Source organism: Pan paniscus, chromosome 22, assembly GCF_029289425.2.
Source record: "Pan paniscus chromosome 22, NHGRI_mPanPan1-v2.0_pri, whole genome shotgun sequence".
Classification (NCBI taxonomy): Eukaryota; Metazoa; Chordata; class Mammalia; order Primates; family Hominidae; genus Pan; species Pan paniscus.
Window position 1 is genome coordinate 29428218 of NC_073271.2, and position 66241 is coordinate 29494458.

At 42.8% G+C, this 66241-nt stretch overlaps 1 protein-coding gene and 1 pseudogene across 1 annotated transcript; both read left to right on the forward strand.

Annotated features, from left to right (window-relative positions):
- Window positions 1–5737: 5737 nt before the first annotated feature.
- IFNAR1 (interferon alpha and beta receptor subunit 1) lies at window positions 5738–43437 on the forward strand. The gene is made up of 11 exons (XM_003823987.7): window positions 5738–5956; window positions 16943–17066; window positions 22428–22603; window positions 24694–24851; window positions 24964–25105; window positions 26660–26774; window positions 30505–30704; window positions 30803–30957; window positions 34229–34379; window positions 35113–35258; window positions 36791–43437. The coding sequence occupies exons 1-11, from the start codon at window positions 5881–5883 to the stop codon at window positions 37022–37024; spliced, it is 1677 nt and encodes a 558-aa protein (XP_003824035.1). The 5' UTR covers window positions 5738–5880; the 3' UTR covers window positions 37025–43437.
- On the forward strand, window positions 6028–16700 carry LOC103787032 (upstream stimulatory factor 1-like; annotated as a pseudogene).
- Window positions 43438–66241: the final 22804 nt, after the last annotated feature.

The following is a 66241-nucleotide window of genomic DNA, read 5'->3' on the forward strand; positions in this document are numbered from 1 at the left end:
GCTGTAATGGTAGATACATGACATTATGTTGCAAGTGGTTATGTATGAGAAGGGCAGGAGACGGCTCTTCCCCCACCCACCAGGAATGTCAGGTGATGGTTCAACAATCACATTGCCTCTCTAAAAATAATTCAGCACCCAGAGCCGAATTATCTCCTAATGGTCCACAGCTATTACATTAGAGTGTTAATTGAATGTAGGCGCCAAGAAGCAAAAAGAGCTTCCAATCATCTCCGGTATTGGGTGAGTGAACCGGTGCATGCACATTAAGAGACAAAACGGCAGAGTACGACCTTCCGGGGGCACTCCATCGGAAAAGGGAAGAAATCTTCAGATGGGCATGCGCACAACTTCCTAAACACACTGCACATGTTCACCTCCCAAGTGTAAGAAGGGCACTGCGCATGCGGGCAGCCCACCCTAAGGGAAGAATCATGGGAAAGGGGTGCAAAACCCCAGAAGTGGGCCAGCCTATAAATCCTAGAATCACAGTTAAACGCTGCATTTGTCCTTCAATTTGCCCGCTTGGGTCTCTTCCAAGTGTACTTTCCTTTCTTTCCCGTTCTAAAGCCTTTTTAAATAAACTCCCACTCCTTCTCTGAAACTTGCCTCAGTCTCTTTTTCCGCCTTATGCCCCTCAGTCGAATTTGCTGTGCAGGTAACTGGGATGCCTTCTACCAGTAACAATTATACATTGTAAAAACCCATAGAATGTACAACACCAAGAAAGAACTCTTATGTAAACTCTGGACTTTAGTTAATAATAATGTATCAGTATACGTTCATCAGCTGTAAGAAATGTACCACCCCAATGCAAGATGTTAACAACGGGAAACTGAAAGCAGGCTTGGGATGAGGGGTTATATAAGAACTCTCCACACTGTCTGTAAACCTAAAACTCCTCTAAAAGTTGTATATTAATTTTTAAAATTTAAGTAAGGATAGCAATGAACTATAACCAATGAAATAAAATAAGAATCTGTGAGTCTATACTAATAATAAATGGAGACCGGGCGCGGTGGCTCACGCCTGTAATCCCAGCACTTTGAGAGGCCAAGGCGGGCAGATCACCTGAGGTTGGGAGTTCGAGACCAGCCTAACCAACATGGAGAAACCCTGTCTCTACTAAAAATACACAATTAGCCGGGCATGGTGGCACATGCCTGTAATCCCAGCTACTCGGGAGGCTGAGGCAGGAGAATTGCTTGAACCCAGGAGGCAAATGTTGCGGTGAACCGAGATGGCGCCATTGCACTCCAGCCTGGGCAACAAGAGCAAAGCACCATCTCAAATAAATAAATAAATAAAAATAAATGGAAAGAAAGAAAAGCTCTTTCTTAAATTGTGTCAACTAATATTTGCAGTGAGAGGGTCAGGGTTGAAAACTTACCATTTCATGACCATCACAGGTAGGATAGTTCAGGCAAGAATGATTAATGGATGTTAATTCTAGAAGAAAAGTTTGATGAACAGCAGAATATTTGCAGGATTTCCGAGTGTCTTCCCACCAATTAGCTGCAGGAGGTGGGGTGGGAGGGGAGGTCGATGGGGGGCGGAATAGTAACTATATAATGGAGACTGTAACTATAATACTTTGATACTTGATCAAAATTAACATCACATATGAGGTACTAATAAACTTAATGTGCCTGTGAAGGGACTGAGGACACCACACAAGCCAGGTACGCATAATCTGAAATTAATCAGGAGAAACCATCAGACAAGTCCAAATTGGAGAAGCATTCTATAAAATAGTTGGCCTGTGTTTTTCAAAAAAAAAAAAAAAAAATCCCCAAATCAAAAAAATGTCCATGACATGAAAGACAATGGCCAGGGAATTACTCTGGATTAAAGAAAGCTAAAGAAGTTCAGGAAAATAAATAACATACATACATGACTTTGTATGTGTATTTAAAGAGGGAGTGTAGATATGGCAAAATATTAACGATTTGCTGAATCTGGGCAAAGGGTATGTGGGAGCTATCTTACTATTTTTGCAACTTGTCTGTAATTTCAAATTATTTCCAAGCAAAAAGTAAAAATGGGACTGGGTGTAGTGGCTCACTGCTGTAATCCCGCACTCTGGGAGGCTGAGGTAGGTGGATTACTTGAGGCCAGGAGTTCAAGACCAGCCTGGCCAACATGGCAAAACCCCATCTCTACTAAAAATACAAAAATTCGCCAGGCGCAGTGGCACACGCCTGTAGTCCCAGCTACTTAGGAGGCTGAGGCAGAAGAATCGCTTGAACTGAGGAGGCAGAGGTTGCTGGGAGCCGAGATCATGCCACTGCACTTCATCCTGGGCAACAGAGCAAGACTCCCTCTCCCCTCCCCACCAAAAAAGGTGAAAAAGAACATGCTGTATGGAAAAACTGCAAGTGCAACCTCTAATGGATCGTTTTGACTAGAATAAAGGAGAGAAGGGAGGTTCTGGGTTAAGGTTACAGAGCTAGCACCACAGGGGAAATTAATTCATGTCTTATCCTTAAACAAATTATTACAGCAAAAAAGTTGAAACTAAAGTACACGAAGTACTTACCACAGGGTGTCACAGCTGTGGCAAATTTTATTAAAGCACAATCCAATTTTATTAAAATACAATTCAATGTTTATAATAGGTTGTATTAAGATGGGGAAGAGTGAAAATCTTAGGAAAGGAGGAAGAAAAGGAGGGGAGGTAATTGTCAATGTGTTTAAAAATCTAATTAAACGTTTCAGTCATTTTGAGCTCATTGTTCTAAATATAAAAATGCATCCTATTCCAACTAGTTTGCAAGAATTTTTGGACAGGAGGAAATGGAAATTTTAATTTAAACATGCAGAGTCGTTCGAAAGGCTTTTAAAATAAGTATTATTTTGTAATTGCAACCAGGAATTTTTCCTCTTCCATTTGGATTCACGTATCTTCATGGGGTGTTTTTCCACCTTTGGTGTTGTTAAAACGAAGTACTGACACACTCAAAATCAAACCCCCAAATCGATGAATCATAAAGTGATAATTCAAAGTTTTTTAAACGATACCTAACAGCTGGATAGATTGCCTAAAAATCATTATTCACTCAAACTGGGTGAATTTCAAGATACATAAATTATACCTCTAAGATGTTTTTAAAATAGGCATATTTCCCCTGGGCGTGGTGACTCACGCCTGCAATCCCAGCACTCCGGGAAGCGAAGGCGAGCGGATCACTTCAGGTCAGGAGTTCCAGACCAGCCTGGGTTACACAGCGGAAATCCCATCTCCACTAAAAATACAAAAACTAGCCGGGCGTAATAGCGCACAGCTGTAATCTCAGCTACTCAGGAGGCTAAAGCAGGAGAATCGCTTGAACCCGGGAGGCGGAGGTAGCGGTGAGCCGAGATCGCACCACTGCACTCCAGCCTGGGTGACAGAGCAAGACTCCGACTCGAACAGTGCAATGGAATATATACATATATATATATGGAACATACATACATATATGGAACAAATATATATATGGAACATATATATGGAACAAATATATATGGAACAAATATATATATGGAACATATATATATGGAACAAATATATATGTGGAACAAATATATGTGGAACATACGTATGTGGAACATACGTATGTGGAACATACGTATGTGGACACATGTATGTGGAACATACGTATGTGGACACATGTATGTGGAACATACGTATGTGGACACATGTATGTGGAACATACGTATGTGGGCACATGTATGTGGAACATACGTATGTGGGCACATGTATGTGGAACATACGTATGTGGGCACATGTATGTGGAACATACGTATGTGGACACATGTGTACGGGACACACATGTATGGGACACATGTGTACGGGACACACATGTATGGGACACATGTGTACGGGACACACATGTATGGGACACATGTGTACGGGACACATGTATGGGACACATGTATGGGACACATATATATGGGACACATGTATGGGACACATATATGGGACACATATATATGGGACACATATATGGGACACATATATATGGGACACATGTATGGGACACATATATATGGGACACATGTATGGGACACATATATATGGGACACATGTATGGGACACATATATATGGGACACATGTATGGGACACATATATATGGGACACATGTATGGGACACATATATATGGGACACATGTATGGGACACATATATATGGGACACATGTATGGGACACATATATGGGACACATGTATGGGACACATATATATGGGACACATGTATGGGACACATATATATGGAACATATGTATGGGACACATATATGGAACATATGTATGGGACACATATATATGGAACATATGTATGGGACACATATATGGAACATATGTATGGGACACATATATATGGAACATATGTATGGGACACATATATATGGAACATATGTATGGGACACATATATATGGAACATATGTATGGGACACATATATATGGAACATATGTATGGGACACATATATATGGAACATATGTATGGGACACATATATATGGAACATATGTATGGGACACATATATGGAACATATGTATGGGACACATATATATGGAACATATGTATGGGACACATATATATGGAACATATGTATGGGACACATATATATGGAACATATGTATGGGACACATATATATGGAACATATGTATGGGACACATATATATGGAACATATGTATGGGACACATATATATGGAACATATGTATGGGACACATATATATGGAACATATGTATGGGACACATATATATGGAACATATGTATGGGACACATATATATGGAACATATGTATGGGACACATATATATGGAACATATGTATGGGACACATATATATGGAACATATGTATGGGACACATATATGGAATACATATATATTCCATTGCATTGTTCTTTACAAACATTCATTTAATTATGTAATTGCTAATTAATTGCTTGGTTGTTATCACAACGAAGTATTTGATTCCTTATTTTATCTCATCATTTAAATTTTATTTCGCATATTTTCACAATGCACTTGATCTATTACTGAGGAATTTAATTAAATAATCATTCGAACCGTGGGCTCGAGTTGTTTACTGATAAAGCCCGACAACCAAAACAGCCTAGCGACTGCTGTTTGGAGCCCCTCGGCCCAGGGCCCGTGGCGGTTCTCTCCAAGGGACCATCTCGCCCCTCAGCCAAGTCGCCCGGAAAACGAGCGCTCGACCGCCTCTGCCCCGCTCTCGCTCTGCACACAGGAACGGTCTGGTCGCTCAGCCACTTCTTCTTTCCAGCCTCATCTGGTTCCCAGGCCGCTGGGGACTCCCAACGCCACTGTCCAAGACTCTAGGGTCAGCAAGCGCCCCGGGCGGAGAAGTGCGAGGACGAAGAGCGCCGGGCCGCGACCAGGAGCCCACCCGCGCCCTCCGACTGCAGACATGGGGAAGAGACGCGGGAACTCCAAAGTCGCTGGGTCTGCGCAGGTGTGTGCCGCGATCCTGTGAAGGTCAAGGCCTCCTGTGAGGGGAAGTCGTCCTGGAATGCGATGGTGAAGTGCTCCAGACCGGCCACAGGCCGGAAAGAATGAGGAAGAAGAGAATGCAGGAGGCCTGCGATTTCTAAGGCGCGCGCGCACAGGGGTGCTGCAACTAGGATGGGGCAATGAGAGCTTGGAGAAGGGGTGCTAGCTAGGAGGAAAGGCGCGTGCGTGGAGGAACGGCGCGTGCGCGGAGGGGCGGTGTGTGCCAGAAGAGGGGACGCGTGCGTAGAGGGGCGGTGAGAGCTAAGAGGGGCAGCGCGTGCGCAGAGGGGCGGTGTGACTTAGGACGGGGCGATGGCAGCTGAGAGGAGCGGCGCGTGCGCGGACATGTAACTGGTGGGACCTGCGGCGGCTCCCAGATGATGGTCGCCCTCCTGGGCGCGACGACCCTAGTGCTCGTCGCCGTGGCGCCATGGGTGTTGTCCGCAGCCGCAGGTGAGAGGCGGGGAGGAGAGTCTTGGCGCAGGGCGGGAGGTAGGGCGCGCAGCTGGGCTACGGGGGCGGCGATGCTGTTGGGGGCGACAGACGCCCAGTCTGGGAAACCTTCGGTCCACTTTGCCGCGCCAAAGATTAAACCCGACCTGGGCTCGCAAATCAATCAGGAGAAAGTGGTGTTCTGGGTCCTCTCTCGCCGCTTGCTTGTGGCCGTGTACGGTTCCTCGGGAGCACCCGGGTCCCACCCCGGTGAAGTGGCGGTGCCAGAGCTTTGTGTCGAGTTTGATTCTTTCCGGGAAAGTACCGCGGCTCCGCTGGTCTGTTTGATAGTAAACAAAACATTTTCCGAAATGCATTTCCTCAATCTGGTGAATAGGCGCCCAGTCCCACGGGGGAGTGAGCTAAGTGTGGCCAGGATTTCTCTGCCCTCAGGATTCATACAGACCAATAAAAAATGACAGTCGGAGTGACTGAAGCATAACTGTCAGTCCTCGAGGTTTACTAAGCCTGCTTCAGGGCGCATCCGGGAAAAACGTGAGCCACAGACACGTCTGTGACTTGTTTTCCAGAGGTTTTCAGGAGGTGGGGCAGGAAGGCAGTAAGGCAAATAGTTCTGTGAGAATTTAGTTAGTGCCCAAGAAATCTGTATTTTAAGATACCATGAGTGTCTTGAAGAGAAAAAGAGAGTAAAGGGAGTCAGTTATGCAGATGCCTCTGGGTAGGTGGAGTCTTGACTTTGTTTTGCACCTGAGAAGATAAGCTTGTAATTGACATTGTCAGTGTGGAAGGCCTGAACTAGCTTTTCAGGTTAACTTTGGAATGCCATTTGTTGAGAGGAGAGGTCCATTCACATTGTTGGGGGGCTTAGAATTTTATTTTTGGTTTACTTAACTACCTACTTTTTTCCCAAAGAAATAATCATGTTCAAAACTCAATGAAATGTTATCTCAATGAGATTGTAATGTTGCTCAGTCTTTCAGAAGTCATAAAAATAGTCATACTTTTTAAACTAGTAAATGCAATTCTAGGACCCAAGACTAAGAAAACTGTCCAAAATATAGGAAAACATTTTTATTTATACTTTTTTTTTTTTTTTGAGACAGCCTGTTGCCCAGGCTGGTGTGCAGAGGCGTGATCTCAGCTCCCTGCAACCTCTGCCTCCCAGGTTCAGGCGATTCTCCTGCCTCAGCCTCTTGAGTAGCTGGAATTACAGGTGCATGCCACCACATCCGGCTATTTTTTGTATTTCTAGTAGAGATGGGGTTTTGCCATGTTGGCCAGGCTAGTCTCGAACTCCTGACCTCAAACAATCCACTTCAGCCTCCCAAAGTGCTGGGATTACAGGTGTGAGCCACCACGCCCGATCTATTTATGCTTTAGACTTTAGTTTTAGGAACTAGACTTAGGTTGTAGACCTGAAGTTACAGTTGGCATCCCCTTGTTTATGGGAGACCAGCAAAGAATTGACTTATGAATGATCTGTCGGGGTAGCCCTTCGCAGATGGCTGAGTCTTTTTATCCTTCCTTGGGGATTTGGCTGAAGCATAATGCTAGTAACAGCCATTCATTTGGAAGAGGGTGTTGCAGTCACTTGGCCTCTGGGCTTAACTAACTTCACTTTTGCGTAAGAAAGTTGGGAGAGGTCCTGAGATTTTTTTTTTTTTTACAAAAATAATAAAAGAAAAATACAAAGGCAGGGCGTCACCAGGCTAATTTGCTGAAATTCTTCATACTTACTTGGGATGCATGGGGGAATGGCAACTATTACAAGGTTGATACAGAGTGAGAGGTAATTTTGTAGTGAGGAGGGGTACCCAAAGAGAATCAGGGCTAGCATCCCAGTGCAGGAGTCCAGGTGGTCTGTGAGCCTGCAAGTGAGTTCAAAATACTTTACCTGTTGGCTTAGGAAACCATATACCTGTGTGGTACATGATATCCTATTTCTCAAACTTTTCCACAAATATGTAGTATACTTTTCCTAGGATGTGGGTACTAGGGTCCTGGTGCATCCCATAGTAATTTCTTTGAAGTCTTTTGTTTATGAAAAACTTGCATTAAACTCATGTTTGGTTTGATGTGAAAAGAGCTTTCCCTGAATTTTCATATAAAATTGACATTCCAGGAGGGTGTGCATTAAGAAATTAATTTAAAATTAGGTTAGCGGACAGGTGGCAAGATATAATTTATAGGCATTTATCATTTCTTAAGCTCTTAGCTGTGTGCCAGGCAGTAATCTAAGTGTTTTAAAGGTATAAACTCATTAAGCTTTCAGAGCAGTGTAGATACTGTTATCCTTAGTTAACAGACAAGGAAACTGAGCAACGGAGAGATCAAGTAACTTGCCTGAGGCTGTATAGGCCAGTCCGTGGAGGAGTGGGAAGTCAAATCCTGAGTCTGGCCTAATAGCCTTGGGGCTTAACCAGACTAGACTGTTTTCCCAAAGGCCAAACAATTTAAATTCCTGATTGTCCACTTGTATGTTTTTTTTGTTTTTTTGTTTTTTTATTATTATACTTTAAGTTTTAGGGTACATGTGCACATTGTGCAGGTTAGTTACATATGTATACATGTGCCATGCTGGTGCGCTGCACCCACTAACTCGTCATCTAGCATTAGGTATATCTCCCAATGCTATCCCTCCCCCCTCCCCCCACCCCACCACAGTCCCCAGAGTGTGATATTCCCCTTCCTGTGTCCATGTGATCTCATTATTCAATTCCCACCTATGAGTGAGAATATGCAGTGTTTGGTTTTTTGTTCTTGCGATAGTTTACTGAGAATGATGATTTCCAATTTCATCCATGTCCCTACAAAGGACATGAACTCATCATTTTTTATGGCTGCATAGTATTCCATGGTGTATATGTGCCACATTTTCTTAATCCAGTCTATCATTGTTGAACATTTGGGTTGGTTCCAAGTCTTTGCTATTGTGAATAATGCAAGAAAAAAAAAAACAACCCCATCAAAAAGTGGGCAAAGGACATGAACAGACACTTCTCAAAAGAAGACATTTATGCAGCCAAAAAACACATGAAAAAATGCTCATCATCACTGGCCATCAGAGAAATGCAAATCAAAACCACTATGAGATACCATCTCACACCAGTTAGAATGGCAATCATTAAAAAGTCAGGAAACAACAGGTGCTGGAGAGGATGTGGAGAAATAGGAACACTTTTACACTGTTGGTGGGACTGTAAACTAGTTCAACCATTGTGGAAGTCAGTGTGGCGATTCCTCAGGGATCTAGAACTAGAAATACCATTTGACCCAGCCATCCCATTACTGGGTATATACCCAAAGGACTATAAATCATGCTGCTATAAAGACATATGCACTTGTATGTTAAGGGCCTAATTATCAGTATCTTTCAGTTAACTGTGAGCCCAAAAATATCTGAGACCGGTCTGAAATCAACTTAGAAAGTTTATTTTGCCAAGGTTAAGGATGCATTCATGACACAGCCTCAAGAGGTCCTGGCCACATGTGCCCAAGGTGGTCAAGGTCCAGCTTGCTTTTATACATTTTAGGGAGACATATCAATCAGTACATCTAAGATGTACATTTGATTGGTTCGATCTGGAAAGGCAGGACAACTCAAAGCAAGGCTTCCAGGTCATAGGTAGATTTAAAGATTTTCTGATTGGTAATTGGTTGAAATCAATGGAAAGGAATGTCTGGGATGTCCTAAGGGGTTGTGGAGACCAAAATTTTATCATGCAGATCAAGCTTGTCCAACCCACAGCCCACTGGCCACGTGCAGCCCATGATGGCTTTGAATGCAGTCCAACACAAATTCGTAAACTTTCTTAAAACATGAGGGGTTTTTGTTTTGTTTGTTTTCTTTCTGTTTTTTTGTTTGTTTGTTTGTTTGTTTTTAGCTCATCAGATATTGTTAGTGTATTTTGTGTGTGGCCCAAGACAGTTGTTCTTCCAGTGTGGCCCACGGAAGCAAAAAGAGTGGACACCCTTGATGCAGATGAGGCCTGCAGATAGCAGGCTTCAGAGAGAATAGATTGTAACTGTTTCTTGTGAAACTTAACGTCTGTGTTGTTGTTAATGGTGGTTAGCTTTTTCTGAATTCCAGAAGAGAGGAGGGTATAATGAGGCATATCCAAACCTCACTTCACATCATGGCCTGAAGTAGTTTTTCAGGTTAGCTTTGGAATGCCCTTGGTCAGGAGAAGGGGTCCATTCTGATGGTTGGGGGACTTAGAATTTTATTTTTGGTTTACATAACTATCTACTTTTTCCCCAAAAAAAATCATGTTGAAAACTCAAGACCTTAAGTTTACAGCTCAAGCTGATCCTGAAAGTTATCTCAGTGAGATTGTAATGTTGCTCAGTCTTTCAGAAGTTGTATAAATGTACCTTTTAGCCTAGTAAATGCAATTCTAGGACTCTAGATTAAGAAAACTATCCAAAATATGGGAAGATATTTACTTACATATTTGTACAGATATCTATATTTGGATTTATGTCAGACTTAAAGATATAGTAAACCATTTTGGTCATGAAGATGAATGTGAAAGGTTGAAAGCAACCAAAATTATAAATGCATTATATATATATTAGATTAAATGTCCATTTATACATTTACATGTGGGGTAATTAATTGTTAATATACTAATATAAAACATTTTAATATACTAGTAAATTAATATATTGTATGTTAATGTTACATAACAATTTATGAAAAAATTATTAAAAGGAGCTTGCCAATACTAATAGAGCAAAATCTGTGAAAACTAAAATCCTGTTTAATAACTTTATTTCCAAGCCCCTGTCCATTTATCAGTCAGTTATTCGTTGGTCTTCCAAATGCCAACATGCCTGTAACTTCAGGGTCTCCTTCTTTTAGCAGTAAAGGATTTTTTTTCTCCCTGAGGAAATCACTAGCTGTACCCTATAACATTTTCTATTCTTGTCTCAAGGCCCAAAATTACTAGAATTATAATATTCTGCACAAGATATTGTAAATACTACAAATGCCATCAGATCTTTTGTTAAACTCTGTAAACCCAGTTGCTACCCTTTGGCTGCATAGAATCTATAAATTCTAACAAATGGATGAGAACCAAGTTAAGAATTCTAGAGTGGGATAAGGGGATGTGATGTATTCTATTCAGGGATGAAGTTTTAGAGACTCCAAGTATGAAACAGAAAATTGAGGATGGGGAGACCTGATGGGTACCACATTAAGTTTAAAAAAAAAAAAAAGTGTTTTCTCAGCTGTCTCCCCTTTTGACCCCATACTATAAGATCTAACTGGAAAGAGCAAGAAGCTGTCTCAATTAAGAAAGTTCTATACAGGAACCCCTGTGGTAGAACAAGTCTACAACAAGATAACATGATTGCCCCAAGGCAGAAGTAAAAGAAATGTTGTAGGAACCATAAATAAATGTAAAAGCTGATCTTTTAAAAAATATATAGCTTATCAAAGTGAGAGATCAGTCCTTTATGATATTTAAGGAGTTCCTGTGAATGCACCATTATGCTGGATACTCTGAAAAAATGCAAATCAAGTATGAAGCGATATAAATTCTGCCCTTAAGGAACTTGCAATCTAGTTGGAGATTTATGTTTAACACAAAGAAGCAGTTTTTACAAATACTTCTTTTGAGGATTCTGGAAAGATGGCAGAGTAGAAAGCACCAGGAATCTGTCTCCTCACCTAGACAAGAATTGTACTGGCAGAATCTGATGTAACTATTTTGGAACTCTGGAGTCTATTGCAGGCTTGCAACTTCCAGGGGACAGGCTTAGATGGTAAATTGCAGTTAATTTTGGTCTATTTGAGCTCTTAGTACAGTAGCAGCTACCCATCTTCCACCTCTCAACCCTTAGCAGACAGCTGTGCACGTTATTAGAGCAATCTGCACACAACTTACAGGAATCAGGTGGGCAAAAAGAAACACACCATCCAGATATCTGGGATCTGTGCTCTTGATTGCTCATTGCTCCTTCTCGTCACAAAAGCGCAAGGAGATGGGCGGTTGTTGTTGTTACACCTTACTCATTGTTACAACCCCCTCCCCACTCACTCCCCTGCCCCATGGATTTAAAGGGCTAGAAATCTCCCTCTGCTTCATTTTTCTCTTTCACTTTTGGGAGCCGGATATTAAAGACTAGGACATTTAAAAACAACTGCATTTATGGGGAAAATTAGAAAGTCACTGTACATACCTAGGGAAAGGCTCAGGAGAGACCTTAAGTTTATAGCTCAAGCTGATCCTTGGCACAGGATTAACAACAATTACACAGCAATTAAACAAAGCAAACACACACACACACACAATGTAGTCTGGGAGAGTGATGTTAGCAAGATGGCCAACTAGAAGCCCCTTCTGCTCATCCCCTCATAAGACAGCCAGAACAACAAATAAACAACTACATTTTAGCAAACTTAACTAAGAGTGCTAGAGTGCATCAAAGAAGTAACAGAAATCCTAGTGAGCAGAGAAAAGTGGGATGGCCACATGGAGAATGGGAGGAAATGCCAGGATTCCTAGGATCATCTGGGAACCAGGAGGAACTTCTTCCTATGGCAAGGAGATAAACAAGAAGATCCCAGCTACACCATGGGCACCAACAGATCTCACCACTGGGGTTCCTTAGAGTCCAGACAGCAACTAAGCCAAGCTGAGGAAGCTGCCTAGAGTCTGCACAGCTGTGTTCCCTCCAGAGAAGGAGCCAACACTGTGCTCCACCTGCTGTGGCCCACACAGCTACTGTGCCACTCCACCTTGGAACTGGAACTACTTCTGGAGTGTGTCTTGCTTCGGGGACTTGTAGCCATGGCTTCCTTTCATCTGAACCATGCCAGGCTGGTGGCTCAACATCCCTAAGCTAAACTTTAAGCAGCTGTTACACCCTTCCCTGTGGGGTCAAGCAGAGGTGGAACTACTCCACCTACTCCTACCCCACCGCCCTTGGGCTAGCGCTGAAGCAGTATCCTATTTCCTGGGAACACACTACCTTGGCCACCCAGAGCAGTCATGCACCCCTGTGCCTAAGCTGAAGTGGTATACGGCATTCCAGGGAAACAGGGCCTGAACCACCCAGAGCAGTCACACTCCCTGGGCCTCAGCTGAAGGAGCACATCACTCCCTGCAGAATCAGTGCCCTGGCCAAACCGAGCAGCTATGCATCCCAGGGCTGAGCTGATGTAGTACCCTATGTCTCAGGGAAACAGAGCAGTGGCTGAGCTGAGACACCCTGTTCTACAGGCCAAATAACTGTAGTACCCCGCTTCCCTGGAGCTGGACTAGTCTTCTAGAGCCTGAGCTGCTGAGACACTCTGAGGAGTGGAGTCATCACTGTGCTGTTCCCTACCCCCCATTCCCAGCCCAGACAACAGCTATGCTTCACCATTTTGTAGTACTTGCTGCTGCTGCTACACCTGGCCTCACAGTCTGGGGTACTGCTTATCCCCAGCTATTCCAAGATTTAGAGTCATGACTTCATGGTGCCTCATCCCTTGGGACCTGTGTTGCCACTGAGCCCTATTAGCTCATATTCCCAAATTAAAACCATACCCTGCTCCCCAGGCCCAAACCTCCAGAGAACCCCTTCTTTATAGTCAGGCCAGTGCTATGCCCTGACCCCCATAGGGGTAGAATCAAAGCTACAACCCATTCTCTGGGCCTGAGCTGCCAGGAAGCACCTCCAGGTCACAAATCCTGGCTCTATTGAGCAACTACGTCCAAGCCCTGCCACAGAGAGCAAACCCACCTCAGCAACCAAGTGTCTCAATAGGTTTGTGAGATCCTGAGCCTAGGATGTTTGCCCAGTAGCCACTCTGAATACCTTCATCTGGAATCAAGAGCTGCTGCAGCTGCATATATATAGCCCCTGTCAGACCTGACACCAAGAGGTATCGCCTTGGCTGAGTCTCCCCATTGTGGGGAAGACAAGAATAGGAGGATCCTAAAAGCCTTCAACACTGAGAACATTAACAACCTACACTACCACTGCCACAAACTTCTGCAGCCTAGGCCTCTGAGGCACCCATTTACTACTGACATTGAACACAGGTAAAGCAGCTGCTTTACCATACCACTGCATCTGTCAGGAAACAGTCACCACACCCTTCGAAACCAGCATACTGAAACCCAACTGCTAATAAAAGACTTTATCTTTGAAAGCCACTGTCTGTAAAGTTTGGAAGAGGTAATTATCCTATCAACACAAAGACACAAAAACATGAAAAAGCAAGGAAATATGACACCACCAAAGGAAAGTAAGAACTCTCTAACGGTGGCCCAATGAAAAGAAGATCAACAAATTGCTGGAAAAGGAATTCAAACTAATGATCTTAAGGAAACTCAACAAGATACAAGAAAATACAGATAGTTCAATGAATCAGGAAAACAATTCACAATACAAAAAATTCAACAAAAAAATTAAAACATGATGAAAAAGAACCAAACAAATCCTACAGTTGAAGAATTCAATGAATTACATTTAAAAAATACAATAAAGAGCTTCAATAACAGACTTGGTAAAGCAGAAGAAAGAATCTCTGAACTTGAAGATATACCATTTGATATTACTCAATTGTAGAAAAAACAAGTGAAACCCTACAAGACTTATGGGACATCATTAAAGGAACAAACGTTCATACTATGTAAGTTACAGAAAGAGGAGAAAAGGTAAAAGGCATATACAAACTATTTAATGAAATAATAGCTGAAAACTTCCCAAGTCTGGAGAGAGATACAGACATCCAGATCCAGAAAGCTCAATGATTCCCAAATAGATTTAACCCAAAAAGGTTCTCTCCAAAGCACATTATTATCTGTTGTCAAAAGTCAAAGACAGAGAGAGAATTCTAAAAATAGCAAGAGAAAGGCATCAAGTCACATTTAAGAAAATCCCCATTCAGCTAACAGCAGATTTCTTCACAGAAACCTTACAGTACAGAAGAGGATGGGATGATATACTCAAACAGCCAAGAATGCTATGCCCAGCAAAACTATCCTTCAGGAATGAGGGAGAAATACAGTTTTTCCCAGACAAGCAAAAACTGAGGGAATTCATCACTGCTAGACCAGCCTTATGAGAAATGCTCCAGGGAGTCCTACATCTGGAAGTGAAAAGAGAGCAGTCAGTATCTTGAAAACATGGAAAAGTATAAAACTCACTGATAGAGCAGATACACAAAGGAGAAAGAGAAAAGAATTAAACCTTATCAAACCATCAAACCACAATGATAAATAATAAGAGAGGAAGAAAGGGGCAAAGGATATTATTAGAAAACTTTAACAAAATGACAAATGTAAGGGCTCAAATATCAATAATAATCTTAAATGTAAATGGATTAAATTCCATACTTAAAGAGACTGGCGGAATATTTTTTAAATGACTCAATTATATGCTTTCTATAAGAAACCCACTTCACCTATAAAGACACATATAAACTGAAATTGAAGGGATGGAAAAAGTTATTCCAAGCAAATGGAAACCAAAAGCTGTCAGGAATTGCTATACTTATGTCAGATTAAACAGACATTAAGTCAAAAACTGTAAAAACAGACGAAGAAGGTTATTATATAATGATAAAGGGACCAATTCAGCAAGAGGATATAACAATTCTAAACATACATGTACCCAACACCAGAGCACCCAGATATATAAAGTAAATATTACTATACGTAAAGGGAAAGATAGACTCCAATATGATAGTAGTTGGGGACTTCAGCACCCCACTCTCAGCTTCGGACAGATCAGCAAACTCCAAGTACAGTGAACTCAAAGAGACCACACCAAGAAACAGTCAAACTTTTGAAAGCCAAAGACAGAGAAGTGACTTGTCATACACAAGGGATCTTTGATAACATGATCAGCAGATTTCTCACCTGATACTTTGGAGACCAGTGTATTCAAAGTGCTAAAAAAAACAAAACCAAAAAACTCAAAACCCTGTATACGGCAAAATTGCCCTTCAAAAGCTTAAGGAAATTCAGATGTTCTTAGATAGACAAAAGCTAAGGGAGTTCATTACTGCTAGAACTGCCCTGCAAGAAATGCTTAAGGAAGTCCTGAAAGGGGAAATGAAAGGGCACTAGACAGAGGGGACAGTGCAGATTCAGGCAGGTGCAATGGCTACTGGGGAAGACCCAGCCAGTGGGGCTATTGCCAGCATCCAGTCAGCTGCCACCTTCCCTGACCCCAGTGTCAAGTGATGCGCAGGGTGATCCAGGTGTGTGAGGGGCAGCTGGATGTCCAGACTGAGGGCACTGGTGCCATCAGTGGCTATCCTACCACTCAATTCGTGACCCAGGTGGTGATCCAGGGTGATATCACCAGTTATGATGCAGTTAACACAGAGGGGAAAGCTGCTGAGATACACTATACTTTCCCACCCCTGCAGTGGGAGATGGGGCAGGGGGTACCACATCAGGGAGTACAGCTGCTGTTGTTACTATCCAGGGCTCAGAGGCACTGCTTGGGCAGGTGACTCTTCCTGGCACTGGTCAGTTATTTGTGATGATGTCACCACAAGGAGTACTGCAGGGAGGAAGCCAGCACTTGATTGCCCCTAGGACTCAACCTTATTTATTTGGACGTAACACCATTGTAAGTCAAGAAGTATCTCTATCTATCTATGAACATACAATGTGAAATCAAACTGAGGCCATAAAACAGTTGAACCTCATCATAAGAGTGACTCATCGGTGTCACTTCTAAGACCAAGAAAAATTCTATTTTTATGCAGAGACCATTTGTTTTTTAATTAAAAGACAACTCTATTTCAAAGAGGAAAAAAAATCAACTCTTTTTTCAGCTCTCTCAGATGCAGAAATGTAATTATCAGCATCCCTGTGCTGGGAGCAATCATTAGTATTTTTAGATTTTTAAAATATACTTCATTATGTTTCACTGTATTCATTCTTTAATCAGGGATGTGAGGGATAGAATAACATTTAGAATATCTGTACAGTTTGTATATAATGTTCTTATTTCTTGTTGCTTTTATAGGTGGAAAAAATCTAAAATCTCCTCAAAAAGTAGAGGTCGACATCATAGATGACAACTTTATCCTGAGGTGGAACAGGAGCGATGAGTCTGTCGGGAATGTGACTTTTTCATTCGATTATCAAAAGTATGTGACTCTACTTACTGATTTGTCAGAATGACCTGAATAATTTTTACAAGTTTAACAACACCATAATTTTTAGATTTGGAAAGTATTTGGTTTTTCTCTTTTTTAGAAATGTTACGCCTATTTTACATAATATTTTTAACTTTGTTTCTGTAGAGACTTAGTCAAATACATCTTTGGGTGTTGAAGCAAAAAATTGGGGATGAGGGTGGTAGACAGCGTCTGTAACCCATAGCCATTCCTTCTTTCTTCTGGGTGTTCCAGCTTCTTTTTTTTTTTTTTAATTATTATACTTTAAGTTTTAGGGTACATGTGCACAATGTGCAGGTTAGTTACGTATGTATACATGTGCCATGCTGGTGCGCTGCACCCACTAACTCATCATCTAGCATTAGGTATATCTCCCAATGCTATCCCTCCCCCCTCCCCCCATCCCACAACAGGCCCCAGAGTGTGATGTTCCCCTTCCTGTGTCCATGTGTTCTCATTGTTCAGTTCCCACCTATGAGTGAGAATATGCGGTGTTTGGTTTTTTGTTCTTGCGATAGTTTACTGAGAATGATGATTTCCAATTTCATCCATGTCCCTACAAAGGACATGAACTCATCATTTTTTATGGCTGCATAGTATTCCATGGTGTATATGTGCCACATTTTCTTAATCCAGTCTATCATTGTTGGACATTTGGGTTGGTTCCAAGTCTTTACTATTGTGAATAATGCCGCAATAAACATACGTGTGCATGTGTCTTTATAGCAGCATGATTTATAGTCCTTTGGGTATATACCCAGTAATGGGATGGCTGGGTCAAATGGTATTTCTAGTTCTAGATCCCTGAGGAATCGCCACACTGACTTCCACAATGGTTGAACTAGTTTACAGTCCCACCAACAGTGTAGAAGTGTTCCTATTTCTCCACATCCTCTCCAGCTCCAGCTTCTTTCAATATAAGCTGGGGTCTGAGCTAGGGTATATCTTGAAGATATGGCATTGTACTCCAAAAGGCCCATCGAAGACCTTGGAATAGGCCACCAGGTTTCCTGTGATCAGGCTTTCCTATTATCTCTATGATATACTATATTTTAATTTTAGATACACTTTTTTTTTTTTTTTGAGGTGGAGTCTTGCTGTGTTGACCAGGCTGGAGTGCAGTGGCATAATCTTGGCTCACTGCAACCTCCACTTCCCGGTTTCAAGCGATTCTCCTGCCTTAGCCTCTCGAGTAGCTGGGATTGCAAGCACATGCCACCATGTTTGACTAATTTTTTTATTTTTAGTAGAGATGGGGTTTTGCCATGTTGGCCAGGCTGATCTCAAACTTCTTACCTCAGGTGGTCTGCTCACCTCAGCCTCCCAAAGTGCTAGGATTACAGGCGTGAGCCACTGCCCTGGCCTAGATACACTTTGTAAATATATTGTTAACTGGGCATGGTGGCATGTGTCTGTAGTCCCACCTACTTGGGAAGCTGAGGCAGAAGAATCACTTGAACCCAGGAGACAGAGGTTGCTGTGAGCCAAGTTTGCACCACTGTACTCCAGCCTGGGAGACAGAGCAAGACTCCATCTCAAAAATAAATAAATAAATAAAATAAAATAAAAATCAATATATTGGACCTTGCATTTCTAAAGACTCAGTTTTTCTGGAGTGTTGATGTCTCTTCCTTAGTACTTTCTACTTAATTATTCAAGAGGAGAGGCAGGCAGAAGGAGGAATATAGAAGGGAACACAGATCAGGAAGTACAGTACTTTGCCTTCCAATTATGTGTTGGGGCCCCACCTGCCAACCATGTTCCCCTGTCCAAGAAAAAGCAGGCAATGAAGAAATAAGGCATTAGGCCCTCCGGAACCAGGAGCCCACCACTTCAGCCACAGCTGTGATACTATTCTCAAGTTGTAACTAAAACTGGCATATGAATCTCACAGCTTCAGTAATTGTGTATGCATATATAAACAAATACACACTGTATATATGCATATATACACTATATATACATACTGTATACATATATACACTATATATAATACATACTGTATACATACATATACACACATTGTGTATACATACATATACACACATTGTGTATACATACATATACACACAGTGTATACATACATATACACACTATATATACATATACACACTGTATATGTATATGTATATACACACACAAATTCATATATGACTTTTCTCAGAATTGATAATTTAAAATTTTTTATCTCTAGAGATTTTCATTAAATTGAACTTTGAGTTTGGTTACCAGTTTTGTTTTTTCCCTTAGTTTGGAATTTCCTTATGAACAACTATTTTAGGTAGAGAAGGAATTATTTCAGATACCCTTATTTAATGTTACTTGTATAAAGAAACTATTTGCAAAATATGCATCCAACAAGAGCTTAATATCCAAGGAACTCAAACAATCAACAACAAAACCCAAATCCATCAAAAGGTAGGCAAAAGATAGGAATAGATATTTTTCAAAAGAAAACATACAGTGGCCAACAAGTATGTGAAAAAATGGTCAACATCACTCTAATCATCAGAGAAATGCAAATGAAACCTGCCATGAGATATTGTCTCCCCGCAGTCAGAATGGCTGTTATTAAAAAGTTAAAAAAGGCTGGGCATGGTGGCTCACACCTGTAATCCCAGCACGTTGGGAGGCCAAGGCACGTGGATCACCTGAAGTCAGGAGTTCGAGACCAGCCTGACCAACATGGTGAAACCCCATCTCTACTAAAAATACAAAAATTAGCCGGATGTGGTGGTGCGTGCCTGTAATCCCACCTACTCGGGAGGCTGAGGCAGGAGAATCGCCTGAACCCAGGAGGCACAAGTTGCAGTGAGCTGAGATCGTGCCCCTGCACTCCAGCCTGGGTGACAGCAAGACTTCATCTCAAAAAAAAAAAAAAGAAAACCCAACAAATATTGAATATATTTCATGCCAAACACTCTTCTGACTGCTTAGACTGCCTCAGTGAACAGGAGAGGCAAAGATGGCATGAAGTTATATTATGAAACGGATTTCATGAAGTAAATATTACATTAGTTACATATTCATATTTCATATTCTGTTCTGAGCTAATTATTGCATATGATAATAGTTTTTTTGTTGTTGTTTTTTTTTTTGAGACAGAGTCTTTCTCTGTTGCCCAGGCTGGAGTGCAATGGCGCAATCTCGGCTCACCGCAACCTCCGCCTCCCGGGTTCAAGCGATTCTCCTGTCTCAGCCTCCCGAGTGCCTGGGATTACAGGCATGCACCCCCACGCCCGGCTAATTTTGTATTTTTAGTAGAGACGGGATTTCTCCATGTTGATCAGGCTGATCTCGAACTCCGGATCTCAAGTGATCCACCCCGCTCGGCCTCCCAAAGTGCTGGGATTACAGGTGTGAGCCACCGAGCCCGGCCAATAATGATTTTTTTAAGAAAATATAAAAGTAGCTTCTGCTGCAATATCTTGATTAGATGTGAAACAGTTTTAATGGAGCATGCATCAGCATCTCCTGAAATAGGAAAGACAGATGTAAACAGTGAGGTTGGGTTGAAATTATATTAAGTTTTAAATTTTTGATAAGGTTTTCTGTTTATAATGAGAGTTTCTGGATTTTTAGAAATAGATTCTGATGTGGAACCTTTTCAAGAATGTTTAAGGTATTTTTAATGCCAGCTCTAATCTCAGGCCTCAGATATGTAAAAGTGGAAGTGAAAACTGGCCAAGAATGAAGTATTTCATATGCTAGTGTATATTTTTGGTAATTTCTTAAAAATGTTTCCATTTTGAAAAACAAGGTAGACTTGTATTTGGTTCAGCAACAAAATTATTTTGGTATTATCTCTGGTTTCTAGTATCTAAATCGTCTTTAAAATGGCATCTGTGATATTATTAAAACTAAATAAATCAGCTAATGAATTAGGCTTGACAAAAATGCCTTCCCAGAAGATAGTTTCTCTGCTACTTATGGTCAATGGGCTTAACATAGGTAAAAGTTCTGAAATCTGCTAAATTGGCCGGGCATGGTGGCTCATGCCTGTAATCCCAGCACTTTGGGAGGCTGAGGTGGGCAGATCACCTGAGGTGAGGAGTTTAAGATCAGTCTAGCCAACATGGCAAAACCCCATCTCTACTAAAAAAAAAAATACAAAAATTAGCCAGACGTGGTGGCACACGCCTGTAATCACAGCTAGTCGAGAGGCTGAGGCAGGAGAATTGCTTGAACCTAGGAAGTGGAGGTTGCAGTGGGCCGAGATTGCGCCACTGCACTCCAGCCTGGGCAGCAGAGTAAGACTCTGTCTCAAAAAAAAAAAAAAAAAATGAAATCTGCTAAGTTCGTTTCTATCCCTCACTTTCCCTGCAAGCTCTTCTTCCCCTTTCTGGGCAACATGTCCTTTTCTGCTTTAGGCACTCCATGCCCACTTTATTCTTCATGTTTGCCCCTTTTTTGAAAGGAAGAATCTAATATCACTTCAGCTTTCTGATTGGCCAGTTCCACTTCCAAAAATTTATTTGTTTATGTAAACATTTTCAGTTTTGTGGTTTCTGATGATGTAATAGAAGAAATTATGGAGACAGGCAAGCAGAAGGGATGGTTTGCTTTTGGAGAGGGCAGAGGAAACCTTGAAACCATACTGATTCTGAGGTCTTTCTTAGGGAAGGTAAGTCTATTCATAGGAGGAGGTCAGAAGGGAATCATCAAATCCAATTCCCCAGTTTCTATTTAATTTTATTTTATTAGAGACAGGGTCTTGCTCGGTTGCTGAGGCTGGAGTGCAGTGATATGATCATAGCCTACTGCAGCCTGCAGCCTTGAACCCCTGTGCTCAAATGACCCTCTCACCTCAGCCTACCCAGTAGCTAGGACTGTGGGCATGTGCCACCATGCCCTGCTTTGCCTTTTTTTTTTTTATTTCTCATAGAGACAGGGTTTGCTATGTTGACCAGGCTCCAAACTTTCAATAAGGAAGATAAGATCCAGAAACACAAAATAGTTTACCAAAAGTCACACAGCTATTTTTAACAGAGCCAACATACTAAATCCCCTTTTACCTTATGGGTCATTTATTTCTCTGCTTCCTGAAGCAACCACCCACAAAATTATATAAAGAACTGTATTTTAAAATTCAGTTTCATAAGTAATAACTTGGCTTATATGCATTGAAAAAGAGTGGAAGGGTGTATGCTAAAATGTTAATAGGACATTAGCTCAAGTAGAAGAAATAACTCTTAAACCAAAAATAGAAATAACTCTTAAACAAGAGTTATTAAGAGTTAAGAAATAACTCTTATACCAGTAAATAGAAAGTATTTGACACTTACGTTTATACATTTGCTCACTCATTCATTTGTTTTTTTTACTTTAAAGACCTGGGATGGATAATTGGATAAAATTGTCTGGGTGTCAGAATATTACTAGTACCAAATGCAACTTTTCTTCACTCAAGCTGAATGTTTATGAAGAAATTAAATTGCGTATAAGAGCAGAAAAAGAAAACACTTCTTCATGGTATGAGGTTGACTCATTTACACCATTTCGCAAAGGTAAGAAAAAGTTGCTAGCTGAATTATATTCTTTAGTAAATATTACCAGAGCAGTTCACTTTCCAAGCCATTCATTTGCATGATGCAAAATCTAACATCTTTTAAAAAGAACAAAAATTCCCTTAAACCTATATCTTCTTCCTGCTATGGCTCCATTTGTCCTACTTTCCCTGTAGTAGTGGTTCTCAAAGAGTGATCCTCAAGGCCCTTTCAGGGGGCTGTAAAGACAAAGCTATATTTATGACAAATCTAAGACTTAGTTGCCTTTTTAATTTTTGTTCTTTCTTGTATTCACAGTGGAGTTTTCCAGAGGAGGCTGTTTGATGTGTGATGTGGTGATATGGTCACTGATTTAACATAGAATTCAATGTGAAATTCATCTGCCTTCTTTATTAATCCAAACATTCAAAAGATTTGGAAAAAAAATGTAAAACAGCACCACTCTGAAGTTTCTATGTTCCTTTTGGCAAATGTTTGTTACCATAAAATAGGTTTATCATTGTTATTTCTTTCGTTTTTTTTTTTGAGACAGAGTTTTGTTCTTGTTGCCCAGGCTGGAGTGCAATGGCACAATCACGGCTCACTACAGCCTCTGCCTCCTGGGTTCAAGTGATTCTCCCGCCTCAGCCTCCTGAGTACCTGGGATTACCAGCATGCACCACCACGCCCGGCCAATTTTGTATTTTTAGTAGAGACAGGGTTTCTCCATGTTGGTCAGGCTGACCTCAAACTCCCAACCTCAGGTGATCTGCCCACCTCAACCTCCCAAAGTGCTGGGATTACAGGCGTGAGCCACCATGCCCAGTCCATTGTTATTTCTTAATGGATTAATTAGTTAAAATGGATTGAAAACTTTACCAGTTTTAATGTTTAATATGCTAATATAAAAATATACAGCCCACATAAATAATGGCTGTTTGGGATTCTCGATAATTCCTTTAAGAATGTAAAGGAGCTGAGTGTAGTGGCCCACACCTGTAATTCCAACACTTTGGGAGGCTGAGGTGGGAAGATCACTTGAGGCCAGAAGTTCAAGACCAACCTAGGCAACATAGTGAGACCCCATCTCTACAAAAAATATATAAAAATTAGCCAGGCATGGTGGTGCACACCTGTAGTCCCAGCTATTCAGGAAGCTGAAGAGGGAGGATCACTTGAGCCTGGGAGATCAAGGTTGCAGTGAGCTGTGTTTGTGCCACTGCACTCCAGCCTGAGCAACAGAGCTAGACCATATCTCAAAAAAAAGTGGGGATCCTGAGACCAAAAGGTTTGAGAACCACTGCCCTGTACCAAGAATGATCTGTACTCCCTTTCTATACTAATCTTCCAATTCCCTGTCAGCCCTCTCCATTCAAATTCTGTTCCTCCTCACTTAAAGCCGCTCTTTTCGGCCAGGCGCGGTGGCTCACGCCTGTAATCCCAGCACTTTGGGAGGCCAAGGCGGGCAGATCACGAGGTCAGGAGATCGAGACCATCCTGGCTAACACGGTGAAGCCCTGTCTCTACTAAAAATACAAAAAAAAAAAAAAACTTGCCGGGCGTGGTGGCGGGAGCCTGTAGTCCCAGCTACTCGGGAGGCTGAGGCAGGAGAATGACATGAACCCGGGAGGCGGAGCTTGCAGTGAGCCGAGATCGTGCCACTGCACTCCAGCCTGGGCGACAGAGCAAGACTCCGTCTCAAAAAAAATAAATAAATAAACCACTCTTCTCAAGGTCACAGCAGCCTCCACAATGCCAAGCAAATTCCCAGTCCTCTTCTGGCTTCATCCCTCTGTAGCATAGATGTGGTCATCACTCAGTTTTTCCTTTACTGGATCTCTGGGGCACTGCTCTTTCCTGGTTCTCCTCCTGCTCATTGATCGCTTCATCTTCCCAACTTTTCAGTGTTAGACTGCTGCTGGGCTCAGTCGTTGAACCTCTTCTCTTTCTGTATCACTCCACTGGTGATCTTACAGCTTTCTATCCTGTCTGTATGCTCTTAACTCCCAGAAGTGGCAGGCACATATTAAGTGCTCAGAATTATTTGTTGAATGAAGGTTTTGGCATTGTATTAATAAAGTTCCATAGTAATTGTTTTGATTTTTTTGCAGCTCAAATTGGTCCTCCAGAAGTACATTTAGAAGCTGAAGATAAGGCAATAGTGATACACATCTCTCCTCCTGGAACAAAAGATAGTGTTATGTGGGCTTTGGATGGTTTAAGCTTTACATATAGCTTAGTTATCTGGAAAAACTCTTCAGGTGTAGAAGTAAGCATTATTTTTACCTCTGTTTAATCGATGTGAGAGAAAAATTAGGCGAATTAATCCTAAAATTTGACTTTATACTTTTTTAAAGAACCAACTTATATTTGTATTATAGGAAAGGATTGAAAATATTTATTCCAGACATAAAATTTATAAACTCTCACCAGAGACTACTTATTGTCTAAAAGTTAAAGCAGCACTACTTACGTCATGGAAAATTGGTGTCTATAGTCCAGTACATTGTATAAAGACCACAGGTAAGGAAGATGTTTTGTTTTAGATTCAATAAATATATAAACAGATTGTCAATTTTGGCATCTTCCCCATATTGCTGAAGTTTACATGATAGGTCAATATATGTTAAAAACATTGTAACATTTACATAAGCAAAATAAATGTTACTTGGGATTTTTGTCTCAAATAGTAATGAAAATTAATTCTACTTAAAAGTTCAGGCTGGGCGTAGTGGCCCACGCCTGTAATCCCAGCACTTTGAGAGGCTGAGGTAGCTGGATCACTTGAAGCCAGAAGTTCGAGAACAGCCTGGCCAACATGGGAAAACCCCGTGTCTACTAAAAATAATTAGCTGGGCGTGGTGGCGCACGCCTGTAGTGGTAGCTACTTGGGAGGCTGAGGCACAAGAATCCCTTGAACCTGGGAGGTGGAAGTTGCAGTGAGCCAAGATCGTGCCACTGCACTCCAGTCGGGAGCAAGTGGGACAAAGAGTAAGGCTCCGTCTTAGAAAAAAAAAAAAGTTCAAATATTTTGTAATGACAAAACTTTTCATTTGTTCAGAATCCACATGAAGCAGGAGGTAGCTGAACTATGAGTTCTGCAAGTGGGAAGAAAAGGTGGGGAAGTAGTTGCTAGTAGACAAGTTATTGTTCAAGAAAGCATACCTTTGTAAGTGGAATGTTAAAATATGAAAGTATCCTGATACATTTAGTAACATCTTTCCAATAATTAAGGTCAAGGGCAGGAGCTGGGATTTGTTTATTTTAATTGTAAATTTCATATGCTTTTTTTTTTAATCAAACATTACAGAAGGGTTTAAAGTGAAGTCTTCTCCCTTCTTATCCCCAATTCCATTCACTAGAGATAAGCATTGCTTAGCAGTTTGTGTATATCCTTTCACAACTTTTTTCAGGATTTATGTAAGCATATACACAGACCCACAGTTTCTTGGGTTTTGTTTTTTAAAATTACAAAATAAAATCTTACTAGAAGTATTTTACAGCTTGCTTACTTAACCCAGTGTGTTGGGGATATTCTATATCACTCAATACAGATCTATTACGTTCTTCATTTGATCTTAGCCATCTATTGCATTCTTTCTTTTTTACTTATTTATTTATTTATTTATCTATTTTTGAGACAGAGTCTCACTCTCTTGCCCAGAATGGAGTGCAGTGGCTCAATCTCGGCTCACCGCAACCTCTGCCTCCCAGCTTCAAGCGATTCTCCTGCCTCAGCCTCCCGAGTAGCTGGGATTACAGGCGTGTGCCGTCATGCCTGGCTAATTTTTGTATTTTTAGTAGAAATGGGGTTTCACCATGTTGGCCAGGCGCGTCTCGAACTCCTGACCTCAGGTGATCCATCCACCTCAGCCTCCCAAAGTTCTGGGATTACAGGTGTGAGCCACTGCGCCCGGCCTGTAGTCTTTCAAATGGCTGCATAGTATTACATAGTGTGAATACAAACCATATTTAACTATTACCTTATAATGATAAAATGCGAGCCTTTATCTTCTTGCCAGTTATCTCACTTGAGTAAAAATGTGTGCTTTTTTTAATCTGTTCTTTGGCTTCTAGTTGAAAATGAACTACCTCCACCAGAAAATATAGAAGTCAGTGTCCAAAATCAGAACTATGTTCTTAAATGGGATTATACATATGCAAACATGACCTTTCAAGTTCAGTGGCTCCAGTAAGTTCCATTCCATAAATTTCCTTTTGCCCAGTTTGTTTTGATTATGCTTCTTTTTGCTCTGCATCAGTCACCAGGTCCTTGCACACAGAATGACCGACTGGGAGGTGGGTACGATATATTGGAAACGTGAGAGATCTCATTTCTAACCCCAGTTCTGCCAGTAACTAACTGGATGACATTGAGCTAATCGCTTAACCTCCATGGGCCTCAATTTCTTCACTTGTAAAATAGATGGATTCTAATATCTGGGGTTCTTACTGGCTTAAGAAAAAAAAAAGTGTAACTAGTTGCATGTGTTATTTCCCCAATCTAGAAGACTTGACAGTTGACCCTGATCTTTTTCTAAGAACTCACTTCTTCCATGAGTCCTTAAAATGATCTCAGTCCACTCACTTGTTCAATTCAAAAAATTAGCCTTCCTATTTTCTTTATTACTTTAGTGGTTTTGACAAAATTTTGTAGTAGATACTTCGGTGGGAAAGAAAGTTGGAAAGAACTATGTTCTATGTGGTTGAGCAGAGGCTAGTTAAACATGGATGAAGTCCAGGCGCTGCATAAATGAAAGAGAACTGGCCTGGTGCAGTGGCGCATGCCTATCGTCCCAGCTACTCAGTGGGCTGAGGCAGGAGGATTACTTGAGGCCAGGAATTGAGGCTGCAGTGTTATATGATCACACCTGCTAGTAGCCGCTGCACTGCAGCCTGGGCAACATAGTGAGACCCCCATCTCTAAGCATTAAAATTTTTAAAAAGCTGATAAAAGAGAACTGCATGTAGTTTATATTGATTGGAAAATTGTAGGAGATGAATAGAGAGAGAAAAGAGAAGAGGAAAATTAAGTAGAAGGAAAAGTGGGTTATGGGGAGAAAAGAGATGGAAAGAAAGATATACATTGGTGGCAGAGGAGTAGAGAGAGCAAAGGCAAGTATAGCTAAGACAGGAAAGGAAAAGTCAGAAGAAACTGGAAAGAAACAGAAAAAATGAGGGAGAAGGGAAGTGTGAGTACTGCTATGATCAATTTCTCTCTATCCTGTAGTGTTAATTTTGAACCAAGGGTGACTGGTAGAATGCAAATGCATTTATGTGCATATGTGCCCCACAATGCATATATAACCTCACAAACCAATCAGGAAACTGTTCAGTAGTCTTTTGTGTATACCTCACTTTCAGAAGTGAATAAATAATAGGGTCACCAAATAGATAATGAGAGGTATTTCTGATAGCTGATCTCTAAGCTTCTTTTGGGTATTTACCATATTGTACAAAGCACTGAAGAAGTGGAAAGAGTCAGCAGAATCAAACGTGGTTCAAAAATTGAAAGCAGTTAGCCAACTTTGCAAAGTGTTGTGTGGTTTAGGAGTAAAGAGTGGTATACAAATTATAAGGGTTGCAGAAATTGAAAATGTAAAGGTGAATAGGGGCTAAAGAGACCAAACAAGCCATAAGGAAAGAGATGAGGTGTGAACAAGGCCTTGATTGTTAATTCAGATTTTTTTTTAAGTAGACAACTATTAGATGTTAGTTTTCTGTGTCTGTAACTAATTACCACAGACTTAGCAACTTAAACAGCTGTTTATTGTCTCAAAGTTTCTGTGAGTCAGGAGTCCAAGCGTGGCTTAGCTGGCTCTTCTGCTAAGCAGTCAAGGAGTCAGTCATTCATACAAGACTTGGGGGCCGCTCCCAAGCTCACATGTTGTTGGCAGAATTTATTTCTAGAACTCATGGTGGCTAACTTCTTAGAGGCCATCAGGAAGGGAGAGTCTGACCTCTAGATCCCTTTTTTTTTTGAGACAGAGTCTCACTCTGTCACCCAGACTGGAGTGCAGTGGCATGATCTCAGCTCACTGCAACCTCCGCCTCCCGGGTTCAAGTGATTCTTCTGCCTCAGCCTCCCAAGTAGCTGGGACTACAGGTGTGCACCACCACACCCAGCTAATTTTTGTAGTTTTAGTAGAAACGGGGTTTCACCGTGTTGGCCAGGCTGGTCTCGAACTCCTGACTTCAGGTGATCTACCCGCCTCAGCCTCCCAAAGTTCTGGGATTACAGGCATGAGGCACCGCGCTCAGCCAGTTTTTTTGTATTTTTAGTAGAGACGGAGTTTCTCCATGTTTGCCAGGCTGTTCGCAAACTCCTGGCCCCAAGTGATCTGCCCACCTCAGCCTCCCAAAGTGCTGGGATTAGAGGCATGAGCCACCATGCCTGGCCTAGATCCTCTTTTAAGGGGTTCATCTGATTAGGTCAGGCCCACCCAGAATAGTCTCTCATTTGATTCAACTGATTTGGGACCTTAATTACATCTGTGAAATACCTTCTCTTCTGCCACTTAATGTAACCTAATTATGAGAGGAGGGCCTCCATCGTATTTACAGGTCGTGCCCATGCTCAAGAGGAGGGGATTATACAGGATGTGTACACCAGGGGGCAGGAATCTTGGGGGCCATCTCAGAATTTTGCCTTCTCCAGTGGGGGGGATGTCCTTCTAGAGTAGCAGAACATTTGGACACCAGGTGGCAATGGGAAGAAAGCTGAATAAGTAGAATGGGACAAGATTAGGGTCGACCTCAGGCTGTCCTGTAGGCTTTTGGGGATTTTGTGTTGGGGTGATAGTTAACCTGAGCTCTGGATTTGAGGAAGGTGCACGCGGCGACATGGTATGTGGGAGAGTGGACTAAGGAGACACTAAAGAGAGATAAGGAAACCAGTCAGGAGGCTATTAGAGTTCTGGGCTTGAACTGAGATGCTTTTAGCTGTTGGTTTCTGGGCAAGTTACTTAACCTCTTTAGTCTCGTACTTATACTTGCTCTTATAACCCCGCAGTGTGTCTCTATTTTAGCACTTAATCAGTGTCCATTGGTATGCTGGCGCATGTTTAGCAGCTGGCTTTCCAGAAAGAAAAAGTCCTATTTTGTAGTGTTTGCTGATTTTTATGATATAAATATTCCCACCATGGCCGCTTTCAAGCCACCAGCCTGATGTCCCTGAATATGGAGTTGGGAACATATGCACAGTAGCACACCACTATCATATAGCTACAATAGATAAAGATAGCCCCAAGAGCTTAGAAAATAAAATGTGGTAAAATAATTAGGACAAGATGTATTTATTACCTCTGTCTTTAAAACAATTTTTTATTTGCAAATTTATATAACTTAATTTTTAGTAATGGTTTTTCTTTAAAAACCAGTTTGTATTTTGGGAGGCTGAGGTAGGTGGATCACCTGAGGTCAGGAGTTCGAGACCAGCCTGGCCAACATGATGAAACCCCATCTCTACTAAAAATACAAAAATTAGGCAGGCCTGGTGGCATGCGCCTGTAATCCCAGCTACTCAGGGGGACAGAGGCAGGAGAATTGCTTGAACCCAGGAGGCAGAGGTTGCAGTGAGCCAAGATCCTACCACTCCACTCCAGCCTGGGTGACAGAGCGAGACTCGGTCTCAAAAAAAATACCAAAAAAAAAAAAACCAGCTTGCAGCATTCCTGGAAATTCTGACTAACAGATGTTCTTGCATATTGATATGAGCCACCTCCAGCAGAGCACAACATGACCACAGTCTGGAACAGTCTTTGGTTTTCTTTTATGTCAGATGCATATCTCTTCCATTGTTTGTGAGTTTCCTGAGTGTGGATACTATTTATTTCTGTAACCTTAGCCCCTAACATAGTGTCTGGCATATTGTAAATACTTCATAAATATCTAATGAATTTTAAAAATATTTGTCTTAAAAGCGCCTTTTTAAAAAGGAATCCTGGAAACCATTTGTATAAATGGAAACAAATACCTGACTGTGAAAATGTCAAAACTACCCAGTGTGTCTTTCCTCAAAACGTTTTCCAAAAAGGAATTTACCTTCTCCGCGTACAAGCATCTGATGGAAATAACACATCTTTTTGGTCTGAAGAGATAAAGTTTGATACTGAAATACAAGGTAAGGCAGTAGTTTTTACTGGAGATTGTAATTCTCTGGTGCAAGTTCTTAAAATTGTTTTTCTAATTGAACATTATTTCTTTACAAATTTTTTCTAGCTTTCCTACTTCCTCCAGTCTTTAACATTAGATCCCTTAGTGATTCATTCCATATCTATATCGGTGCTCCAAAACAGTCTGGAAACACGCCTGTGATCCAGGATTATCCACTGATTTATGAAATTATTTTTTGGGAAAACACTTCAAATGCTGAGGTAAAAAGACTGTATAGTATAATTTTGTAATTTAGAGTTATAATTATGATTTGGGTAAATAAAGCTTGAATGTAAAATTTGGGGGAATTTTTAAACTTTATGTGGGCTGGATGCAGTGGCCTGTAATCCCAGCACTTCAGGAGGCCAAGGCGAGAGGATCGCTTGAGCCCAAGGGTTGGAGACCAGCCTGGGCAACATAGGGAGACCCTGTCTCAATAAAAATTTTAAAAAATTAGCCTGGTGTGGTGGCGTGCACCTATATTCCCAGCTACTTGGGGTGGGAGGATCACTTGAGCCTGGGAGGTCAAGGCTGCAGTGAGCCATGATCGTGCCACTGCACTCCAGCCTGGGTGACAGAGTGACTGACAGCCTGTCTTTTAAAAAAAAAAAAAATGTGATTAACTCAGATATTAACAAAATGAAGAACATGAGCATTTTTCATGTTTTGCACTGTAGAGTTATGGGTGAGCTGCATCTGGGCCCCAGTTTGCTTTTAAAATACAGATTCCTGAGCCTGTTGTTACTGAATCATTGTCTCTGGGGATGGAACTCAGGAATTTGCATTTTTAACGTGATTCCCATGTATTCATCTAAACCTGGGATTCTCAGCACTATTGACGTTTGGGCTGGATAGTTCCTTGGGAGGGGGCTGTCCAGTGCAGTGCAAGATGCTTGGCAACGTTCTGGTTTCTGCCTACTAGATGCCAGTAGTGTTCCTTCCTAGTTGTGACAACCAAAAACATCTTCAGATATTGTCAAATGTCCCCTGGTGGCTCCTCCAAGGGGACAAAAATTGGTTCTTATGGGACAAAAGAATTTATATAGTACAGTTGTTTGTTTTCCTCCAAAACCATTGGAAAGCATTCTTCGAAAGTTCAGCTTTGCCCAACAAAATCTTATTCCTTAGTATTTAATTTTATGATGGGGGAAGGATTAGGAAAAAATTGCCCAAAAAGTTGTTTAGTTGGGGAGGTAATGAAAAAAGGGTTGACAAACACTGGTCTAAACCCTAAAGTTCAGATACCACTGACAAAGATAATATATACCATCAGATAATATACGTGTTTCCCAGATCGCTTCCCCCTCGTGGACTTGTAGTCAAGAATCGACCTTTAAAACTCTTGTCCAGTCAGGCTGGTAAATTCTTTAACTTCACCTCATTTTCTATTGGAAATCTAAGCAAATTCCATTGACTTGGCTGCTTCCCTTTTTAATTGTCTGACAACCCTGTAACCATAGCTTAATGTAGCCCATTGAGAATTATGGTCAGTTTTCAGATGTCTGTAGATCAGACAAACCTAAATTTCTATCTCACTGCTAAATTGTGTAACCTTACGTACGCAAGGTGCTTTACCTCTTGGAGACTTTGCTTCCTCTTCTCTGAAGTGGTGGTAATCATAACAACTAAATTTTTCAAAAGGATGTTTATAAGGTTTAAAAGGAAGTAACAAATATGAAAGTACCTAGCACATTGCTGGACAAGTAGTAGAGATTCAATAAATTGTAGTTGCCATCTTAACCTATACTGGATAATATATCAATAATTGTTACTATAGAAACTCTTATTGAATACTTATATGTAAGGTACTATGCTAAGTATTGTACATGAATTGTCTCAGTCATTCTTCAAAACAACCCTGCCGGATGATGTGATTGGTTACATTGCTGTTTGGCAAATACTTGGGATGGTGACTTCATCCCTGCATCACCAGACCGTAGATGCTGGAGCCCAAGTAGATGTGCTGAGAACAGAGGCCTTAAGTGTGCTTGCAGGGTTTGGCTTGGCTCTTGCACTGCTCCTGTTTGCCAGGAAGAAAATGTATTCCACATAGTCTCTGGTCCAAGGAGGATTAGAGGCTGCTGGAGCTGACCTAAACCCCATGCACAGCCTCCGTGGGAGCTGCCCAGCCAGTCTGTAGACTTGCGAGTGAGAAACTACATAATCGTGTTGTGAGCCACTGAACGTTAAGGCAGTTTTGTTATCTATATATTTTAGTTTAGTTTAGTAGTTTAGTTTAAGTTTAGTTTAGTTTAGTTTAGTTTAGTTTTTAGTTTAGTTTAGTTTAGTTTAGTTGTTTAGGACAGGTTCTCATTCTTTTGCCCAGGCTGGAGTGTACTCATGTGATTCAGCTCACTGCAGCCTCGACTTCCTGGGCTTAAGTGATCCTCCCACCTCAGCTTCCCAAGTAGCTGGGACTACAGGCACATGCCACCATGCCCAGCTAATTTTTTGTATTTTTGCTAAAGATGGAGTTTCACCAAGTTGCCCAGGCTTTTTTGGTGGTGGTGGTGGTGGTTGTTTTGGAAATAGGGATTTCCTCAGCCTCCCAAGTAACAGAGACTACAGGCTCACACCACCATGCCTGGCCAATTTTTTTGAAATTTCTTGTACAGAGAGAGTCTAGCTATGTTGCCCAGGCTCGTCTTGAACTCCTGGGCTCCAGTGATCCTCCTGCTTGGCCTCCCAAAGTGCTGGGATTACAGGTGTGAGCCACCAGCTTGTTAGACATTATTCTGGCAATAGCTGACTGATACAGATAGCAGCAATAACTGTCCCGATTTTATAGATCAGGGAATCAGGTAGAGAGAAATTAAATAATGCTTGCAAGACCACACAGCTGTAAGTGATACTCTTAATAAGGCAGTCTGAGGCCAAAACCCCTACTCTTAACCATTCTGTCACTAATCAGAGGTAATACAATGGCAATTACCCCAGACTTGGCATGTACTTGTAAATGAATTAGAATTCTCTTAGGAATAGATCATATTTTTTTTTTTGGCAGCAGCATTTTTAACTTTCTGATTTGGTTATAGTGGTGTATCTAAAACAAATTTATATTTCTTACACATATACTCTGTAATCCCAGCACTTTGGGAGGCCAAGGTGGGTGGATCACTTGAGGCCAGGAGTTCAAGACCAGCCTGAACAACATGGTGAAACCCCATCTCTACCAAAAAAAAAAAAAAATTAGGCATGGTGGCATCTGTAATCTGCATCTGTAATCCCAACTACTCAGGAGGGTGAGGCAGGAGAATCGCTTGAACCCAGGAGGCAGAGATTGCAGTGAGCCCAGATTGCACCACTGCACTCTAGCCTGGATGACAGAGCGAGACTGTCTCACAAAAAAACAAAACAAAACAAAACAAAAAACACATACCAACTACGTGGGAGAGGCCAATGTTAGACTGAACATAAAAAATTGAGAAAGTACATATTCCCTGATTTCATGAGGTGACTAAATTTTATCAATGATTTCATTATATTTTCTAGAGAAAAATTATCGAGAAAAAAACTGATGTTACAGTTCCTAATTTGAAACCACTGACTGTATATTGTGTGAAAGCCAGAGCACACACCATGGATGAAAAGCTGAATAAAAGCAGTGTTTTTAGTGACGTTGTGTGTGAGAAGACAAAACCAGGTCAGAATCTTTTATTGTCTTTTTTAAAAATGTAACTAGACATAATAAAAGTAATTCTATACTGTACATTGAAAATTGTGAAACATTTTCTCTTTACTGCAAAAAATATGTAGAAAGAATGTTTTCTTCATGAACTACATGAATCAAAAGTAGACTTTTTAGAAAATATTTGTAATGCTTAACTCTCAAGTCGGTGTTGTTGGATGCTTTATATTTCATCCAGTATCCCTATAATTAATTTCCTTAATGTATTGCTCTTTAACATTTAATAAAACTATTAGTTTTAAATTTTTAGAATATAATCCTTAACATAATTATCATGTAGAAATCACTTAGTTCAATTGTGAGTTTTTTAATGTGAGAATTGGCTTAGTCTCATTTTCTATTTTACAGTTTCTAGTGTTGACCGGTAGAGGCTTAGTCACAGAATAGCTATTAAATTTTGCTAGTTGTATGGTGTAAAAGTGCTGAAGGATACTTGCATGTTTGGCCTGTATGTCAATATTGTATTTCTCCCTGAGGATCTCTTACTTCAGTTCCCACGCCAATCTTTAAATGTAAATGTCATTGCCTATGGTTGCTGTGGACTCAGTGCTACCAGAAATATTTTTAAGAGTATTATTTAATAGATTTTATATTTCCTTTCATATGGCTAGTCTTTCACACAGCTGTCAGCACTGTTAAGGCATTTGTATGTCAAAATATATGCTAAATATCACGTATATCTTTTTAGGAAATACCTCTAAAATTTGGCTTATAGTTGGAATTTGTATTGCATTATTTGCTCTCCCGTTTGTCATTTATGCTGCGAAAGTCTTCTTGAGATGCATCAATTATGTCTTCTTTCCATCACTTAAACCTTCTTCCAATATAGATGAGGTATGTTACTTTTTTTATTTTTTTGTCAACAGGTAGGAAATGAACAGAAAATGTGTTTGATTTCAACAGGATATATATAGGTTTTCTTGATATCCAGAAAATAATAGAGACTGATTTGGGTATTTTCTTCAAAGCTTTAGTCAATTAACTTTAAAAACAGTAATTTAATGTAATAACATAGCATGAGATAGTAATGATTGTCCTTAATTTCATATTTTTCTGGCAATTCCTAGATTCACTGTGGCATTTGTTTTACCGTTTAAAGCCTGTGATTCTTGGCCAAGCGTGGTGGCTCACGCCTGTTATCCCAGCACTTTGGGAGGCTGAGGCGGGTGGGTCAGTTGAGGTCAGGAGTTCGAGACCAGCCTGGCCAACATGGAGAAACCCTGTCTCTACTAAAAATATAAAATTAGCCGGGCGTGGTGGCACATGCCTGTAATCCCAGCTACTCGGGAGGCTGAGGCAGGGGGATCGCTTGAACCTGGGAGGTGGAGGTTGCAGTGAGCCGAGGTCGTGCCACTGCACTCCAGCCTGGGTGACAGAGCAAGACTCTGTCTCTAAATAAGTAAATAAAGTCTGTAATGTGATTCTTCTCAGTACAGACGGTCCCAAACTTACGCTGTTTCAATTTGTGATGCGTTTGTCAGAACGTAATTCCATTGTAAGTTAGGAGCATCTGTATATATCCAGAAGACTAAAATATTCTATCAGCGTAGAAAGTATATTCTATGGATGAAATCACACAAAATGAAATAACTAAAAACATGAGACTTTTTTTTATGACACACATCACAGTTTTTTGTTTGGCACTTCTATGAAGCTAGCATATTAAATGAAAGCACTGAATGGTGAAGGCCTAAACATAGAATCTGTTCCTGGGAAACTATGTGCTCATCTAGGGTGGGTTTTATGAATTTGAGCAAGTCACTAAGGGCAGGTAAGCAAGTACCCTTGGCTGTAAACCACCCCGTAGAGGTGTTAGGAGCAAAGGAGTTAAACCATAAGAGCCTTACCACTCTAAAAATGCTCCATAAATATTAACAATTTTACTATTATACCCCTGAGTTTTTAAATGTCATTCCTGTGTACTGTAATATTCATAGCTATTATTTAAAATAGACTTAAAAACTAGTTACAATAGCTAATAATTTCTCAATTGTGCTTCTTCTGGATATATATGGGTTGGATACAAACATTTTTATTGTTTCAAAAAAAAAAGTCATGATCCCAGAGCCCGCCCGCTCCTGTCCTTTCCCGTGTTCTTCCCCGCCTACCCCGATGGCACAGTGTACCTTTCTTAGGTACTCTTCAAAGACTCACCACAGAAGGTACTAAGATATGAGTGACCTCACTAATGATGCTTTTAAACATTATAAGGCAATTAGTATGTTCTTAGGCGACTTTTTAATATGCATGCCAGAAGACAGGTTTTCTCAGTAATGGACGTAAGAAACTAAAGCTATTACAACTAGAAAAGGAATTTTTATTATTTGAAATAATTGATTTCTACTCTTTCCCTTTTTTTAAATTAGTATTTCTCTGAACAGCCATTGAAGAATCTTCTGCTTTCAACTTCTGAGGAACAAATCGAAAAATGTTTTATAATTGAAAATATAAGCACAATTGCTACAGTAGAAGAAACTAATCAAACTGATGAAGATCATAAAAAATACAGTTCCCAAACTAGCCAAGATTCAGGAAATTATTCTAATGAAGATGAAAGCGAAAGTAAAACAAGTGAAGAACTACAGCAGGACTTTGTATGACCAGAAATGAACTGTGTCAAGTATAAGGTTTTTCTGCAGGAGTTACACTGGGAGCCTGAGGTCCTCACCTTCCTCTCAGTAACTACAGAGAGGACGTTTCCCTGTTTAGGGAAAGAAAAAACATCTTCAGATCATAGGTCCTAAAAATACGGGCAAGCTCTTAACTATTTAAAAATGAAATTACAGGCCCGGGCACGGTGGCTCACACCTGTAATCCCAGCACTTTGGGAGGCTGAGGCAGGCAGATCATGAGGTCAAGAGATCGAGACCAGCCTGGCCAATGTGGTGAAACCCCATCTCTACTAAAAATACAAAAATTAGCCAGGTGTGGTGGCGCGTGCCTGTAGTCTTAGCTACTCAGGAGGCTGAGGCAGGAGAATCGCTTGAACACAGGAGGCGGAGGTTGCAGTGAGCCGAGATGGCGCCACTGCACTCCAGCCTGGCAACAGCGTGAGACTCTTTAAAAAAAGAAAAGAGTTGAGACAAACGTTTCCTACGTTCTTTTCCATGTGTAAAATCATGAAAAAGCCTGTCACCGGACTTGCATTGGATGAGATGAGTCAGATCAAAACAATGGCCACCTGTCTTCCTCCTGTGAGCCTAAGTGCAGCCGTGCTAGCTGCGCACCGTGGCTGAGGATGACGTCTGTGTTCCTGTCCATCACTGATGCTGCTGGCTACTGCATGTGCCACACCTGTCTGTTCGCCATTCCTAACATTCTGTTTCATTCTTCCTCGGGAGATATTTCAAACATTTGGTCTTTTCTTTTAACACTGAGGTTACGCCCTTAGGAAATTTATTTAGGAAAGTCTGAACACGTTATCACTTGGTTTTCTGGAAAGTAGCTTACCCTAGAAAACAGCTGCAAATGCCAGAAAGATGATCCCTAAAAATGTTGAGGGACTTCTGTTCATTCATCCCGAGAACATTGGCTTCCACATCACAGTATCTACCCTTACATGGTTTAGGATTAAAGCCAGGCAATCTTTTACTATGCATTAAGACTTCTGATTCAAAACTTACTAGAACAGTAGCTTCTGCTGGAATTTGCAATCACTGAAGTCATAGAAAATAGGTAACTATCTAATTAGAGAAATAATTGTTGTATTTTAAGATCTGAGAGTGTGTACAAGTTTTAATATACATGCCATGCCAGAAGATAGTGTATGCAAGAAGTCTTGGACCAGAAAATGGCAATGATAGGAGACTGACACAGAAGAAGAATGCTTCCCTAGGAAAGAAGTCGCTGGCTTTGATGCAAGAGGAAGAAGAATGTTCCGCTGGGAGCCTGAGCACCTAATCAGCTCTCAGTGATTAACCCACTCTGTTGTTACGGGTGGTCTCTGTCACTTTGAATGCCAGGCTGGCTTCTCTGCACTGTCTAGCAGTATTCAGATACCCCTTCTGCTCAGCCTGCTTGGCGTTAAAATAGAAATCATTGAACTGAGGGGCAAAAAATGTAACTAGGAAGAAAAACCCAATTTAAGAAATTACATAATGCTTTCCGAAGGCACCTACAACTTATTTTTAAATTACTTGCTACTGGGGATTACCCATGGATATCCTTAATAGGCAGGAAGTCTGGGAATTCTGGTGGCCTCTAGGGCAGTATTCTCACAGCACCGTTCCGGCAGGGACCAGTGAAAGAAAAGAGACAAAGTTAGAACGTGCTGGGGAGCGGCCATTTCTAAGGCCAGTCTGATTTAAGTAGTCATTTTGGCTGAAAAAACAGATGATCCTGGTGGAAGAAAAGGTTGAAGGCAGCTGCCCTCTGGAGGGTTGTGATGCTCAGCACATCCTGGCACATACACGTGTCTGCAGGCCACACCGTGCATGTCCCCGGACCTGCCGCCTGGCTTCTGGAGTGCTTCAAGCAGAGCATGGTGGGCCATTGAGGAGACCCAGGAATCTCATCTGAGAACCCACTCTCTGCCGGAGAACCCCATGGTGACACATTTTCATCTTTCTGACCAGAGGCTGTTTTTTGTTTGTTTGTTTGTTTGTTTTTTGAGACAGTCTCATTCTGTTGCGAGGCTGGAGTGCAGTGGCTTGATCTCGGCTCACTGCAACCTCCGCCTCCCGGGTTCAAGCAATTCTCTGCCTCAGCCTCCAGAGTAGCTGGGATTACAGGTGCCCACCACCACACCCCACTAATTTTTGTATTTGTATTTTTAGTACAGATGGGGTTTCACCATGTTGGTCAGGCTGGTCTTGGACTCCTGACCTCATGCTCCATCCGCCTCGGCCTCCCAAAGTGCTGGGATTACAGGTGTGAGCCACCGTGCACGGCCGGCCTGACCTTTGGAAAAGCCTTGTCACTTTGGACGTTTGCGTCTTTGAAGAGGCGATGGGAGCATATCATGACTGCCTGCCACCATTGCTTTTCAGACTACCGCAACTCAATCATGCTGTCCAGGACTTCTGGCCCTGTGTTCACCAGTGGGAAAACGTACTTCAGACTGGATAGCCTAAAAAGGAGCAATGCCCTTGTAGGATGTGGAGAAGGGAAAATACAGACATTAATATTAAAAGACACCAGTGAAATTGTTAGGTCTCTAGGAAGTTGGAGCACAAGACTTCACGTTTTGAGACCATCTGTGGTTTTCAGTGAACAAGCGCTGAGCACCAGCAGCAGAAAACAACAACAACAAAAAACCCTCGTTTTTACCATGTCTTCTAGACATGAAAAGGCAGTTGCATTCCACTCTGCATTATGTTCTACATGTTGCTTTATCAGTATATGCTTAGCTGTAAGTGACAAGTATTTTTTCTGAACAGAAGTTTACTTAGAAATACCATGCACTTGGGGGTACCAATTAACCGCCTCAAAATTAGCATATTGATAGTTCTTGGAGAGACCAGTTTAAGAATTTATATGAAAGATTTGTATCATTAGAGCCAGAAATAATTTTATATTAATATATAATACAGATTAACATTATATATAATATGTACCTGTGTCACTTCTGACATGAGCCTGTAAACATATATTCATATATGTACCTGCACATGTACCCACCTGATGTAGGTCTTATTCCTTTAGTATGGACTTAAAGTACTTATTCATATACCTTGTAACTAAAAATTAGAACAGCTCCCTAGAATTATGAACTTTTAAGAGTCTGACTAGAAATTTGCAACTTATAAAAAAGTTACTTTTAAAAATATAAGTTAGGGCTAGGCACAGTGGCTCATGCCTATAATCTCAGCACTTTTAGGAGGCCAAGACAGGAGGATCACTTCAGGCCAGGAGTTCAAGACCAACCAACCTGGGTAACATGGCCAGACCCCATCTCTATTTATATATATATATATATAACTTACAGTTTGTATCTTCCCCTAAAAGAGGCTGTGATATTTGCAGCAGCCTCAAATTGCTCTTAAGGGGTTTGGGTGTGCAGAAGCTTTCCTTTCCCTACCCAGTAACCATGTGACTACCTAACGTGGTATATTGATTTATTTTGTTTGCTGTCTGTCTCCCCTGCCCCACTGCTAGAACAGAGGCGCCAAGAAAACAGGGACCTTATTATTCATTACTGCATCCTCAGTAATGAAAGTACTTAGAAAATAATTATTGAATGAATGAAATCTAAACTGTGAACCTGAGGGTGTTTGTGGCAGTGTTTGTTTTACTGAATTGTAGAAGGACATAACCGTGTTTTCAGTGTTTCTATGGAACAAACTTGTACATTTAATTTCACTTGTGTTTTGTCTTAAACCCTACTGCTGGAAACAATTTTATGTAATAAGCAATGGGCCCAAAAGTCTAGGGGTTTTTTTGTACTTAGTGAATTTGTATGCAACAGAGATGCTGCAGCTGATGCCTTTAAAAGGTATTCATCATGGAAGGGCTGAGGCCTGTGCTTGGTGTTCCAGAGCCCAGGGTTGAGCATCCTGAAGGAGCCACTGCAGCCATCACTGTCCCCAGAGCCTGTGGAGATAGAGCCTGTTTGCTGCTTTTTCTTCCCGCTCTTAAGACATGGCTGGAGCTCAGTCTTCATTGAATGAAGTTGGCTGTGGTATTGCATAGCCTTGCTTTGTTGAACTAAACTGTTTGCCCTTCACAAGTATTTCTTCTTTCAGGATTAGTTCATTCCAAGGAGGCTCTTCAGTCTCACAGATAAGTAGATCTCTCCTGCTGTCTGGACACATTTCACTCGGAAATTGAATACAATTTGTATTCAGGCTGGGAACCTGAACACACACTTGTGTTTTTAAACTTCCCTTTTTTACAGTGGACAAGGACACAAATAATAAATAAATCATCCCTAATGCCCAAGAAATGCCCTGGTACTTAGTAATGACAAAATACCAGTAACTTCCAGTTGTTTCTCACTACCTTTTTTCTTGAGTAGGATGATAATGGAATTACAACTCTTGAGGGCAACATAAATATAGGTGGATATTTGTGGTATGATATTGATGGAAAAATAGCAATCTTTTTCTTTACCTGAGGGGAACAAAGGCAAGAGGAGAATTCGATAGTGTCTCATAACAAAGGATTTCTGAGTTTTCCTCCCCTTTCTGTGATCTGTCTCCACTTGGAACTCATGTTCTAGCAAAGGACATTTTGTGGGTGAAGAAGTGATTAATGATTAGGATGAAGAAAATGTTGGCAGTTCCAGCCTGGCCAACATGGTGAAACCTTGTCTCTACTAAAAATACAAAAATTAGCCAGGCATGGTGGCATGTGCCTGTAATCCCAGCTACTGGGGAGGCTGAGGCAGGAGAATCGCTTGAACCCGGGAGGCGGAGGTTACAGTGAGCTAAGATTGCACCACTGCACTCCAGGCTGGGCGACAGAGCGAGACTCCATCTCAAAAGAAAAAAAAAATGTTGGCAGAGAAGATATTCTGTTTTTTTTTTTAAGGTCCTGGGAAAAGGGAGGAAGTTGAAAAATTTTATCACTCAATAGCTGGATTAAATTAAACATTACGTCTCACAGTGACTCACCACCCTTAAGCCTCCCTCCCAAATTTTCTGGATACATCAAAGTTAAGAAGAAAAACCTATTTTCCTATCTTTCCAGTAAAAGGACCCTTTTTTCTAAACATAGTCCTTAAATATATAATAGGCTTTTTGTGTACTTGACTCTGTTGTCTATTCCCAAATTTTATAATACTTTTAATATTCTGGAATTGTATTTAGAGAGATTATTCTAAATGTTGTAGTATAAAAGTACATCATCCACTCTGAAATCTCCCTAAAAGAACTCCACTGCATACATGTGTAGAAGTCATCATGCCCCATCTGTGTCTGTACCTGCGGGTGTGTCTAGCGTGCTCCCTAGGGAAGGGATTTTATGCCATTTGCTTATATTTATTTGGCAAGCTCCATGAAAACAAGGACTGTTTTTTAACTTTGTGGCTGACACTTGGTTGCCTAAGTGTTTAACGGTGATTGAGCGGGGACGTTGACGGTACAGACACTGATTGAATTTACCACTAGGGGGCAACAAGTCACCCTGTTCAGGCTGACAATCGGTTACTATTCAATAATTCCATTCCCAGAAGATACGCCAAGTATGTTTATACAGGTTGTTTCTTAAAGTTCTGTTTGTGATTATCTCGTCTTGAGCAAATGAGGAAAGGATGTGAAGAATCTGGTGTCCCCATGATCTCACCCAGAAATGGTTTGGTAGTTACAAAGCAAGATAGAGCAGTTGAGCAAATACTTAGCCCACCTAGTCCTCTACCACTACCACCTTCGCCTTTTAATGAGCAGGACTTTGTAGTAAGCCAGTTGTTGAAAAGGAGCTCCACATCCTTAGTAACAGCCTCGGAGCGGATGGGAAGAAGTAGGCATTGCTGCAGAGCTGAGATGAACCTGCAAGGAGACAGCCTTGGCCCCAGGGAATGATCACTGCACTGCGCCCCCTACTGGCCTGGCTGAGATGACTAGCTGTGAGTCCCTCCTTAGTCTCACCTGTTGAACATGGCGCAGAACAGTTACAGCCATGATCAAAAAAGATAATTAATACTTTAGTGTCTCCTGCCCTATCCGCCCCAAGGGAGAGGCCAAACCATTCAGGGTACCAGCTGGAGGTTATAAGGGTGGAGTGTGGAGACAGTGTTTCGTGTCACTACTTCCTTTTTTTTTTTTTTTTGAGACAGAGTTTTGCTCTTGTCGCCCAGGCTGGAGTGCGGTGGGGCGATCTCGGCTCACTCCGACTTTCACCTCCCAGATTCAAGCAATTCTCCTGCCTCAGCCTGCTGAATAGCTGGGATTACAGGCGCCTGCCACCACGCCCAACTAATTTTTCTATTTTTAGTAGAGAGCTTCCTGATAGCTGAACATGCAGAGGCTGCTGGGAAGGGCATAGAATCTCTGCAGTCCTTCTCACATACCTTATCCTATGCATCTCTTCATCTGTATCCTTTGTAATAGCCTTCATAATAAACCGGTAAACATAAGTTAGTGTTTCCTCTAGTTCTGTTAGGCAATCTAGCAAATCAGTTGAACACAAGGAGGGGGCCATGGGACCCTCAATTTATAGTCGTTCAGTCAGCACAGGTAAAACCTGGGGCTTGCAATTGGCATCGGAAATAAGGGGGCAGTCTTGTGGGAATGAGCTCTCAACCTGTGAGATTGAAGCAGCGTGGTTGTCTGGGGTAATACGTGAGGTTTGTTGCCCCACGCCAAGGAAATCGAGGATGGGGACACACAAGGAGTGGGTTTAAGAGCGGAAGTTTAGCAGGCAAAAGAAAGAAGAGACCTTCCCTGTGCAGAGGAAGGGGTCCCGAACAGGTTTCCGGGTTTACAGCGAGATGCGGTTGCTTTTATAGATGAGCTTGAGGAAGCGGTGTCTTATTTACCTAGGGCACAGGGGATTGGTTGGACCAGGTGTTCCATTTACATAGCACAGGAAGAGGCTGGCCATCCCACCCTCATCTGTTATTATGCAAATGGAACCTCTACCTAGCCCAGGCCTTGTTGCCTGCTTTTTTACTGCACACGTGGCAACAAAGAAAAGGGAAAAGGGAACTTCAATATTGAATATACCTGACTTCCAAGTATCCCTTTCCTATTGGCACAGCTGCTGGCATTCGCCTATGCAAGCTTCCAGTTTGCTTATCTATGTTGGCAGCTTGATTTTTCAGGCTCTTTTTGTTAGAAAAGAAATGATTTGGGGCTTCTTTTTATTAAAAAGGCAAACCTTACTGAGGACTCTTTTATCCTCACTAACTGCCTAAATAAATTTTGTTTAGGTGTTGTATCAGGATCTGATGCTATCTCCAGGTAGACAGTGTCAGAATTAAATAGGAGGATACCCAACCAGTGTCTGCTGCAGAACTGATTGCCTTCTTGTTAATGGGGAGAAATCACTACGCATTTGGTCACAGAAGTCTTCTGTGTTGATTGTTGTGGCATGAAAGCAGAGGAAAAACGGTTTGAGATTTTTCCCCTCAAAAACATAGGGGAAATCTTCATGATATTGGACTTGGCAATGATCTATTGGCTATGACACCAAAAGCACAGACAACAAAAACAAAAGTAGACAAATGGGACTACATCAAACTTAAAAACTTCTGCATATAAAAGGAAATAATCAATGGAAAAGACAACCTTTGGAATTGGAAAAATTATTTGCAAAATATTTGCTTTGATAGATTAGCAGATAAAATGTGGTGTTCACATGCCACGGAATATTATTCAGCCTTTAAAAAGAAGGAAATTCTGAGGCCAGGCGCGGTGGCTCACACCTGTAATCCCAGCACTTTGGGAGGCCGAGGCGGGCAGATCACGAGGTCAGGAGATCGAGACCATCCTGGCTAACACGGTGAAACCCCGTCTCTACTAAAAATACAAAAAATTAGCCGGGCGTGGTGGAGGGCGCCTGTAGTCCCAGCTACTCGGGAGGCTGAGGCAGGAGAATGGCGTGAACCCGGGAGGCGGAGCTTGCAGTGAGCCGAGATCGCGCCACTGCACTCCAGCCTGGGCGACAGAGTGAGACTCCGTCTCAAAAAAAAAAAAAAAAAAGGAAATTCTGTCATGTGCTACAACATAGGTGAAGCTTGAGGACATTATGTATGCTATGTCAAATAGGCCAGCAACAAAATATAAATACCATGTGATTCTACTTACATGAGGTTTCTAAAGCAATCTAATTTCTAGAGACAGAAATTAGACCGATGATTGCTGGCGGCTCAAGGAAGGGGAAAATGGAGTGTTGTTCAGTGGCTATAAAGCTTCAGTTTTGCAAGATGAAAAAGTTCTGAAAATAGGTAATACTACTGAATTGTACATGTAAAATGGTTAAGATAGTAATTTTTTTTTTTTAAGAGACAGGGTTTCACTCTGTTGTCCAGACTGGCCTCAAACTTCTATCTCAAGCGATCCTTCCGCCTCAGCATCTGGAGTAGCTGGGACTATAGGTGTGCACCACCACACCCAGCGTTAAAAAGGTCACTATTTTACTTATTTATTTTTAATTAGGGCAGACTTAACAGTAAGTGATTCATCCTTGGTTTCTGATACATTATTTCCTCCTTTCTCTAAAGGAAGTCTGCTCTCTGCCATTATTTTATCTGCCCAGAATACAAGTATAGTAACGTCTTATTACAAGCTATAGAAATCCTTTTTCAAAGTGAGTGTGCAGACTGGGCGTGGCGGCTCACGCTTGTATTCCCAGCAATTTGGGAGACTGAGGTGGGTGAATCACTTGAGGCCAGGAGTTCGAGATCAGCCTGGCCAACATGATGAAACCCCATCTCTACTAAAAATACAAAAATTAGCGGGGCATGGTGGCACACACCTATAATCCCAGGTACTCGGGAGGCTGAGGCAGGAGAATCACTCGAACCCGGGAGGCAGAGGTTGCAGTGAGCCGGGAGTGCACCACTGCACTCCAGCCTGGGCAACAGAGTGAGACTGTCGTGAGTGTGCAGTTAATCACGTAGGCTTGTGTTGATGTCAACATAAGGCAAGTACTTCCTCATTGCTCTACATCAGTGAAGAAATGTGAACACCAAGGTTTAGACTGAGAAGTAGGGCAGGGAGATTGGATGGAGGTAAACTTTAAACATTTCATGTCTTAATTTCTGCTTGTTTACCCCCAAGAGAATTTTATAAATCAATTTACTTCTTCATGTTTTAATTAACATCTAAAATATTTCCTGACACGTTTAAATAGTTGCAAAAGAAATACTTTACAGTAGGTTGTAAATATTCACATTTTAAAATAAACTTGCTTTATCGCTCTTATAAATGCATTCAATGGAATCTCCTATCAAAGCAATTTGATTCCCATCATTGTCTACTTTGAAATTACAGAAACTCAGCCGGACATGGTGGCTCACTCCTGTAATCCCAGTACTTTGGGAGGCCGAGGCGAGAGGATTTTTTGAGTCCAAGAGTTCAAAACCATCCTGGGCAACATAGTGAGACGACCTTGTCTCTACAAAAAAATGAACAGAATTAGCCAGGTGTGGTGGTGTGTGCCTGCAATTCTAGCTATTTGGGAAGCTGAGATAGGAGGAGCCCTGGAGGTTAAGGTATAGTGAGCCAAGATTGTGCCACTGCACTCCAGCCTGGGCAACAGAGCAAGACCCTGTCTCAGAAATATTTTTTAAAAAATTTTTTTAAAAAGAAACTCCAGAAACTGTTCTTTATGGGTTCTGAAACTTTACACCATTTCCTTTCCTCCTTGAATTCATATTCTTATTCCCACAAAAGTTCATCTTCATGCAGTAGATTTATTGATCATCTATTGTATATCTTTGCAACAAAAAAGTATATAAATTGATATATTTCTTTTTATATGATCATAGTCTCTGAATGTTAAAAAGAAAAAAATCTGGTTGGGCGCGGTGGCTCATGCTTGTAATCCCAGCACTTTGGGAGGCCGAGGTGGGTGGATCACGAGGTCAGTAGTTCAAGACCAGCCTGGCCAAATGGTGAAACCCCGTCTCTACTAAAAATACAAAAATTAGCTGGGCACGGTGGCAGGAGCCTGTAATCCCAGCTACTCGGGAGGCTGAGGCAGAAGAATCACTTGAACCCTGGTGACAGAGGTTGCAGTGAGCCAAGATCGAACCACTGCACTCTAGCCTGGGGGACAGAGTGAGACTCCATCTCAAAAAAAAAAAGAAAGAAAGAAAAATAGCTTTTCTGGATTATTATTGCAATTATTAGTATACAGTTGATCAAATATTTCATAACCTTTGATAAATAATTTTTCAGCATAAAAAGTCCAATTTCACTGGAAATGCATCTCTTTTATTTATTTACTTATTTATTTATTTTGAGACAGAGTTTCGCTCTGTCACCCAGGGCTGGAGTGCAGTGGTGCTATCTCAGCTTGCTGCAACCTCTGCCTCCTGGGTTCATGCGATTCTCCTGCCTCAGCCTCTCGAGCAAGTGGGATTACAGGTGCATGCCACCATGCCCGGCTAATTTTTTGGATTTTTAGTAGAGACAGCGTTTCACCATATTGGCCAGGCTGGTCTTGAACTCCTGGCCTCAAGTGATCTGCCTGCCTCAGCCTCCCAAAGTGCTGGGATTACAGGCATGATCCACCACACCCTGCCTGGAAATACATCTTTTAATAAACTGGATGGAGCTTCTTCCCTCTTCCTTCAATGCCTGCAGGTGTCACAGATGAACATGCCTTCTTGCCACATGGAGACAGGACCTAGTGCCTCTGCTGCTCCTGTTTTCCATGTTCTGGGGTGAGGCTTTGTGATGGGCTTGGAAGGAATCCCAAAGTGTCACCTCCACTCGAGTCTTTGGATTCTTTCTGATTTATAGGTCAAAAGCTATTTAGTGAACGTTTATCAAAAATTATCTCTATCTAGTTGCTGAGCATGATATGAAAGGAAAATAAAAACTCGGGACTCCAATTCACTCTGCCAAAAGAAAAAAACTAAGCTGAAAGCTGAGTCATGCAAGAAGCTGCCTTTCCTTTTGTTCCTAAGCAGAGAGCTACAGGTAAAGGTAAGTGTCTTGGGGGGATATTTAACCTACTTTATGTTCACCTTATCTTCTGTAAAGTGCTGATTTTCTGAGCATCCAAGGAATACATAATTGAAATTGACTATTCCCCTACCTGCTCCTTTTCTCTTGCAACTTGTGGATTCGATAATGTGACCATACCCTCCTTCTTTCCACACCAGCCTGTTTTTTCCCTTATATTGAAGCCCTCAAAATCATCTTTGGAGAAAGGCACAGACCTGTCTCCTGGGCATTGTCCTTAACCTTGGCAAAGTAAACTTCTCAATTGAGACCTGTCTCAGATACTTTTCAGTTTACAATCAACAGCAGCTAACATTGACTGGGCGTGGTGGCTCACTCCTGTAATCTCAACACTTTGGGAGGCCGAGGCGGGTGGATCATTTGAGCCCAGGAGTTTGAGACCAGACTGGGAAACATGGTAAAAACCCTCTCTACAAAAAATACAAAAAAGTAGCTGGGCGTGGTGGTGCACACCTGAGTCCCAGCTACTCAGGAGGCTGAGGTGGGAGAATCACTTGAGCCCAGGAGGTGCATGTTGCAATGAGCCAAGATCAAGCAATTGCATTCCAGCCTGAGTGACAGATTGAGACCCTGTCTCAAACAAAAAGAAAAAGAAAAGAAAAGAAAAAACCCAGCAGCTAACATTATAAAAACAGAAACTGCCAAACATTATACATCTCCTGATGGACAGATCAGGAGTAGTCTTGAAAAAACCCATTGTTAGGAATGATAAATTCCTCTTCAAAGGGTTTAATTGTGTAAAGTTCTTGCTCTTTGTTCAGAAGCCCAACCTCCTTGTACTCTCATTTCTAGCCTGCAAACAACTCTTCCGCTCTGGTTGTGCCCTGACATGCCCAGACATGTTCAGACATGCCTTGTACTCTAACAGACAAACTACTCCTACCCCATCCTTCTCTTAACTGCACGTTTGCCATATTTAGCGAAAGTTTAAGTCTTATCCAGTTGGGTTAGTTTAGATTGTGCAGTCCAACTCCAACCAATGGGGAAAGGACACAGGAACAGAAGCTGCATGCGGGGTAAAAACCCTTCTCTCCTTTGTTCGGTGTGCTCTTGCAAGCAGATGGACACAGGCAGCACTCTTCTGCAGAAGTAAATGTGCCTTGCTGAGAAATTTTCTGTCTAAGTGCTGGTTTTTCTTTGCAGCACTGAGTGCTTGTTTCTAACACCATCCTGACCTGGCCTTAGATCGAATTGCCAACTTATAGAAAATACAGGGGACAAAGAAACAGGTTACATGATACTGTACAGATGCAAATTCCAGACTATGAGCAAGTCTGTATGACAAAAGGGCTGGTTTCATTAACAAATCAATTGCAAGGAAAAAGAGGGAGAGCTTATCTCTTTTCTTTTCTTTTCTTTTCTTTTTTCTTTTCTTTTCTCTTCTTTTCTTTTTTGAGACAGAGTTTTGCTCTGTCGCCCAGGCTGGAGTGCAGTGGCACAATCTCAGCTCACTGCAATCTCTGCCTCCCGGATTCAAGCGATTCTCATGCCTCAGCCTCCCGAGTAGCTGGGATTACAGGCACCCACCACCATGCCCAGCTAATTTTTGTATTTTAGTAGAGACAGGGTTTCACCATGTTGGCCACGCTGGTCTTGAACTCCTGACCTCAGGTGATTCTCCCACTTCAGCCTCCCAAAGCGTTTGGATTACAGGCATGAGCCACCACACCCAGCCAAGCTTATCTGTTTTCAATTGTGTGTGTGTGTGTGTGCACATGAGAGAGAAAGAGGAAGTTACATTTATGAGACTGATAGTGGCAAGAGGCAGGCAAATGCCTAGGCAGATAACAGCGGGTCCCTGGTGAAACCCCACTGCCAAGCCAAAAACAGTTTAAAGCCTGAAAGTCAAGCTACAGGTCACATCCACGGACTGGATTGAGAACCTGTCTTCCCATTTGGTGCACTTTCCTCTGATTGAGCCCCACCCTTCACCTGTTTTATATATACCTCCTAACTGGTTCTCTACACTGTCATGCCCACCTTTGAGTGGTGTCTTTGCTTTAGCCTTTTTTGCATACTCACAAACCAATCAGCATGCACTCCCCTATTCTGAGCCCATAAAGACCCCAAACTCAGCCACACTGGGAGAGAGAAACCACCTGACTGTGGGGATCAGGGACCACCCCCATGTCCACTCTCCACTGAGAGCTGTTCTGCTCAACAAAATTCTTCTCTGCCCATCCTCCGCCTTCGAATTGTCAGCATATCCTCATTCTTCTCATTCTTCTTGGACAAGAGCTTGGGAACTGGGTACAAGCCATAATGCAGGTGGGGCTGAGTGGTCAGGATGTCTCCAGCAGCAGGCCTGGGGCTGAGCAAAGCCCAGGCAAGGTTGGGGGTGGGGGTGTGTGTCCCCAGCCATGGAGGTCCCTGCTTGGCAAAGTGGTAGAGAAAAATCCTGTGTCAAGACAATTAAAACTTTTAACACCAACAATTTTTTTTTTTTTTTTTTTTTTTTTTTGGATACGGAGTCTTGCTCTGTTGCCCAGGCTGGAGTGCAATGGTGCAATTTCAGCTCACTGCAAACTTCACCTCCCGGGCTCAAAGGATTCTCCTGCCTCAGCCTCCAGAGTAGCTGGGACTACAGGTGCACACCACCACACCTGTCTAATTTTGTATTTTTAGTAGAGACAGAGTTTTGTCATGTTGGCCAGGCTGGTCTTGAACTCCTGACCTCAGGTGATCCACCCGCCTCAGCCTCCCAGAGTGCTGGGACTACAGGCATGAGCCACCACGCCCAGCTAAATTTTTTTGTTTTCATTTGTTACATAGATGAGGGCTTCCTATGTTGCCCAGGCTGGTCTTGAACAACTGACCTCACCTCATTATGTGATTATGTGCCAGGACAATAGGCCTGTGCCACTGCACCTCCCACAATTTTTGTAATATGAATTACTAACTTATTTTGTGCCAGCTAATAATATTATGGTATCTTGTGTTTTAAATAAGATGCGTCTGAAATGTTTATAGATGAAGTAAGATAATATTTGAAATGTACTTCAAAGGAACACTGGAGGAGAGGTACAGAAATGCAGGGCAGTGCAATGGGTGTAATGCACTGTGCACAAGGGAAGGCCTTATTCCCCCACCTGCTGAAGCATTGCCAAGAGACAGCCTGGCTCTGTCAGTATCTTCAAGAAGCACCTCACTGAGGAGTACCAGCCTGTGCTGAGCCCTTGTCTGTGACAGCCCACATCCAGTGTCTTCTCCATCAGGGCTTGCCCCACTGGGTCAGCTCCCAGGTCCATCCCCTAGAACTCACTCTTCCCAGCCCTGCTTCCTTCTCTCCCTTGCACAGATTTGATCCTGGGAGCACTCCCTATTCAACTTCCTGCAAGCTAACCTGGATCTCAGAGCCTGCTTCCAGGGAACTCATCCTGTACAAGTTGAAACAAAACTGGCCGTGAATGGATAATTCTTAAAGCTGAGTGTGATAGGTAGAATTCAAAGATGGTCCCCAAGGTCCCTACCTCTGATATAAACACCCTGTATCATCCCCAGTACTGTCTGGCAATAGATTTTACTCCTGTAACTAGCTTCTTTGGCACAGTTGACCGCTAGCTGGGGAGAGGAGTATTCTGGTGGGCCTGACCTAAATCACATGAGCCCTCCAAAAGCAGAGTTTTCTCTGGCTCCTCCCAGACAGCAATTCAAAGCACAGGGATTCAACAGGCTGCTGATGGCTTTAAGGTGGAGGGAGCCACAGTGCATGGGATGCAAGTGGCTGGTAGCAGCTGGGGCAGCCACTGTGGGCAGTCAGCATGGAAACAGGGTCCTAGGTCCTGCAGCCTCAAGGAATGGAATTCTGCCAACAGGAGCAGACTTCAAGGAGAATTCTCCCCCACAGAGCCTTCAGATGAGAACACAGCCCAGCCGACACCTTGACTTCAACCTTACAATATGCTGAGCAGAGAGCCTAGCCATGCTGGACTTCTGACCACAGGGTGTGAGCTAATCCATGAATATTGTTCTAAGCTGCTAAGTGTGTAGGAATTTGTTGCACAGCAACAGAAACCTAATATACTAGGTGACAGGCACAGAGAGGTTCATAACCCTAGTCTATTTCTGTACAAGTCTGAAATTTTCCGTAGTGAAGAAAACCAAAATATTTCACCCCAAAATATATTTCCTTGACATAGTTCAAGATGGCGATTCAGAGGGGCTAGAAATACAAGAGTAACTAAAACGCTGTCTTTTGTCAGGGAGATTTGCATCTGTCGAGAAAATCTGCACCGATGCAACCAGGCTTCCTCTCAGGCCCTCCCTTGTCCTATCCAGGAAAGATTAACTGAGAGTCAGACATCTTTAAAGGTCCGAAAAGCATTCATCACCTATTCTCTCTGAGCACTGCTATCTGTAAAGTTTCTAACAAGACCACCTTTGCTAACCAGACCTCCTCTTCTCCCCCTCCCATACCTGTTTTGCCATGATTCAAGTCCCCATTCTGTCTGTACACTCAGGAAGGCGTGGAAGCTACTGAGCCCCACTGGGGAGTTGGGGTCATCACTCTGGGGTTCTCCAGTGTGCACGTTAATACATTTGAATGCCTTCTATCCTTTTAATCTGCCTTTTTTTTTTTTTCTGAGATGGAGTCTCACTCTGTTGCCCAGGCTGGAGTGCAGTGGCGTGATCTCGGCTCACTGCAGCTTCCACTTCCCAGGTTCAAGTGATTTCAAGTGATTCTCATGCCTCAGCCTCCCAAATAGCTGGGATTATAGGCACACCCCACCACACCTGGCTAGTTTTTGTATTTTTAGTAGAGACAGGGTTTCGCCACGTTGGTCAGGCTGGTCTCAAATTCCTGGGTTCAAGCGATCCACCCACCTCAGCCTCCCAAAGTGCTGGGATTATAGGTGTGAGCCACCAGGCCCAGACTTTATCAGCCTTTTGTCCACTGATTTTTCAGTAAAACCTCAGAGGGTGAAGAGGAAGTTTTCCCTTGGTCCCCATAACAGTTATCATAAATGTTTAAAATCCTGATTTTCATGTTGCTAATCGAAGCTGAGTGTTGGGAACTCAGCTGAGTGGCTCATTATACTTCTCTCTAATTTCAGGAACATATAAAATTTCCCATAATAAAACCTTCAAAAGTTTGTATAATGATTGATTGGTCAGCAGGCAATTTGAGTAGTTCCTACTTACATTATTTTTGTAAGCAAATATTAATAAGTGCCAGCCTTCTTAAAGGGCTTGTCACCCAGTCACTGGAATCATGCTGTTTCTCAACTGAGTTGTCTCTTAGCTTGTGCCCCAGAGATTTTCACACCCAGGTCACCCTAGTGAGAGTCCAAGGGTGGGAGAGAGGAGCATGCTTTTCTTTATGAAGTGAAGGAAGGGTGATTGTGGAAGGGAAGGTGGAAAAGAACCTCAAAACATGGGCCCTGAAGATGAATTGTAGGCAAAAGCACTTATGGAAGCTGAGAGATTGCAAATTAATTGCATTACAGCAGTGGTGGCAGTTTTACCCCCAGAGGAATTTCGCATTGTCTGGAGACATTTTCAGTTGTCACAACTGGAGGGTGGGGGTAGGTGCTACTGGCATCTAGTGGGTACATGCACAGAACAGTCCCTTTTTCCCCACCCAAGTATCATCTGGCCCAAAACGTCAACAGTGACCAGGTGGAGAGACTATGCCTTAGACACATCTATGTCCACACTTCTGGAAAATCACCAGAAACCCCTAAAATTGTGCATACTCTTTTTTTTTTTTTTTTTTTTTTTGAGATGGAGTCTCACTCTGTCGCCCAGGCTGGAGTGCAGTGGCGCAATCTCGGCTCACTGCAAGCTCCTCTTCCCGGGTTCATGCCATTCTCCTGCGTCAGCCTCCCAAGTAGCTGGGACCACAGGCGCTCACCACCACGCCCAACTAATTTTTTTTGTATTTTTTTCGTAGAGACGGGGTTTCACCATGTTAGCCAGGATGGTCTCGATCTCCTGACCTCGTGATCCACCCATCTCAGCCTCCCAAAGTGCTGGGATTACAGGCGTGAGCCACCGCGCCTGGCCAAAGTGTGCATACTCTTGACTTTGTTACTTTGAGAGACGTATTTCGATTTTTCTGCTACTAAAAGTGATTGCTTCTACTTGGGGAGGTATGAGCATGGGATGTAGCATTTGTCACTGCAGAGAGGCCAGCAGCCCCCAGGTCTGTAGCAAGACACTCATGCCCTCACTTAATGCTGAAGGAGACCATTGGACTGGCTCCAGAGGGCACCGCCCAGGTGCGCGAGTGCGGTAGGATTGCTTTTGGGGAACCCTGGGGCCAGGCCTCACCTTGTGGGTGGAGTAGAGAGGTTGCTCCTAAAAGAAATGAGAATGGGTGGGCGCCGTGGCTCACGCCTGTAATCCCAGCACTTTGGGAGGCTGAGGCGGGCAGATCATGAGGTCAAGAGATCAAGACCATCCTGGCCAACATGGTGAAACCCCGTCTCTACTAAAAATACAAAAATTAGCTGGACGCGGTGGTGCCCACCTGTAGTTCCAGCTACTCGGGAGCCTGAGGCAGGAGAATTGCTTGAATCTGAGAGGCGGAGGCTGCAGTGAGCCGAGATTGCGCCACTGCACTCCAGCCTGCTAATAGAGTGAGACTCCGAAAAAAAAATAATAATAAAAATTAAAAAAAAAAAACGAGAATGAGCCTCAGTCCTCCTGGGAAGCAAATGAAATGAACTTCAGGCCAGGAAATGAAGACTTGAAGGAATCCATAATCCCTGATTCAGGGAGGCGCCTCTCCCTCCCTCTGATCTCAGGGTGCGTGGGCATCTACCAGGGTGAGAGATTTGCCTGAGGGCACTGTGATTCTGAAGAGGTTGGCCTGGCTCCTTAGCAGACAGGAGGCCCTTCAAGGCCCTGAGTTCATTCCTGTGGGTTCCAAGCATGGCCCCAGCATGGCAGCATTAACAAGTGACTGCCTGGGTAGGAATTCCCTTCCTTTACCCATAAACCTTCAGGGAAGTCACATTAAAGCTGTAATCTTGTCACCACTATCTCTTTGGAAAATGAAGGGAGGGATTTATGCCCAGAGTTGGCTGAACCAGTAGAGAGACAAGCAAAAGGCAGGAGGTGCCAGTGAGGTGAGCAGATCCCTTGGGGAATAGTAAGCAGGCTCTGCTACCAGATGACCAGTTGCTTCGAAACTGGGAGAATTCATCTGAAATGATTATTTATGAAGTTCAAGTATATATTCACCCTGAGCAAGAAGAGTTTATTTGATTTCATTAAAATCATAACTGCATGGAAAACAAGTTGGTAAAATAAAGCATTTGTGTTGCACGTGTTTTCCTCTAAAATTAAACTGGGATTGTACCCAAAAGCTTCCTTCTGTAACCAGCTCTGTACCAGTTTGGCTGGTATCTACTTCCTGAAACTCACATCTTTATGACAATAATCATCAAGAATAAATACATGAAGCAAAGCTGGGTCTTCCTGGTTCTGTTGCTGCTTGTCACTTCAGGGAAAGGAAGTTGAAAGAAAGAAGACCGAGTATATTTGTTCATCCTACAAACTGTGCGCGTGTATTGTATGCCCTATAAGGTGCACATCTACTCATTGCCAGGTTCAAGGATCTTTGACTTGGACAAAGTAGAAATTTGGGATGTATACTGCTTTTGGGACTTTCCTTCAATTGTAAACAATTATTATGGAGAAGCATACATTTCTCTGATTCTTTGTTGGCCTTTCAGCCTCTTGACCCACTTCCTCAAATGTATAGTGGTTTTTATATTAAATTTTCCCCTTGACTGAGCAAAGCATGTAGTGTCCAGTTACACTTCCTCTTCAATAGGGAAATTCTTATTTTTTCTATTTGTAGAACTTAAAAGCAAACAGTTGCAATATGAAAAAAATTACTTAGTTCACCCTCCTAGAGTGTGGAAATGGATGATTCAGAATTATTATCAAGTATTTCTTTTGGAGGTCGTACAAAGTTCAGATTCGCAATTAGGCACAAAACAATGTCTTGAAGGGATAGGGACTCCAGGGTACAGTAACCCAATTTGAATTCCAGCCCTGCCACCTACTGGCCATTTGACTTTGGGCAAATAACTTTATGTCTCTGTACCTAAAACCGCAAGAAGTGCTTGGTAAGTATTATATAATAATTATAGTAATAAACATAAAATTGGCATGCTCATGCTCACATCGGTGTCACAGGGACATTGTAAAGAGAAATGATGAGCATGCAGCTTCTAGCGCAGTTCATAGTTGTAGTATTATCTAGATGATTCTAGGGTCATGTGCTTCAGTCACTTTTTTTTTTTTTCCAATAGAGGCAAGGTCTTGCTATGTTGCCCAGATTGGTCTTGAACTCCTGGGCTCAAGTGATCCTCCTGTCTCAGCTTCCCAAAGTGCTGGGATTACAGGCATGAGCCACTGCACTCAACCAAGACACATTTTCTTTCACACACACACACAAGTCTTCCATTATAAAATGGGAGGTACTGATGCTGATTTGAAACCAAATCAAACAGTCCCACTCTTCAGTCTTTTCCCATCAACATAAGTAGCCACTCCTTCCTTCCGGTCGCTGAGGTCAAAAACCTTATGCCACCCCTGACTCCTGCCTTTCTCATGCCCCGCATTCTATCTGTCAGGAAATCGCACCCATGCTACCAAAATACCTCCACTCTGACCACTTTTACCACTTCCACTGCTACTACCCTGGTCCAAGCCACCATTCAGAAAATTAGGACACATCTAAAAAACACCTTCACAGAAACATCTAGAATAATGTCTGACCGAATGCCTGGGTAGCATAACCTAGTGAAATTGACACATAACATTAACTATCACATGATGTTAAATAAATGATCAAATAGTTGATCCATTAAAATAAGAGTTCAAATGGCTTAGTTTAAGCTAGTGTCATTGAAAGAAAAAAACACACCATTTAAAAAATATGTTCAGGCTGGGCATGATGGCTCACGCCTGTAATTCCAACACTTTGGGAGGCTGAGGTGGGTGGATCACCTGAGATCAGGAGTTCGAAACCAGCCTGGCCAACATGGTGAAACCCCATCTCTACTAAAAATACAAAAATTAGGGAGGGTGAGGCAGCAGAATCGCTTAAACCCAGGAGACAGAGGTTGCAGTGAGCTGAGATCGTGCCACTGCACTCCAGTCTGGGAAACAGAGCAAGACTCCATCTCAAAAAAAAAAAAAAAGTTCAAATTTCAGGGTTTTTAAAATAGACATATTTTTTTCTCTGATGCTAATTGTATTTAAGGTGTTTTCAAAAAGTTAAACAAAAATTTTTCTAAAACTAGATTGTGGTAGTATTTATATAACTCTGAAGTTAATAAGAATTATTGATGTACACATTTAAGATGGATAAGTTTGTGGCATGTAAATTATACCTAGATAAGGCTGTTTTTTTAATTGGGCAATAAATGAGCTGTTGATTATGTAAAAACATTCTATTTCAGGAAGAATATTTCAACAGAAAATTCCGGGGCTGAGACAAAACTACACTTGATAGTATGCAATTATAAGTAGGATAAAATCGGGAGACACTTGAAAATTAGTATTACAGACAAAATCCTGAGTAGACACAAGAAAATAATCTTTTAAAAATAATCTTTGGCCGACTGCGGTGGCTCATGCCTGTAATCCCAACTCTTTGGGAGGCCGAGGCGGGTGGATCATCTGAGGTCAGGAATTCAAGACCAGCCTGTCCAACATGGTGAAATACCAGCTCTCCTAAAATTACAAAAATTATCCAGGCATGGTGGCGGGTACCTGTAATCCCAGCTACTTGGGAGGCTGAGGCATGAGAATGGCTTGAACCTAGAAGGCAGAGGATGCAGTGAACCAAGACTGCGCCACTGCACTCCAGCCTGGGTGACAGAGTGAGACCCTGTCTCAAATAATAATAATAATAATAATTAATAATGATCTTTTTAAAAGGTAATAAGTTTTTTTCTTATAAATTTGAATGACACTGAAAATATCAACTGCTTTTGGAAGGAAAGAGCTAAAATGCACCCTTTGGATTTAGCCACAAAGAAGCCACTGGTGCCGTGACAGTGACACTCTCCCTTCATGTTCAGCGACATCAGCACTGGGCTTCCGGAGGCACCTGGAGGAGGGAGCTTCCTTCCCACCTTGTCTTCCTCCAGTGCCACTCATCCCATGTAGGGGACAAACAAAACCTTCCAGAGGTGGGCACCGCTCACCTCTCGGTCCCTCATTTTCTCCCAGCAATCACACTGTGCTCAACCTGCCCTTTTCCTTATTTACTCTCCTTCTTTCTATCTAGCACAGCCACCTTCTCTACTTTCTCCAATTTGCCAGTTTTTCTGGGATTTTTTTTCCATGCTCTTAAAAATTTCCCATCCTCATGGCAGTGACCACAGTCACCGCAGCATTTTGACAGGTATGAAATGAGACTCATAGCCACTGTGTGCTCACCTGCTCTGAATATGGTGCCCTGAAAGTCCCTGGACTGTGAGAATTCACAGACACAGATGACCAGTCACCTCTTGACTCACATGAGGTCCAGAAACCCATCTGTACAGCTCCCTTCTTGCAAGGGATCTTAACTGGAGGAAGAGAAAACTCAGCCCCTTTTGACAAATGTCTCATGAATGCAGATGCTGGCTGGCGATAGAAAGGGTGGCAGAATTTGTAGACTGTAAGAACATACCCCACCTAATTACCCCTTGGCCCAACCTCTATCATCCACTTGCTTCTCCAGTGCCCAGGAGCGATGGGACTAACCAGGCTGCAAGAACTGTGGGGACTCTGTCTGAAAGACCTGGCAAAAGAGCCGGAGCAGTCAGCAGCAGTGTCAGCAGCACAGAGAAGGCATGGCCAACAGCAACATGGCAGAGAAGGCAGGGCACAGCCAACAGTAGGGCTGCTTGCAGCAGGTGCGTTTCTGAGGATATGTGTGAGCCCTCCTTTTCTGCCTAGGCTTCCCATCTGCTCTTCTCTCCCCACCCAGGAGCCCTTTGAAGAAATGGCTGAAGAGAAGGAGCCTTTCAAAAGCCTGGACTTCCAGCAACATGTAATTACCAAATTATTGCCAAATAATTTCCACCATTTGGATATGTCGCTTGCTTTGTATCTAGTTATAAGTTGATGGACATTTGGCTTGTTGCCACTTTTGGGGGCGATTATGAGCAGTGTTTTAGGGGCCCACTTTCTTTTTCTTTCTTTTTTTTTGAGCAATTTTATCAAAGAATACTTTTTTGTTTTGGAAAATATATTTTTCATGAAAAATATGTGGTTTGTGTTAACGTGTAATTGGTATGTTACTTTTTTTTTTTTTTTTTGAGATGGAGTCTCACGCTGTCACCCAGGCTAGAGTGCAAATGGCGTGATCTCGGCTCACTGCAACCTCTGCCTCCTGGGTTCAAGTGATTCTCCTGCCTCAGCCTCCCGAGTAGGTGGGATTACAGGCAGGCACGACCACACCCAACTAATTGTTTGTATTTTTAGTAGAAACGGGGTTTCACGATGTTGGCCAGGCTGGTGTCAAACTCCTGACCTTGGGTGATCCACCTGCCTCGGCTCAGGACAAACAACCCAAAATATGGCCATAGGAGATCAGAACATGCCAAAATATACTTCCTTGGCATATTTTGAGCTGGTTATTTTGAGAAACTGCAGGCACAGGAACAGCTGAAAAGCTGTCCTTTTGTAAAGAAAATTTATATCTACAAAGGAAATCTACATCAGTAAATTGTATCAGGCAGAAGGCCTGGGATATCTCTATTTTTTTTTTTTTTAATACCTCTAGTAGCTCAGAGACTGTTTACCTGCAGAGCAGGACAGGGTTTGCTCACCAAGCACTTACTTCCCTTTCCCTGCCGTGACTTGCTGTTGCTTAATTCCCGGAAGCCTCAAGCCTCTACTCCTTTCTGTAGAGCAGAATGCTGTATAAGGCCTGACATGGTGGCTCACACCTGTAATCCCAGCACTTTGTGGGGCAGAGGCGGCTGGATCACTTGAGGTCAGGAGTTTGAGACCAGCCTGGCAAATATGGTGAAACCCTGTCTCTACTAAAAATACAAAAAAAAATTAGCCAGGTGTAGTGGCACATGCCTGTAATCCCAGCTACTCAGGAGGCTGAGACAGGAGAATCACTTGAACCTGGGAGTCACGGGTTGCAGTGAGGAGCCGAGATCACACCACCACACTCCACCCCGGGTGACAGAGCAAGATTCTGAAACAAAACAAAACAAAAAACCCAAACAGAATACTGTATAAACCTCAATCATCTGGCCTTTTTGAGCCTCAGATTTGGTGGGACTTCCATGCGTATGCACATAATTAAAATGGTTTTAGTGGAGAGGCTGTCATCTGTCCACTGTCAGTTTACTTCATAGACTCAATTATCAAACCTTCAGAGAGTAGAAAGTTTTACTCTCCACCACACTAGTCTTTAAACATGCGCGGTGTCTCTAACATGCAGCCGAGCTGAGAACACTGGCTGGGCTATCTTCAGGCCTCCCACGCCCTCCGCTGTGACTCGCTCTGACTCACACAACAGGATGGCAGAGGCTTGGCAAGACAGGAAGCCAACGCCTGGGGCAGCAGCCAGGTCTGTGCTCCCGGAAATCCACATTTGGTCAAAGGGGACACTGCGGGGTTGGTGCTCCCTCTGGCTGGGTTGGCCCAATTTCTTCCTGCCTCGCCCCCATGCTTCAGAGACTCCTCCACACAGAGCTGGTCTTAAAGCATAAACAAAACCCATGGATGATGGGGCCACAGAGATTAAATGGCAAGACCCCGGAGGATGCTGGAGGAATGTGTGACCTCTAATTATGCAGAGCATCTGTGAGCTGGATGTCCCGTACCCGTTAAAAGTCACTCCTCATCTCCCCTCCTGCCAGCCCCTGGCATCCATTAATGTACTTTCTGTCTCTATGAATGAGCCCATTTTGGAAATTTTACATAAAGAGGATCATACAATACATGACCTTTGTGACTGGCTTTTTTCACTCAGCATCACATTTTTGAGGTTGGTCCATGTCGAAGCGTGTATCAGTGCTTCTTTTCTTTATTGCCAAATAATTTCCACCATTTGGATACGTCGCATGCTATGTATCTAGTTATAAGTTGATGGACATTTGGCTTGTTGCCACTTTTGGGGGCGATTATGAGCAGTGTTTTAGGGGCCCACTTTCTTTTTCTTTTTTCTTTTTTTTTTAACATGGTCTCACTCTGTCGCCCAGGCTGGAGTGCAGTGGCACAATCACAGCTCACTGCAGCCTCACCCTCCTGGGCTCAAGCAATCCTCCCACTTTAGCCTCCTAAGTAGCTGGGACTACAGGCATGAGCCACCACATCCAGCTAATTTTTTTTTCTTTTTTTTTTTTTTTTTGTAAAGATGGGGTTTCGCCACATTGCCCAGGCTGGTCTCAAACTCCTGGGCTCAAGTGATCCACTGCCCTCGACCTCCCAAACTGCTGGGTGCTGGGATTACAGGCGTGAGCCACCACTCCCAGTCTAGGGGCCCACTTTCGAATCACAAGCAGCCACTTTCTGGAAGGCACCTCATCATGCATTGGCAGGGCTATGTCCCTCACAGGTTGCCCCAGACGACGGTCTTCCCAAGTGACTTCTGCTCCAGGTCCACTGTTCAGGCTCCCCTTGGTCCTACCCCTCCAGACATCCAGCCTTGGGGGGATCCTAGGCCCCTACTGTTCTTTCCTATATCAGCCTCAGCCAAGCTCTCCCCACCCCTCAATCCATCAGATGTCCTCCAGTGACACTGAACTTCAAAGAAAGAGCAGAGGCCAGGTGTGGTGGCTCATGTCTGTAATCCCAGCACTTTGGGAGGCTGAGGTGAGTGGATCACCTGAGGTCAGGAGTTCCAGACCAGCCTGCCCAACATGGTGAAACTCTGTCTCTACTAAAAATACAAAAAAAATTAGCCGAGCATGGTGGCGGGCACCTGTAATCCCAGCTACTCGGGAGGCTGAGGCAGGAGAATTGCTTGAACCTGGCAGGTGGAGGTTGCAGTGAGCCGAGATTGTGCTACTACACTCCTGCCTGGGTGGCAGAGAGAGACCCTGTCTCAAAAAAAAAAAAAGAAAGAAAGAAAAGAAGAAAAGGAGGGAGGAAGGAAGGAAGGAAGGAAAAAGAAAAGTAAAGAACAGAAAAAGAAGAAAGGAAAAGAAAAGAAAAAAGAAAAGAAAGGAAAAGAAAAGAAGGGAAGAAGGAAAGAGCAGAGAGGCCCAGTCGCTCTTCTTAGAGTCTCCGTGGCATCTCGGTAGATTTGCTGATCCCTTTACATAACCCAAGTTGAGACATCCCCTAATTTCACCCACAGATGCTACTAAGCCCAGGCCCTTATCCAGCCAAAACCATCCTGCCAAGCTCCCACCACCACCATCAGCATCATTTTCAGGTTGTTGGTCATCACTGGTTGTTGGTCATCTATGTCACCTAACAGGCCACTCATGACGTTAGCCCTTGACTTCAAAAAGGACCTCAAAGAAAATTCCAGTTTTCACTCCAAAAGGAGAAATCAGGCCGAGCTGTGATGGCTCATGCCTGTATTCCCAGCACTATGGGAGGCTGAGGCAGGTGGATCGCTTGAGCCCAGGAGTTTGAGACCACCCTGGGCAAACCTATCTTTCCAAAAAAATACAAAAAGATTAGCTGGGCATGGTGGTGCGTGCCTGTAGTCTCAGCTAGTCAGGAGGCTGAGGTGGGAGGATCACTTAAGCCTGGGAGGTTGAGGCTGCAGTGAGCGGAGATGGTGCCACTGCACTCCAGCCTGGATAACAGAGCAAGATGCTGTCTCAAAAACTAGCAAACGAAACAAAAGGAGAAACTGCTGGCAGCCCCTAATCTAGTACTGTCCCGGCTCCACCCACCTTCAGATCCAGCCTCCTCCCCTGGCACACGGGAGCCCCCTCCTCTGACCGTGCTGAAAGTGAGGGAAGATCCCCTCTGGGGAGAGAGCTGTAGCCTTGACCTCTGCACACCTTACTTATCCAGAGCACGAGGCAGGGCCGCTGACTCATCCTGGTTTACCCTGGGCTTTCCCAGTTTCAGCACTGAAAGTCCCGCATCTGGAAAAGCCCCTGAGTCGCTGACAAACCAGACAGTCCGGACCATGCAAAGCACAGTGCATGGTGCTTTAGCCACAAAGTTGATTGAAAAGTCAGAGGCAGTGAGCCACAGGAAGCGCCACGTGACCCAGACTGTGAGGAGGACACAGGAAACCAACCCTCACTGTGTCCTGCTAGGGGGTTAACCCGTCTACAAGCATCAGGGTTGCCATTTCAGAGATCAGCAAACTGAACAGCAGTCATGACTTGTCCTCGCCTGCAAGACAAGCGAGTAACAAATCCATGAAGGGAAGGACGCGGAATTGAGCAAGGGGGCAGGGCCTGATGTCATTTTGGCGTTTTTTTTCTTTCAATGATTGAGGTAAAATTCACATAACATAAATTAACCATTTTGAAGTGTACGATTCAGAGGCATTTGGTACATTCACACTGTTGTGCAAGCACCACCTGTATCTCGTTCCAAAATATTTTCACTTCCCCAAAAGGAAACTGTGTCCCCATCAAGCAGCCACACCCTACTCCCTCACCCCCGCCCCCAGCCTCTGACAACCACCAATGTACCTTTTGTCTCTATGGATTTGCCTTTACTGAACAATTCATAGTAATGGAACCATACAATATGTAGTCCTTTGCGACTGGCTTTTTTTACTCAGCATCAATTTTTTTTTCTTTTTCTTCGAGACAGAGTCTTGCTCTGTCACCCCAGCTGGAGAGCAGTGGCATGATCTCGGCTCACTGCAACCTCCACCTCCTGGGCTCAAGCGATTCACATGCTTCAGCCTTCTGAGTAGCTGGGACTGCAGGTGTGCACCACCATGCATGGCTAAATTTTTTTTTTTTTTTTTTTTTTTTTTTAGAGAGGGAGGTCTTACTACATTGCCCAGACTGGTCTCGAACTCCTGGCCTCAAGCAATCCTCCTTCCTCGGCTTCTCAAAGTGCTGGGATTACAGGCGTGAGCCACCACGCCCAGCCTATCATCCTAGTTTTGTTTTTTGGGTTTTTTGTTTGTTGGTTGGTTTGTTTGTTTTTGAGACCTAGTTTCACTCTTGTCACCCAGGCTGGAGTGCAATGGTGCAATCTTGGCTCACTGCAACCTCCCGCCTCCTGGGTTCAAGTGATTCTCCTGCCTCAGCCTCTCAAGTAGTTGTGACTACAGGCATGCGCCACCACACCTGGCTAATTTTTGTATTTTTAGTAGAGACAGGGTTTCACCATATTGGCCAGCCTGATCTCAAACCCCTGATCTCAAGTGATCCTCCCACTTTGGCCTCCCAAAGTGCTGGGATTTCAAGTGTGAGCTACCGTGCCCGGCTGCCTCATCAATTCTCTATAAACATTTATTAATGAGAAGTCAGTTGAGCTGTTTCTATGTATTTGTTTCCAGAAAGAAACAGGGTGCACCTAGACCACCCTGGACCTCAGTAAAAGGCTCTCTTCCCTTTAAATAACTGATCGAGAACTTCTAATTATTCTTCTATGAACCTTAGAATGTACCAAGAAAATCCATTCCGCAGAGTCTTATTTCTGGGCATCCTGTGCATATGAGCTGAGAGGAATCTGTGATTTTTATGCAGCGCTGAATGTCATCAAAAGGCTTCGAGGAAGAGTTTCCTGAGTTTCCTTGATGTTCGCGGCGCTTACTGTTACTTTCACACTTAGCTAAGTAACCTTTGATACTGTGTGGTTATAACATAATAACCACAGGTCCTTTGTCTTCTCTGTCAAGAGTGAAGAATTCGAAGGACTTTAACCACTGGTAAAAGTGTCTTCTCACATAAACCGCATAGCAGCAAGCATTACGTGAACCAGCTGGTTATTCTCACTAAATGGGTTAGATACAAGTTACAAGCCGATCGCGAAGCTGCCTAGACTGGATTGAGTGTAGGTTAGCCAAACGGCATGATTGAGAAGATAAATCTCATCTGTCCACCCTTTTCCCGTTAGTTCCAAGCCAGCCTCGTGGCTGAGCCCAGCTTCCCAAGCCTCTCTGAAGATGGCGTCAGGCAGTCCAAGCCCGGTTTAGCTAAGAGTGCTTCCGGCCATCCCAGGCTGCAATCACGCCTTCCTTTGCCATCTGGGCTCTCCCCAGGTTAGTGGAACTGCTTTCGGGAAGGTGAGTCCTGCCCTGTGGAGTGCCTGGAGTAGGGACTGGTCACCAGCATTAAGTGCCCAGGGAGGGAGCACGTATACACGAATCAATTTTTAGAAGAGACAATAACCCACTCAAAAAAGGGCAACAGCCAGACTGGTAGCTCATGCCTGTAATTCCAGCATTTGGGAGGCTGAGGCGGGAGGATGGCTTGAGCCCAGGAGTTTAAGACCGGCCAGGGTAACTTAGTGAGACCCTCGTCTCTCTATATATATTTTTTTAATTAGCTGGGCATGGTGACCCCTACCTGTAGTCTCAGCTACTTGGGAGCCTGAGGTGGGAGGATGGCTTGACCCTAGGAAGTTGAGGTTGCAGTGAGCTATGATCCTGCCACTGCACCCCAAACTGGGCAACAGAACAAGACAAAAAAAAAAATGGGGTGGGGGACAAAAGATGTGATAATAGAAAAAGAGATTCAAGTGTTGTTAAACAATGGATGGCCAGCCGGGTGCAGTGGCTCACGCCTATAATCCCAGCACTTTGGGAGGCCGAGGCAGGCGGATCACCTGAGGTCAGGAGTTCAAGACCAGCCTCAACATGGAGAAACCCCATCTCTACTAAAAAAAAAAATACAAAATTAGCCGGGCGTGGTGGTGCATGCCCGTAATCCCAGCTACTCAGAAGGCTGAGGCAGGAGAATTGCTTGAACCTGGGAGGCAGAGGTTGCGGTGAGCTGAGATTGCGCCATTGCGCTCCAGCGTGAAACTCTGTCTCAAACAACAATGGATGGCCAACCTCACCCACGGTCAAAAAATCCAAATCAAACAACAATGAGATATCCTGGGGGTGGGGGGCAGTTTCATGGACAAATATTACCCCGTCTAATATCCTTGGTACCAGTGAGGTTGTGGGGAAAGAATGTGCTCACTAGCGGCCCCTGAAGGAGAACTGAGCACCTTTCCTGGCCTTGGGGCCTCCAAACCGGCTTCCTGGATCTTCCAAGGATTCTGCTACCAGTGACCTTCCATTAATTTGTTTTCTGCTTAAACTAGCTAGGGTGGGTTCTGTTGTTTCCAATTTGGCCTCTAACAGAAGGCCTCTGAGCTTCAGTTTTCCTCCCAGGTGAG

Excerpts from the sequence above, each read along its gene's own strand:
- IFNAR1 (XM_003823987.7), top strand. The coding sequence starts at position 5,881 with ATGATGGTCGCCCTCCTGGGCGCGACGACCCTAGTGCTCGTCGCCGTG. Across the intron at positions 26,775-30,504 it reads TTTCAAGTTCAGTGGCTCCA|CGCCTTTTTAAAAAGGAATC; the intron begins GTAAGTTCCATT and ends TTGTCTTAAAAG. Across the intron at positions 35,259-36,790 it reads CTTCTTCCAATATAGATGAG|TATTTCTCTGAACAGCCATT; the intron begins GTATGTTACTTT and ends TTTTTAAATTAG.